At 47.8% G+C, this 72,089-nt stretch overlaps 1 protein-coding gene across 1 annotated transcript; it reads left to right on the forward strand.

Annotated features, from left to right (window-relative positions):
* Nucleotides 1-1,435: 1,435 nt before the first annotated feature.
* FSTL1 (follistatin like 1) lies at nucleotides 1,436-57,601 on the forward strand. Its single transcript, XM_068270962.1, has 11 exons — nucleotides 1,436-1,523; nucleotides 1,601-1,657; nucleotides 38,164-38,289; nucleotides 40,477-40,606; nucleotides 42,253-42,285; nucleotides 42,383-42,513; nucleotides 46,428-46,546; nucleotides 51,858-51,970; nucleotides 52,915-53,025; nucleotides 53,965-54,026; nucleotides 55,468-57,601. Exons 1-11 carry the CDS (start codon nucleotides 1,521-1,523, stop codon nucleotides 55,510-55,512), a joined length of 930 nt encoding a protein of 309 aa, XP_068127063.1. The 5' UTR covers nucleotides 1,436-1,520; the 3' UTR covers nucleotides 55,513-57,601.
* Nucleotides 57,602-72,089: the final 14,488 nt, after the last annotated feature.

Raw genomic sequence — 72,089 nt, forward strand, 5'->3', positions numbered from 1 at the left:
ACTTGGTCTTTGAGCACGCATACATTTTCTCATGCAAAGTACTTCTTCTTCTTGCTGGACGGTTGAGGCACTTACTGAATTATATATATAGATGCAGGGGGATGTAGTGCAGGGCTATGGTATAGTGTATATATATTATGCAGGGGGATGTAGTGCAGGGCTATGGTGTAGTGTATGTGGGATATATGGTATGCAGGAGGGATGTAGTTCAGGGCTATGGTATAGTGTATAGGGGATATATAGTATGCAGGGGGATGTAGTGCAGGGCTATGGTATAGTGTATAGGGGATATATAGTATGCAGGGGGATGTAGTGCAGGGCTATGGTGTAGTGTATAGGGGATATATAGTATGCAGGAGGGATGTAGTTCAGGGCTATGGTATAGTGTATAGGGGATATATAGTATGCAGGAGGGATGTAGTTCAGGGCTATGGTATAGTGTATAGGGGATATATAGTATGCAGTAGGGATGTAGTGCAGGGCTATGGTGTAGTGTATAGGGAATATATAGTATGCAGGGAGGGATGTAGTGCAGGGCTATGGTATAGTGTATAGGGGATATATAGTATGCAGTAGGGATGTAGTGCAGGGCTATGGTATAGTGTATAGGGGATATATGGTATGCAGGGAGGGATGTAGTGCAGGGCTATGGTATAGTGTATAGGGAATATATAGTATGCAGGGAGGGATGTAGTGCAGGGCTATGGTATAGTGTATAGGGGATATATAGTATGCAGTAGGGATGTAGTGCAGGGCTATGGTGTAGTGTATAGGGGATATATAGTATGCAGGGAGGGATGTGGTGCAGGGCTATGGTGTAGTGTATAGGGGATATATAGTCTGCAGGAGGGATGTAGTGCAGGGCTATGGTATAGTGTATAGGGGATATATAGTATGCAGGGAGGGATGTGGTGCAGGGCTATGGTGTAGTGTATAGGGGATATATAGTATGCAGGAGGCAGTGGCGTAGCTAAGGAGCTGTGGGCCCCGATGCAAGTTTTACAATGGGGCCCCCCAAGCACTCTGTACATAACAATTGATACGGCGCACCAAAACCTGCCAATGGCAACCACAGTTTCAGAGGTGCAAGAAGGGGATGGGGATCAGTTTATTAATGATTACTACTATTCAAAGTATCTATAGAAGTGATTATTATGATCACAGGACCAATAGAGAGCTAATACTGTAGTTGAGGGTGGGCCCTTCGGGGCCCCTCTGGCCCAAGGGCCCCGATGCGGTCGCTACCGCTGCACCCCCTATTGCTACGCCCCTGGCAGGAGGGATGTAGTGCAGGGCTATGGTATAGCGTATAAGGGATATAGGGATGTATAGTATGCACGCAGGGCTATGATGATGATGTGCAGGAATGGGTGGGATGTAGGAGGCGGGCACGCAGCTCTGGGTGGTACTCGGGGGGAGGGGCCAGGGTCAGGGGGCGGGGACACTGATTTAGGATACAGGCTCAGCAGTCTTCCCCGGACAATCATTCTTCTCTCTGGACTTCTCGCATCTCATCCAGCATGGTAAGAGACGCAGAGACCCCCGTCCTGCACCCCCTCCTCCATCCTGTACCCCACTAATGTGCTGTGTGTCCCCCCAGATCGTACGGAGCGCCCCCCTCCTGCTGCTGCTGGCCGCCGCCGTCTGCCGGGCTCTGGTACGTACAACACCCGATCCGGGTCACCGTTACTGCTATTACACCCTAATTGTGCCGCAACCCCCTACTACTGCCTGCCCATCACCCCGCCACTAGTCTGCCCATCACCCCTCTTCTGTCTGCCCATCACCCCACTTCTGTCTGCCCATCACCCCTCTCCCCTCTTCTGTCTGCCCATCACCCCTCTCCTGTCTGCCCATCACCCCTCTCCTGTCTGCCCATCACCCCTCTACTGTCTGCCCATCACCCCACTTCTGTCTGCCCATCACCCCTCTACTGCCTGCCCATCACCCCTCTCCCCTCTTCTGTCTGCCCATCACCCCACTTCTGTCTGCCCATCACCCCTCTTCTGTCTGCCCATCACCCCTCTCCTGTCTGCCCATCACCCCTCTTCTGTCTGCCCATCACCCCACTTCTGTCTGCCCATCACCCCTCTACTGCCTGCCCATCACCCCTCTCCCCTCTTCTGTCTGCCCATCACCCCACTTCTGTCTGCCCATCACCCCTCTCCTGTCTGCCCATCACCCCACTTCTGTCTGCCCATCACCCCTCTCCTGTCTGCCCATCACCCCTCTACTGTCTGCCCATCACCCCTCTCCTGTCTGCCCATCACCCCACTTCTGTCTGCCCATCACCCCTCTACTGCCTGCCCATCACCCCTCTCCCCTCTTCTGTCTGCCCATCACCCCACTTCTGTCTGCCCATCACCCCTCTTCTGTCTGCCCATCACCCCTCTCCTGTCTGCCCATCACCCCTCTTCTGTCTGCCCATCACCCCGCCACTAGTCTGCCCATCACCCCGCCACTAGTCTGCCCATCACCCCTCTCCCCTCTTCTGTCTGCCCATCACCCCACTTCTGTCTGCCCATCACCCCTCTCCCCTCTTCTGTCTGCCCATCACCCCACTTCTGTCTGCCCATCACCCCTCTCCCCACTTCTGTCTGCCCATCACCCCGCCACTAGTCTGCCCATCACCCCTCTCCCCACTTCTGTCTGCCCATCACCCCACCACCACCACTAGTCTGCCCATCACCCCTCTTCTGTCTGCCCATCACCCCACTTCTGTCTGCCCATCACCCCACTCCTGCCTGCCCATCACCCCACTCCTGCCTGCCCATCACCCCACTTCTGTCTGCCCATCACCCCTCTCCTGTCTGCCCATCACCCCACTACTGCCTGCCCATCACCCCTCTTCTGTCTGCCCATCACCCCTCTCCTGTCTGCCCATCATCCCTCTACTGTCTGCCCATCACCCCACTGCTATCTGTCTATTAATGCACTCTATGAAGAGTGACTTGTGCAATGTACTGTCTGTGGGACCCTCAAACTCTATACTGCTGTGTGTATAAATCACTTTGCTGTTTCACCTGCCTATAGGATCCATACAGTGCTGTATATAATGTCTTTACATCATATGATATCTGTATGTATTCATTCCCATACAGCGCTGATTGTAATGTCAGTGTACCGTATATACCATACATCCCCATACAGTGCTGATTGTAATGTCAGTGTACTGTATATACCATACATCTCCATACAGTGCTGATTGTAATGTCAGTGTACCGTATATACCATACATCTCCATACAGTGCTGATTGTAATGTCAGTGTACCGTATATACCATACATCCCCATACAGTGCTGATTGTAATGTCAGTGTACCGTATATACCATACATCACCATACAGTGCTGATTGTAATGTCAGTGTACTGTATATACCATACCTCTCCATACAGTGCTGATTGTAATGTCAGTGTACCGTATATACCATACATCCCCATACAGTGCTGATTGTAATGTCAGTGTACCGTATATATACCATACATCTCCATACAGTGCTGATTGTAATGTCAGTGTACCGTATATACCGTGCATCTCCATACAGTGCTGATTGTAATGTCAGTGTACTGTATATACCATACCTCTCCATACAGTGCTGATTGTAATGTCAGTGTACTGTATATACCATACATCTCCATACAGTGCTGATTGTAATGTCAGTGTACCGTATATACCGTACATCTCCATACAGTGCTGATTGTAATGTCAGTGTACCGTATATACCGTACATCTCCATACAGTGCTGATTGTAATGTCAGTGTACCGTATAAACCATACATCTCCATACAGTGCTGATTGTAATGTCAGTGTACCGTATATACCATACATCCCCTTACAGTGCTGATTGTAATGTCAGTGTACCGTATATACCATACATCTCCATACAGTGCTGATTGTAATGTCAGTGTACCGTATATACCATACATCTCCATACAGTGCTGATTGTAATGTCAGTGTACTGTATATACCATACCTCTCCATACAGTGCTGATTGTAATGTCAGTGTACTGTATATATATACCATACCTCTCCATACAGTGCTGATTGTAATGTCAGTGTACCGTATATATACCATACATCTGCATACAGTGCTGATTGTAATGTCAGTGTACTGTATATATAACATACATCTCCATACAGTGCTGATTGTAATGTCAGTGTACTGTATACACCATTCATCACCATACAGTGCTGATTGTAATGTCAGTGTACCGTATATATCATACATCTCCATACAGTGCTGATTGTAATGGACAGTGTTGACATGTTTAGACGTGGTTGGTGGTAATATGTATAGACATCCTGGACAGTGGTGTTATGTGTAGACCTGGACAGTGGTGTTATGTGTAGACCTGGAGGGTGGTCTTATGTGTAGACCTGGATGGTGGTGTTACAATATGTGTAGACCTGGAAGGTGGTGTTATGTGTAGGCCTGGATGGTGGTGTTATGTGTAGACCTGGACAGTGGTGATATACAATACAATACAATACAATACAATAACATTTCTATAGCGCTTTTCTCCTATAGGACTCAAAGCGCTTAGGCTCTCTCAGATTCAGTAATTGGTAGTAGGATGAAGTATTCACACAATAAAAGTTACTAGCCGACCCGCGGCGTACCATACGCCGCATAAGAGGGTAGAGGGCAGGAAGGGGGTATTGGGCACAGCGGCAGGGAGGGGGGTTGGACCCCCCCCTCAACTGGGTCCCCCATGTGTGCTCTGCCTCCAGCCTAAGCTCAGCAGGAACCCCCCCTCACCTGGGTCCCCCATGTGCACTTCCCCTCCTGCTTAAGCACAGTAGCAGCCACCACTATTAGTAAGAGGCAGCGGGCGGGGATGACTCACCTCTTCCGTGTTCCATCGTGCGTTCCACTGTCGTCACTTCCTGCAATGCCGCACACTGTATTGGTGTAATTTGCCTTTTTAAAACAGAAGGAAATCTGCAATAATTCAGCTTTAAGTGAACATTTGTGGTTACCCACAATGCACTGCTACTAAATATGCAAATTACCCCTTTTCCCCCTTGGTAAGCCAAGCAAGCATCCAGAGCCGCTGGTGTATAGCAAGCATATAGCTTTAAATTTTACACAGTCATATCAAACCCACATGTAGACAGCCTGTTTCAGACTTTTGGTCCTCATCAGTACATGGCAGGGATTGATACAGCTGTATGAGATAGGGCTTGGACCAGTACAACAGAGTAACCAAGCAGCTCAGGGTGACCCAAACCACTCGGAATGTATAGGGGGATAAAAGGGACCAAAAAGACCTCCTACTAAAAAAAGCAAAGCTTGATGTAATTTGCCTTCCTAAAACAGAAGGAAATGTGCAATAATTCAGCTATAAGTGAACATTTGTGGTTACCCACAATGCACTGCTACTAAATATGCAAATAATTCCTTTTCACCCTTGATAAGTCAAGCAAGCCTATAGCTTTAAGTTTTACACAGTCATATCAAACCCACATGTAGACACCCTGTTTCAGACTTTTGGTCCTCATCAGTACATGGCAGGGATTGATACGGCTGTATGAGATAGGGCTTGGACCAGTACAACAGAGTAACCAAGCAGCTCAGGGTGACCCAAACTACTAAGAATGTATAGGATAATAAAAGAGACCAAAAAGCCCTCCTACTAAAAAAAAGCAAAGCTTGGTGTAATTTTCCTTCTTAAAACAGAAGCAAATCTGCAATAATTCAGCTATAAGTGAACATTTGTGGTTACCCACAATGCACTGCTACTGAATATGCAAATTATCCCTCTTTGCCCTTGGTTTAATATGACACTACTTCTTGCTTGGACCAGCCCCTTCTTCTTGCTTGGACCAGCCCTGGGGGCAGGGCGCTACTTCTTCTTCTTGTTTGAAGGTTGAGGCACTTACTCTATTATATAATTACTATTCCCCCTCCAGGCCGCCATGGATAGTGGGGGAATGATATAATTCGGCTTCCAGCGATTGCTGGAGGTCGAATTATTGTGTTTTTTAAGCAACTTCGGCTCCGTCTTCTGACGGCACCGACGTTACTCACTGAGCGCCGCTATAGACTGATTCCCATTACAGTCTATGGCGGCACTCGCTGCGCCCAAATCTAGCAGTGCTGAAAAGCACTGCTCCACGACCGCTTTGCAGTATTGGTTTTTTGACCCTGCATAGTTGACATGCGAAAGCAAATGCATATTTGCATGAGCATTGCCTCATGAATAGTCAATTAGGCCAGATTTGCAAAGCCAGACTTGCTAGGGTTAAGCCTCCTTTCCACAGACTGTTGATAGGCAGTGAAATGCCTCTCAAACTCTCTCAACTGCTCACTGCTGCCTGGTAACTGCTTGTTGCTGCCTGATAACTGCTTGTTGCTGCCTGATAACTTCTTACCTGTGCCTGGTAACTGCTTGCTGAGCACACAGCTCAACAGTCCGTGGAAAGGAGGCCTCAAACTTGGTCTTTGAGCACGCATACATTTTCTCATGCAAAGTACTTCTTCTTCTTGCTGGAAGGTTGAGGCCCTTATTCAATTATGAATGGCCAATTAGGCCAGATTTGCAAACCCAGACTTGCTAGGGTTAGGCCTCCTTTCCACAGACTGTTAATAGGCAGTGAAATGCCTCTCAACTGCTCACTGCTGCCTAGTAACTGCTCACTGCTGCCTAGTAACTGCTCACTGCTGCCTAGTAACTGCTCACTGCTGCCTGGTAACTGCTCACTGCTGCCTAGTAACTGCTTGTTGCTGCCTGATAACTGCTTGTTGCTGCCTGATAACTTCTTACCTGTGCCTGGTAACTGCTTGCTGAGCACACAGCTCAACAGTCCGTGGAAAGGAGGCCTCAAACTTGGTCTTTGAGCACGCATACATTTTCTCATGCAAAGTACTTCTTCTTCTTGCTGGACGGTTGAGGCACTTACTGAATTATATATATAGATATTTCTGCAAATACCAAACTGAACAGGTGGGTTTTCAGTCTGGATTTAAACACGTCCAGGGATGGAGCTGTCCTGATCTGTTGAGGTAAGGAGTTCCAAAACGTAGGGGCAGCATGACAGAAGGCTCTGGGACCAAAAGTTTCCAAGTGGACTCTGGGTATGACTAGATTATTAGAACCTGTGGATCTGAGAATGCGGGGATTGCTACGCCGCTGCAACATATCTTTCATGTATCCAGGGCCTATATTATTCAGGGATTTAAATGTCAGTAGGCCGATCTTGAATAGGACCCTCCATTCTATAGGTAGCCAGTGAAGGGAGTGCAGGACTGGCGTTATGTGGCAGTGACGGGGTTGGTTGGTTAGCAGTCTGGCAGCAGTGTTCTGTATCAGCTGTAGGCGGTACAAGTCCTTTTTTTTTAAGGCCAGTGTAGAGAGCATTACAGTAGTCCAGTCGGGATGTGATGAAGGCATGGACTAAGGTTGGCAGATCTTCTGGGGGGATGAGGTGCTTGATTTTTGCAATGTTCTTCAGGTGAAAATAGGAGGATTTCACCACAGCAGAGATTTGAGTTCTGAAGTTTAAATCCCCATCAATTAGAACTCCCAGGCTACGCACATGATCAGAGCTGCGTAGATCCGTGCCTCCTATTCCCAGTGGTGAAGACTGCAAGTTAAGTTGTTTTGTTATCATGCTCAGCCCTCCAATCAGAAGGACTTCAGTTTTGTCTGTTTTGATATGTGTAGACTTGGAGGGTGGTGTTATGTGTAGACCTGGACGGTGGTGTTACAGTATGTGTAGACTTGGAGGATGGTGTTATGTGTAGACCTGGACGGTGGTGTTACAGTATGTGTAGACCTGGACGGTGGTGTTACAGTATGTGTGGACTTGGAGGATGGTGTTATGTGTAGACCTGGACGGTGGTGTTACAGTATGTGTAGACCTGGATGGTGGTGTTACAGTATGTGTAGACTTGGAGGATGGTGTTATGTGTAGACCTGGACGGTGGTGTTACAGTATGTGTAGACCTGGACGGTGGTGTTATAGTATGTGTAGACTTGGAGGATGGTGTTATGTGTAGACCTGGACGGTGGTGTTACAGTATGTGTAGACTTGGAGGATGGTGTTATGTGTAGACCTGGACGGTGGTGTTACAGTATGTGTGGACTTGGAGGATGGTGTTATGTTTAGACCTAAACGGTGGTGATATGTGTAGGCCTGGATGGTGATGTTATGTGTAGGCCTGGATGGTGATGTTATGTGTAGGCCTGGACGGTGATGTTATGTGTAGACGTCCTGGATGGTGAGGTTATGTGTAGACGTCCTGTACGGTGGTGATATGTGTAGGCCTGGACGGTGGTGTCATGTGTAGACATGGAGGGTGGTGTTATGTGTAGACCTGGACGGTGGGGTTATGTGTAGGCCAGGATGGTGGTGTTATGTGTAGGCCTGGACAGTGGTGTTATGTGTAGACCTGGACGGTGGTGATATGCGTAGACCTGGTTGGTGGTGATATGTGTAGATGTCCTGTACGGTTATGATATGTGTAGACCTGGACAGTGGTGTTATGTGTAGGCCTGGACGGTGATGTCATGTGTAGACATGGAGGGTGGTGTTATGTGTAGATCTGGATGGTGGGGTTATGTGTAGGCCAGGATGGTGGTGTTATGTGTAGGCCTGGATGGTGGTGTTATGTGTAGGCCTGGACGGTGGTGATATGTGTAGATGTCCTGTACGGTTATGATATGTGTAGGCCTGGACGGTGGTGTTATGTGTAGGCCTGGACAGTGGGGACATGTTTAGACCTGGTTGGTGGTATTATGTGTAGATGTCCTGTACGGTTATGATATGTGTAGACCTGGACATTGGTGTTATGTGTAGACCTGGAGGGTGGTGTTTTGTAGTCGTCCTGGACAGTGGTGTTATGTGTAGACCGGTCCTCTTTGTGAGCTGAGAAGCGGGAAGTTTTGGCCCTTGATAGTGGCTGCAGTACTTCCGCTCAGGCCTATGCAGCATTCTATACATCTCTATATGATGAATAATGTATAGCCCAGGCTCTCCTACTGGCAGGAATGTGATATGCTGCATTTATACATTCACAATCTACACAGAGGACAGTAACCCTTTCCTGGCAGACGTTCCACACCTGGTAAATGGAAGCAGGCCAGTCATCCCCCTCCCCTTAGGAAGTGGCGGATGATGTCATATAGGGGAATTACACTTATAGGAGGGACTGACTGCGCTGAGATCCCCTCAGGCTAGCACTTTATTAACCACTCCATCATCAGAATGTAGACTCAATGGGGGGGGGGGGGGGCACAGCTTGGGGGGGGGGGCGGTACGCTGCATGAAGAGGGCTGTCTTACTATGAAGATTTGTAAAAAAAATGTTTGGTTCACAAAACTTCTGTAGTTATCTCTCCTTAACTAAAAATAACTAATTGCCACTTTCTGAGCAGAGAAATCACCAGAAGTAAGTTGTCCTTAAAGTGGACCCACATTAAAAATACAAGATTTCAGAAATAAAATCTATTTTCTAAATTATAATAATAAATAGCAGCATTTTTTCAGCTGCATGATGACGAATATAAAATATTTTACATTTATTGGAGGAACCCCTCCCTTCCTTTCATATTGCCGGGACAGAATCCGGCAGTCTGGTGGAGTAGGAGGAGTCCGGCAAAGGAGGAATTGCTAATGGCTGCCACCTGTATAACCCTAGTTATGAAAAGAGGAGGGTGAAAAGCAGGCACTGAAATGCTCATAGGCATGAAGGAGTGTTTATTTATCTTTGTATGTGTCAGAGTGGTGCAACTAAATATTTTTGAATGAAAACAATTTTTTTGTTTTTGCTTGAAGTAGAGGGCCCTGCATCCTGTGAGCTTTATTCAGAGCCGGACAGCCGGGCCACTGCGGCCAATCTAAGGGTCCATGTGATTTTTTTTTTTGCCATATTTGGCTGGGGAGGAAGCAGAATTTGTGCTGTGTGTAATGTCACGGGGGGGGGGGGGGGGGGGGGGGGGGGGGGGGGCTGCTGTGGAGGAGCTTCTACACACATGTCTGCATAGCACACACCTAGCAGCACAGTATACTGACTCCTTCCTCTGCCCGCCTGTGGACCTCCACCTCTTCCTGCGGACCCCCTGCTCTGCCCGCCTGCGGACCCCCCCTGCCCCCATTCTTTAGCTTGTTGTGGACACAGCTGGGCCTGAGTGGGGGAGAAATATGTCACACTCTCTCCAATTACCTCTTCCAGCCGCTGCTGACATAGATCATGTTTCCGGCCACACAGAACTGCCGCATCATACTTCTCTGATTATTACTGATTTATATAGCGCCGTCCTCTTCTGTGGCGCTGTACAGAGTAAGATCTCCTCTTCTGATCATTGTTGTAGTGAGTTTTGCCAATGCTGGAGGGATAAACCTAATTATTATCATTATTTTTTATTTCATAACCTTATCAGAATCAGAATCAATTTATTTGGCCAAGTAAGTTTGCACTTACAAGGAATTTGTGTCTAGACGTTTTAGTTGTCTAGTAGTTTTTAGTTCTGTAGGGAAAGTAATCAGAGCCGGATCCTCCACCAGGCAAACCTAGGCAGTTACCCAGGGCCTGGAGAGAATTTAGGGGCCTGGTGGATGCGAACCCCACCAAATCTTACTAAAAAAGCCAGGTGACCATCAGTGGGGGGAAAAAACTGCTATCTTGCCCAGGGCCAGTTCATGCTTAGTACAATACGAGCGTCCGGCAGTGCAAGTATATTATTACTATTATTATAAATGTATATGGTGCTGACATGTTCTGCAGCGCTGCGTGTGAAATTATCTGTTATATCACCACTTTAACCCATGTTACATCATATAATGGGAATTTTCACTGGAATCACTGATATATATATCACGATACAGTATAATAAGATAAATATAAAAGTTTGGAATCGCCCTGCTAAGTTGAGAGGAATTTGGAACTTTCTGAAAGTTGTTATGTAGGGAGAATAAAAAAAAACAGGTATTGTAAAAATGGTGGCTTTAAATGGCCAACTGATACTTTCATAGTGCAGCTTTCGTGGATCCAGTCCCCTTCATCAGGTTATATTCTGTGTGTTCCTAACACATACTGTATAAACCCATCTGCCTGTGTGGAAGTAGTGTGCAAGCTCTTGGGGACAGTGGAAGACTCCGTGTCCCTCTCCTTGCATGAGGCATACATGAGATGTTTACGGCGATGGTGGCCGTCCGGTGCTGTTTTGCAGGGCGTGGTACCCCATCTTGTAATTGGGGTGAGGCCTTGCTTGCTCCCGGTGACTCAGTCACTGGCCGGTGTCCTGCACAGCTGGTGGGATCTGCGGAGGGTGCGGTCACTACATCGCCCAGATGTGGAGTAACATTCTGGCAGTGTGCGGAGGAATTCTATACATTGTTCATCTGGGATCTCCCCAGCGAATCCACAACTGGAGGGTGGAGAAATACAGCCCAATATAACGCAGCAACTAACAAGGCAATTATGTCAGTTATTGTAAATTATACGTATGTTTGGAACTGAACTTTACAAATTGAAGAATGCTTTGTGTAGCTGTGCTTGCCTGCAGCTGTGCCCCTCTCAATGTAGGCTTAGGACCGCCCCTGCCTGTTACTTCCTGTTAAGAGATTACAATTCCTCACCAACTACTTCCTGTGAGCTACAAGTCCCGCCTCCTCATGTAGACCTGTTTTCTGCTGTAATGCTGGGACATGTAGTCTGGCATCTATAGTTCTTCCTACTCTGGGTGTCAAATGGGCACTCCTGATTGGCCTGCTGAACCCAGAGAGGAGAGGAAGCAAGCTGTATTTCATTGGGAAGCAGATTTATCCCCAGTGATTAGTATTAGAATTTGCCTCATTGAGTTTTGGGTGTTGCTTGTTCGGCTGCATTTGCCTGCGTGCTGCCTACATTCGTTTTAACGCTCTTTGGTTGTAGGAGGAACGTGTCTGCATATATATGGCAGTCTCATACAATCACTTCTTTCCACAATATGCATATTGGGGGAGGGGCTGAACATAGATACCACTATTGTGAAAAATGTAAAATAACTGTGCACACATACTTAGATTTCTCCCAGAGTAAAATGCAATTTAAGTTACCCGTATTTTTCGGACTATAAGACGCTCCTGACCATAAGACGCACCCAGGTTTAGAGACTAAATCCAGGGAAAAAATATGTATACTAAACCTGGTGCATCCATGGTGAAGGGGCATCTTATACCTCATGCCCCCTTATTCCTCTTGTGTCTCCCTGTGTCTGCTACTGTCCCCTTTTGTCCTTTATGCCCCTTTGTGTCCCCCTCTGCATGGGCACAGTATAGGAATTCCCCGACATTGCGGTGGGTTGGAGGTTCGTATCGGTAGGCATTCCTAAGTCAGGACTCCCTGCATTTGGACTATAAGACGCAGTGACTTCTTTCCCCCACTTCTGGGGAAGAAAAAGTGAGTCTTATAGTCCAAAAAACACAGTACTTTTTTCCAATGTTGCTGTTGCTTACAATGGGCATTACAAATCTGACAGACATCTGACAGGTTTTGGACTGGTCCATATCCTCATGCAGTTGTCTTGCCTGGTGTCCTGTAGAGTGTGAGCTCCTGTGTCCAGGCTGTCCTGTAGAGTGTGAGCTCCTGTGTCCAGGCTGTCCTGTAGAGTGTGAGCTCCTGTGTCCAGGCTGTCCTGTAGAGTGTGAGCTCCTTTGGCCAGGCTGTCCTGTAGAGTGTGAGCTCCTGTGGCCAGGCTGTCCTGTAGAGTGTGAGCTCCTGTGGCCAGGCTGTCCTGTAGAGTGTGAGCTCCTGTGGCCAGGCTGTCCTGTAGAGTGTGAGCTCCTGTGGCCAGGCTGTCCTGTAGAGTGTGAGCTCCTGTGGCCAGGCTGTCCTGTAGAGTGTGAGCTCCTGTGGCCAGGCTGTCCTGTAGAGTGTGAGCTCCTGTGTCCAGGCTGTCCTGTAGAGTGTGAGCTCCTGTGTCCAGGCTGTCCTGTAGAGTGTGAGCTCCTGTGGCCAGGCTGTCCTGTAGAGTGTGAGCTCCTGTGTCCAGGCTGTCCTGTAGAGTGTGAGCTCCTGTGGCCAGGCTGTCCTGTAGAGTGTGAGCTCCTGTGGCCAGGCTGTCCTGTAGAGTGTGAGCTCCTGTGGCCAGGCTGTCCTGTAGAGTGTGAGCTCCTGTGGCCAGGCTGTCCTGTAGAGTGTGAGCTCCTGTGGCCAGGCTGTCCTGTAGAGTGTGAGCTCCTGTGTCCAGGCTGTCCTGTAGAGTGTGAGCTCCTGTGTCCAGGCTGTCCTGTAGAGTGTGAGCTCCTGTGTCCAGGCTGTCCTGTAGAGTGTGAGCTCCTGTGTCCAGGCTGTCCTGTAGAGTGTGAGCTCCTGTGGCCAGGCTGTCCTGTAGAGTGTGAGCTCCTGTGGCCAGGCTGTCCTGTAGAGTGTGAGCTCCTGTGGCCAGGCTGTCCTGTAGAGTGTGAGCTCCTGTGTCCAGGCTGTCCTGTAGAGTGTGAGCTCCTGTGTCCAGGCTGTCCTGTAGAGTGTGAGCTCCTGTGTCCAGGCTGTCCTGTAGAGTGTGAGCTCCTGTGTCCAGGCTGTCCTGTAGAGTGTGAGCTCCTGTGTCCAGGCTGTCCTGTAGAGTGTGAGCTCCTGTGTCCAGGCTGTCCTGTAGAGTGTGAGCTCCTGTGTCCAGGCTGTCCTGTAGATTGTGAGCTCCTGTGGCCAGGCTGTCCTGTAGAGTGTAAGCTCCTGTGGCCAGGCTGAGCTCTGATTGCAGTTGTCTTGCCTGTTCCTTTGCAAGTCAAAAGAAAAACGAGGCCCTGTAAGTTGCAAATGAAGTACCTTTAATCTCAGTGCACAGGCATCGGGGTATGCAGTGGGGTGAAGGAGGCCTGACAGCCGTTTTGCTTCACTTTATTGGCCTCTGAGGAAGCTTTTGTTAAAGTGAAACGGCTGTCAGGCCTCCTTCACCCCACTGCATGGAGATTAAAGGTTGCAAAGGTTGTAATTTGCAACGTCCAGTGCCTCGTTTTTCTTTTTACTTGCAAAGTGACTTTTGTAATTGTGAGAGCACATTGTTACTGGTACACAATCCAGTGGGGCCAGTAAGTTTTCAGCCAGCATCTAATGCTAGCCTTCTTCAAGTTTTATGTCTTGCCTGTTCCCTTGTATCCCATGCCTGTTACTGGACATGTGTTTTGCGTTAGTGTAATCTCTCTGTTCCCCCTTGTATTGCGCAAACCATGGGAAGGGGAGGGTGACATTCCTCTAGCAGTGTATGGACAGCTTCCCGTATTTGTTTCATACATCTGTTTTCCTCGCCCTTCATGACATAAACGCAGCACGCCAGAGCATGATCTCACCTAAACGCATGGATTGCCTGCCTGTGTACCAGCTCCCGTCCTCATAGAACTGTACAATATCTATGAGGCCGGTTTCACACTACACAGTGGCGGCAGCGTTGCAGTGTGGCGGGCGCGTCGAACCGCATCACACCGCCAGAAACTGGCATTCAGGGAACACTGTGTTAGTACGCAGTGTTCCCTGTATGGCATTCAGCCAAGCAGGAAGTGTCACGCGCTTGCGGTCATTTCCTGCTTCGGGGTATGTGGAACTGCATGGAAGCGTATTGTAAAAATATGCTTCTGCGCATGTGCGCCGCAATGTCAACTCTTTAAAAAAAACCTCCAGGCTGACACAGGTCTCTGCGGATCCCGCACAGTAATGTAGTTCTGCGCTAGCGTTAGGCACTTCAGCGCAGCGTACCGCAAGGTGGGAAGTATAGTTACATAGTTACATAGTTACTTTGGTTGAAAAAAGACATACGTCCATCGAGTTCAACCAGTACAAAGTACAACTCCAGCCTGCTCCCTCACATATCCCTGTTGATCCAGAGGAAGGCGAAAAAACCCTTACAAGGTAAAAATTCCTTCCCGACTCCAGATGGCAATCAGATAAAATCCCTGGATCAACATCATTGGCATTACCTAGTAATTGTAGCCATGGATGTCATTCAACGCAAGGAAAGCATCTAAGCCCCCTTTAAATGCAGGTATAGAGTTTGCCATAACGACTTCCTGTGGCAATGCATTCCACATCTTAATCACTCTTACTGTAAAGAACCCTTTCCTAAATAAATGGCTAAAACGTTTTTCCTCCATGCGCAGATCATGTCCTCTAGTCCTTTGAGAAGGCCTAGGGACAAAAAGCTCATCCGCCAAGCTATTATATTGCCCTCTGATGTATTTATACATGTTAATTAGATCTCCTCTAAGGCGTCTTTTCTCTAGACTAAATAAACCCAGTTTATCTAACCTTTCTTGGTAAGTGAGACCTTCCATCCCACGTATCAATTTTGTTGCTCGTCTCTGCACCTGCTCTAAAACTGCAATATCTTTTTTGTAATGTGGTGCCCAGAACTGAATTCCATATTCCAGATGTGGCCTTACTAGAGAGTTAAACAGGGGCAATATTATGCTAGCATCTCGAGTTTTTATTTCCCTTTTAATGCATCCCAAAATTTTGTTAGCTTTAGCTGCAGCGGCTTGGCATTGAGTACGATTATTTAACTTGTTGTCGATGAGTACTCCTAAGTCCTTCTCCAAGTTTGATGTCCCCAACTGTATCCCATTTATTTTGTATGGTGTTAGACCATTGGTACGACCAAAATGCATGACTTTACATTTGTCAACATTGAATTTCATCTGCCATGTATGTGCCCATATAGCCATCCTATCCAGATCCTGTTGCAGTATGAAGGGTTGCATTAGACTGCGGTAGCATTGCGGCAATTTGACGCATCGCACTGCCCCAGTGTGAAAGGGTACCGAGGGTTCGGGCAATGTCGGGGGAGGGGTGCTGTATACACACTAGATTTTAGGGCGAGACGCTCCTTAGCGACTGCCCATCCAGCGTATGTACCCAGACTAATGGCTGGTGCTCACCAAGAGCGGTTGAAGTTGCGGGGGGAAAACCGCTTGACTAATGAAAGTGGGATGTTGCACACCAGAGAGATTCATTTTTTTCCGCAAACTCAGGTCCTGCAGAATTTTTGCTGATTTCTGCCTCAATGTAAAGTATAGGAAAGTGGAAAACCCCTCTGGAAAACGCTAGATCAGAGCGGTTTTCCAGGCGTTCTTGTTACAGAAGCTGTTCAGTAACATCTCTACTGTAACAAAATATAAAAAAAGGTCCAAAAACAGCTAGGCATGTTTAGAAAATCTCTAAACATGCCTAGAATCGTTATGAAAAACCTCTTCAAAAACCCCTAGCGTTTGCGGATATGCATAGCGCCGCGGTTTTAAGGTGTGCACGGGCCCTTCGTTTTGCACATGCGTGTGCCGTAACCGGAGATTGGCACGTGTGTTGACACTCGCTGGTCTTTGCAGTGACACAAAATCAGAGCCAACATATGAAATCATTTAATTTCTGCTCCATTCATCCTCTGCTCAGGATTAATATTCAGACGTACGCATCGGAAGAAATTCATTAACAATAATATTTTTTATAGTGTTGAATCGAAAATGTCAGAGATGTTTAAAAAATGTGTTCTTTTAAATGAAAGAAATTGGTGTTAATACCTCAATAAGCGAAGGTTAAATTAAACTGTGATTATGACCAGGAAATGGCATTAATGGTGATAAATCTACAGAACATGACAGAAGACGGGCTAATCACTGCCTAACGACATCGTGCAATTATGGCCGCAACATCCTCACTTCTCATAATGACCCCGGGCACAGGCTGCGGCCCGCTGTGAGGACAGCTCCTGTGTATGACTAGGTGGGGGCCCTAGGCAAGATAATACCTCTGTTAGCAGCACCTGAATTCCTACAGCAAAACTGCCATAGTGGTTTCTCCCAAGCAGATTCCTCCATTTTTGATTGCCAATCCATAATTGCTATTAAAGTGATCCAAAGGTGAGGGTTGTATGGAGGCTGCCATATTTATTTCCTTTTAAGTTATGCCAGTTGCCTGGCTGTCCTGCCGATCCTCTGTCTTTAAAGGACAACTGAAGTGAGAGAGATATGGAGGCTGCCATATTTATTTGCCTGCTGATCTATTTGGCTGCAGTAGTGTCTGAATAACACCAGAAACAAGCATGCAGCTAATCTTGTCAGATCTGGCAATACTGTCAGAAACACCTGATCTGCTGCATGCTTGTTCCAGGGTCTTTGGCTAAAAGCATTAGAGGCAGAGGATCAGTAGGATACCCAAGCAACTGGTATTGCTTAAAAGGAAATCAATATGGCAGCCTCCATATACCTCTCACTTCAGTTGCCCTTTAATACTTTTAGCCATAGCCCCTGAACAAGCATGCAGCAGATCAGCTGTTTCTGACGACATTGTCAGATCTGACAAGAATAGCTGCATGCTTGTTTCTGGTGTTATTCAGACACTACTGCAGCCAAATAGACCAGCAGGGCTGCCAGGAGACTGATATTGTTTAAAAGGAAACAAATATGGCAACCTCCATATAACTCACACCTCGGGTTCACTTTAAATGTGAATAACTACATATTTATTTAATGGCCCTTTTAGCAAGCTGAGGTGGGAGTGAGGACAAAGAGGCGGACTGTCGGGCAGCCTTGATACCTACTATGCCCCAGGCACCTGCCTAAGTTGCTTTGTGGATTATCCTGCTCCGGTGTTCATAGAGTGTATGTGTGTGGATTTGTGTGTATACAGTAATATGTACAGTGTGTGTATAGGTAAATGTATGTCTTTCTGTGTGTTGGTCTGGTGTATACAAAGTCCGTGTGTACATAGTGTGTATATGTCTGTATGTCTGAGTGTGTACAATGGGTGCTTGTAAAGAGTGAGTGTGTAGTATGTGTTTGTACATACAGTACGGTATATGTCTGTGTGTGTCGGAGGGGGGAGGGGCTAGTGTCTGTCACACCTGTTCACACATAGCCCCCAGGGCTGGTGGTCTCTGTACAGCAAGCTGGTGGTCTATGTAACATATAATTAGATGACATAAGCGGGACAGTCCAGGTGTGGAGACAGGACACCCACCCCACAAACACAGCTGTGCAGAGACCTGTTTATCCTGCCATCAGCCATGTGTAATGTCACCTCTCTGTGTCATCTTTGTATGTACACACTGTCCCAGGGAACCGCACAGCTTGCACTCATATAGACTATGCACAATGTCCCAGGGAACCGCACAGCTTGCACTCACATGGACTATGCACACTGTCCCTCTGTCCCATGGAAGCGCACAGCTTGCACTCATATAGACTATGCACACTGTCCCAGGGAACCGCACAGCTTGCACTCATATGGACTATGCACACTGTCCCTCTGTTACAGGGAACCGCACAGCTTGCACTCATATGGACTATGCACACAGTCCGAGGGAACCGCACAGCTTGCACTCATATGGACTATGCACACTGTCCCAGGGAACCGTACAGCTTGCACTCATATGGACTATGCACACTGTCCCTCTGTCCCAGGGAACCGCACAGCTTGCACTCATATGGACTATGCACACTGTCCCTCTGTCCCAGGGAACCGCACAGCTTGCACTCATATGGGCTATGCACACTGTCCCTCTGTCCCAGGGAACTGCACAGCTTGCACTCATATAGACTATGTACACTGTCCATCTGTCCCAGGGAACCACACAGCTTGCATTCATATGGACTATGCACATTTTCCCACTTGTTCCAAGAAACCACACAGCTTGAACTCATATAGACTATGCACTCTGTCCCAGGAACCGCACAGCTTGCACTCATGGACTATGCACACTGTCCCTCTGTCCCCGGCAACTATCTGATTATCCCTAGCAACTAGCATTGCTTAAGGCTGCTTTCACAGTGGGACGTTACAGGCGCATGTTAGAGCAGCCTGTAACGCAGCCCAACTCACAGCAATGAAAAATCAATGGGCTGTTCACAGTGCCCACGTTGCGTTACAGTGTAACGCTGCACGTTATTTAAAAGTGCAGCATGCTGTGCCTTCGTTAGACTGTTTGCACATGCTCAGTATTGTGTTTTTTTTGGGGGGGTGGGGGGGGGGGTTGAGGAGGAGGAGGAGGGGAGAGTCAGCTATTGTTAGCCACATGGCTAATTAATATTCACCGCACTGCAGTAGTGATGGGAAGTTCGGCTGGATTCATTGAATCGATTCATTGAAAAGAGCCGGACTTCCCATCACTTGTGCTGTGTTTTCTTCCTGGAGCGGCCGCTGATTGGCTGGCGGGACCACGTGATGCGGAGTGTTCCGATCACGTGGTCCCCGCAAGGTATGAGACAAAAAAGGCGCACCAACAGCCGCACAACGGGGCTCACCGTCCTCCTCCAACACCACCAGGCGATGTGTTAGGGGCACGTTATGCGACCATAACTTCCCCTAAAACGCAACGTCGTGGTGTGAAAGAGGCCTAAAAGGAAATAAACATGGCAGCCTTCATATCCCTATCACTTCAGTTGTCCTTTATGTCAGTCTGTCTTCAGGATAGCAGTCTGGATGTTCTGGGTCTTACACAGAGCAGAGAAGGGCCTGTGTGGTCAGTATCCCTAGTCTGGAGTTATTACTAAATGTCTGCTGATAGTTTCCAGCTGGCATCTGGGTCATATCTGATCATGGTGAAGATTGCAGAAAGGTGAAGCAATTTGTGTCCCTGCTGTTGCAGCAGCCTATGAATGCATGCAGTTCATTACTAGAATAATAATTCACTAATTTAGGGCCAGTGTACAACAAAAACCGCTAGCGGAACCGCAAACGCTAGCGGTTTTTGAAGCTGTTTTTCAGAGCAATTCTAGGCATGTTTAAAGAGATTTTCTACACATGCTTAGCATTTTTTGGAGCGTTTTTAGGTAGTAGATTTCATATTTTGTTACAGTAAAGCTGTTACTGAACACCTACTATAACAAAAACGCCTGGGAAACCGCTCGGATCTGGCGTTTATCAGAGCGGTATTCCACTTTCCTATACTGTAACATTGAGGCAGAAACGCCTCAGAAATCTCCAAAATGCTGCAGCCCCCGAGTTTGCGTTTGTGGAAAAATGAATCGCTCTGGTGCGCACCAGCCCATTGAAATACATTAGCCAAGCGGTTTTCTACCCCCAAACGTTTTCAAAAACGCTCAGAACCGCTCTTGGTGTGCACCAGCCCAAATTCAGGACAAAATGTTTTCCACAGCTGGTGGGTGTGGCCAGGAAATGGTGATCACATGACTGCTATTTCACTAATTCATTATCGTCCCTGCAGATCTGATATGACCCAGGTCAGGATTACAAACTTTTTTTTTACCATTTATCAGACATTTTAATCCCAGGTATTCCGGATCACCCAGACCCTCTTTGTGAACGTTATCACGCAATATCACACCCCATGCAGAATGCAGTACTTTCCCATCAGTGCTGTGTGTTGTAGTGCGCCGCAGATCACATTGCATCGTACAGTTTACCATGCTTAGACCACATCTCATACATCACAGTGCAGCAGGGCCCACAGCTGCTCCCAGGCCCAGCGCTGATCTGATGTGTGTGGAGTGGTTGTATGTCAGTGATTGCTGTGACTGAGACCACATCTCATACATCACAGTGCAGCAGGGCCCACAGCCGCTCCCAGGCCCAGCGCTGATCTGATGTGTGTGGGGTGGTTGTATGTCAGTGATTGCTGTGACTAAGACCACATCTCATACATCACAGTGCAGCAGGGCCCACAGCTGCTCCCAGGCCCAGCACTGATCTGATGTGTGTGGGGTGGTTGTATGTCAGTGAAGGAGATGTCAGGAGACGAGGTGTCTGGCCGCCTCATAAACCACCATCGATCTCCCCTTCCCATTCCCAGCACCTGTAGTAATTGCCGCTAATTGCTTCCGCTTGATATAAAAAGTGATTTATCAGAAGCGGCGAGGTGGCGCGCTGTGCCCGTCCATTATTTCCCAGAAGGTGCGCTGCCTAATACAGATGTCCTATAGTATGGGATGACTAGCAGAGTGTAGTGAGGAGTGGTATAGTACAGTATAGTACAGTATATAGTATAGTACAGCATAGCATAGCACAGCATAGTACAGTATATAGTATGACTAGCAGAGTGTAGTGAGGACTAGTAAAGTATGGTATATAGTAGATTACAGTATAGCATATAGTACAGTGTGTAGTATAGGATAATATAGTATAGCACAATAACACACTGTACAGTAGTGGTATAGTATGCTATAAAGTAATGTACAACATAGCACAGTGAAGTACAGTATAGACTAGAGTATAGTATGACTAGCCGAGTGTAGTGACGGGTGATAAAGTATGGTATATAGTATAGTATAGCATATCACAGTATCTTGCAATATAGAGTATGGTACAGTAGCGTACAGTATAGAGTATAGTACTGTACATGGTATAGTAGTACAGCATAGTACAGTATAGATTATAGCATAGCGCAGTATAGTACAGTATAAAGTAATGCACGGTATAGAGTATAGTACAGTATATCGTATTGTACAATGTGTAGAATAAGATAATACAGTATAGCACAGTAAGGCACTGTACAGTAGTGTTGAGTGGTATAGTATGGTATATAGTAATGTACAGCATGGCACGGTGAAGTACAGTATAGAGTATAGTAGGACTAGCCGAGTGTAGTGATGAGTGGTAAAGTATGGTATATACAGTATATAGTATAGTACAGTATAGAGTACAGTAGAGAATGGTACTGTACAATGTGTAGTATAGGATAATATAGTATAGCACAGTAAGGCAATGTACAGCAGTGAGAAGTGAGCTGTGTGGTAGTGCTGCAGCATGACTCGGCAGACATGGCCCCTGGACTCTTCCCTGGGGGCCTCCTCACCCATATATACAGTATATACAGGGAGTGCAGAATTATTAGGCAAATGAGTATTTTGACCACATCATCCTCTTTATGCATGTTGTCTTACTCCAAGCTGTATAGGCTCGAAAGCCTACTACCAAGTAAGCATATTAGGTGATGTGCATCTCTGTAATGAGAAGGGGTGTGGTCTAATGACATCAACACCCTATATCAGGTGTGCATAATTATTAGGCAACTTCCTTTCCTTTGGCAAAATGGGTCAAAAGAAGGACTTGACAGGCTCAGAAAAGTCAAAAATAGTGAGATATCTTGTAGAGGGATGCAGCACTCTTAAAATTGCAAAGCTTCTGAAGCGTGATCATCGAACAATCAAGCGTTTCATTCAAAATAGTCAACAGGGTCGCAAGAAGCGTGTGGAAAAACCAAGGCGCAAAATAACTGCCCATGAACTGAGAAAAGTCAAGCGTGCAGCTGCCAAGATGCCACTTGCCACCAGTTTGGCCATATTTCAGAGCTGCAACATCACTGGAGTGCCCAAAAGCACAAGGTGTGCAATACTCGGAGACATGGCCAAGGTAAGAAAGGCTGAAAGACGACCACCACTGAACAAGACACACAAGCTGAAACGTCAAGACTGGGCCAAGAAATATCTTAAGACTGATTTTTCTAAGGTTTTATGGACTGATGAAATGAGAGTGAGTCTTGATGGGCCAGATGGATGGGCCCATGGCTGGATTGGTAAAGGGCAGAGAGCTCCAGTCCGACTCAGACGCCAGCAAGGTGGAGGTGGAGTACTGGTTTGGGCTGGTATCATCAAAGATGAGCTTGTGGGGCCTTTTCGGGTTGAGGATGGAGTCAAGCTCAACTCCCAGTCCTACTGACAGTTTCTGGAAGACACCTTCTTCAAGCAGTGGTGCAGGAAGAAGTCTGCATCCTTCAAGAAAAACATGATTTTCATGCAGGACAATGCTCCATCACACGCGTCCAAGTACTCCACATCGTGGCTGGCAAGAAAGGGTATAAAAGAAGAAATACTAATGACATGGCCTCCTTGTTCACCAGATCTGAACCCCATTGAGAACCTGTGGTCCATCATAAAATGTGAGATTTACAAGGAGGGAAAACAGTACACCTCTCTGAACAGTGTCTGGGAGGCTGTGGTTGCTGCTGCACGCAATGCTGATGGTGAACAGATCAAAACACTGACAGAATCCATGGATGGCAGGCTTTTGAGTGTCCTTGCAAAGAAAGGTGGCTATATTGGTCACTGATTTGTTTTTGTTTTGTTTTTGAATGTCAGAAATGTATATTTGTGAATGTTGAGATGTTATATTGGTTTCACTGGTAAAAATAAATAATTGAAATGGGTATATATTTGTTTTTTTGTTAAGTTGCCTAATAATTATGCGCAGTAATAGTCACCTGCACACACAGATATCCCCCTAAAATAGCTAAAACTAAAAACTACTTTCAAAAATATTCAGCTTTGATATTAATTCGTTTTTTGGGTTCATTGAGAACATGGTTGTTCAATAATAAAATTATTCCTCAAAAATACAACTTGCCTAATAATTCTGCACTCCCTGTATGTATAGCAATGGATTGCAGAGTATTGTACAATGTGTAGTATAGGACAATATAGTATAGCACAATAAGACACTGTACAGCAGTGAGGAGTGATCTGTGTGGTGGTGCTGCAGCGTGACTCGGCAGACATGGCCCCAGGACTCTTCCCTGGGGGCCTCCTCACCCATATATACAGTATATATGTATAGCAATGGATTGCAGAGTATTGTACAATGTGTAGTATAGGTTAATCTAGTATAGCACAATAAAGCACTGTACAGCAGTGAGGAGTGATCTGTGTGGTGGTGCTGCAGCGTGACTCGGCAGACATGGCCCCAGGACTCTTCCCTGGGGGCCTCCTCACCCATATATACAGTATATATGTATAGCAATGGATTGCAGAGTATTGTACAATGTGTAGTATAGGATAATATAGTATAGCACAGTAAGGCACTGTACAGCAGTGAGAAGTGAGCTGTGTGGTAGTGCTGCAGCGTGACTTGGCAGACATGGCCCCGGGACTCTTCCCTGGGGGCCTCCTCACCCATATATACAGTATATATGTATAGCAATGGATTGCAGAGTATTGTACAACATTGTATTGAGGGGTGATGGAGCTGTGTGATAGAGCTGCAGCATCCCTCAGCTGGCATACCAGGGCCCTGTGACTGTCCCTTGGGCGGCCCTCCACCCTTATATATATTATGATATATATATTATACTTATAGAAAAGTATAACATTGGATTGCAGATTATGGAATAGTATAGTGTACTATAGTATAGCACTGTAGTGAGGGGTGAGGATAGAGCTGTTTGACAGAGCTGCAGCATCTCTCAGCCGACATACCAGGGCCCCATGACCCCCTCCCCCCCACCCCACCAGCCTTATATACAGTATGTTATGCTCATAGAAGAGTATAGCATTGGATTGCAGATTATAGAATGGCATAGTGTAGTGAGGGGTGAGGACGGGCGTACATTTGAATACGGCGCTGGTAGACTTGGGCGCAGGATCCAGCTGTTAAATGGCTGGTCCTGCTTCTGCACAAGTCCGGGGCGTTTTAATTACTATTCCCCCTCCAGGCCGACATGGATAGTGGGGGAATGAAATAATTCGGCTTCCAGCGATTGCTGGAGGCCGAATTATTGTGTTTTTTAAACAACTTCGGCTCCGTCTGCTGACGGAGCCGACCTTCCTCACTGAGCGCCGCTATAGACTGATTCCTATTACAGTCTATGGCGGCGCTGGCTGCGCCCAAAGCTAGCAGCGCTGAAAAGCACTGCTCCGGAGGACGGAGCTGTATGACAGAGCTGCAGCCTCCCTCAGCCGACATGCCATGGCCCCATGACTCAACCTTGGGGGGGCTTTCCTCCCTTATAAACGTTATGCTTATAGTAGAGTTTAGTATTGATTTGCAGATTATAGACCAGCATAGTGTAGTGTAGTGAGGAGTGATGGAGCTGTGTGACAGAGCTGCAGTATCCCTCAGCCGACATGCAGGGGCCCCGTGACTGTCCCTTGGGGGCCCCGTGACTGTCCCTTATATATGCTATGCTTATAGAAGAGTATAGCATTGGATTGCAGATTATAGAACAGTATAGTGTAGCACTGCAGTGAGGGGTAAGGACAGAGCTGTACAACACAGTTGCAGCATCCCTCAGCCAACATGCAGGGGCCCCGTGACTCAGCCTTGGGGGGGGGGCCTTTCACCCACCCTCCGCAGCTGGGAATGTTTTGGCTACAGAGGGTAATCCGCACTTTGGAGGAATCCAGCCTGTTCTGTGCAGGGTCAGTTCCTGTAATCAGAGATGTCAGACACTGTAACCTGCATAACTCATATGCCTGTGCTAATCTGTGTGCCAGTGTGCAGCCAGATCACTCTGCTAGCCCAGTACAGTGTAACTCCACACCACTGTATACAGTATATAGCACCCTGCCTGTGTCTATGCTGGTGTCCAGCCAGATCACTATGCCAGTATATGCCATTTACGTGTACCAGTATTATTATTATGTATTTATATAGCACTGACATCTTCTGCAGCACATTACAGAGTACATAGTCATGTCACTGACTGTCCTCAGAGGAGCTCACAATCTAATCCTACCATAGTCATAGCCTAATGTCCTACCATATTATTATTATTATGTATTTATATAGCACTGACATCTCCTGCAGCACATTACAGAGTACATAGTCATGTCACTGACTGTCCTCAGAGGAGCTCACACTCACTCATAGGGCTCGATTCACAAAGCGGTGCTAACCTAGTTAGAGACTTTAGGCGTGATAACCATTGCACCACGCTGGTGAAAAGCCAGTTTAGGCGTGATAAGTTTAGGTGTGATAAGTTTAGGCATGATTAGTTTAGATAAGTTTACATCACGCGCGAAGTCCCGCACGCAAAGCAGCGCCATTAAACTCTATGCAAAGTGCACCAGACTTTGCTAGCGCAAAACTTTTGATCAGCTGTGCACTGCGGTGCTAACCCAGTTGGTGCCTAAACTTATCACACCTAAACTTATCATGCCTAAACTGAGTTTAGGCGTGATAAAGGGCTTTTCACCAGCGTGCTAACTGTTAGCGCCGCTTTGTGAATCAGGCCCATAGTCTAATGTCCTACCATATTATTATTATGAATTTATATAGTACTGACATCTTCTGCAGAACTTTACAGAGTACAGAGTCATGTCACTGACTGTCCTCAGAGGAGCTCACAATCTAATCCTACCATAGTCATAGTCTAATGTCCTACCATATTAGTATTATGTATTTATATAGCACTGGCCTCTTCTGCAGCACATTACAGAGTACATAGTCATGTGTACTCACTGTTGTATATGTATCATAATCTAGGGCCAATTTAGGGGAAGCCAATTAACTTAATCTGTTTGTGGGATATGGGAGGAAAGCGGAGCGCCTTGGCGAAACCCACACAGACATGGGGAGAACATACAAACTCCATGTAGATAGTGCCCTGGCTGGGGTCTGCATGAAGTTTGTATGTTCTGTTCATTGCTCTGTACCAGCACGTCGGGTGCCAGTGTGCTGGGCCAGTGCCACAGCTCTATAATTGATAAGATACCGCTAGTCATGAGACGCTCTCCCTCTAGTGCTCATGTCACATTACTGCTCCAGCAGGGATGCCCGACTCCCAACACTACTGAGGACGGAGGAATCCCCCCAGCCCCCCTACCCAATAGCTGAATAAGACGGCCTACCTGCTTCCTGTATGTTAGTGTGAAGCGTGGAGCATACATAGGAGCATTGTCACCCGGCAGGGATGGGGACTCCATACCTTTCTGTGACAGTTCAGGGCCAGGCTAGAGACACGCCTGTTACTATGGAGATAGGGACACCACGTGGTGCACGATGGAGGGGTTTCCTGTGGACGGGGTGAGGGGGGGACAATACGCTTTGCGGTCATTCGGTTATCAGACATCACTGTAGTTTCCATTGAGTGATTGTTTAAAGTGGACCTGAACTCTTTCTCAGGACTGAAGGAAAACAGAGAAATGCACCCTGTATGCATTTAGAGAGTTTATCCAGTCTAATTCCCCCTCATCTGTGTCTAATCACAAGTTGTAATTTGATCTCTCCCCTTTGTCAGCTGGCTGCCATGGCAGAGCAGCTAATTTGTAAGCACAGGATGTTAACCCTATGTCTGCTTCCATAAAAGCAGGAAGTGGACACACTGCAGATTTATTTCAGTACTTGCATCAGTTGTAACAAACAAATGTTTCTCTTTTGTTGTTATGCTGTTGCTTATCTTTTAGAGTAGAGAGGAAGTTCTGAGTTCAAATCCGCTGTAACCAATACATCCTGATATGCCTGATAGATTGCTTGCCTACATTGCTACATGTATGGACTTCAGAGATGGTCAATGGAATGCTAATAATACTGAGTTAATGTAAATGTTATATAAATGTATTGATATTTATATAGCTTGGATATTCCTATGTAGCAGCTGCTGCGTCTGATTGGTCCGGTTCCAAGCTGTGGAAATTTGCATATCATTTACATGTACTCAGAATGATTAGATCCTCATTGACTATCCCCAGCGAGCTCTCTGCATGCTCTCCTGTGATAGGCCGTGCCCTCCTGCCGGTCTGGGCATGCTGGGACTTGTAGTTCTGTTGGTGGAGCAGGTAGACGGGCCCAGCCAGTCACAGCACAGATGTGGGGGTATGCCAGGAATCCCTTTTATCCCTTGTGTGTGATGCATGCAGAGACAGGCCTAACACATCCCATACAATACACACATACCAGCAGCCTGCAGTACAGAGGGAGCGCTGCAGCTTCCGCCGGAGCCTCTGCGCTTCACTTAACCCCTTCATTACTCACCAGATGTCCTCCGTCTTACAAGCGGACCTGAACTCAGAACTTCCCCTCTGCTCTAAAAGATATACAACAGCATAATACCCTTTAAAGAAAAACAGTTTTTGTTACAGCTGATAGAAATCCTGCAATAAGTCTGCAGTGTGGCTACTTCCTGCTTTCATGGAAGCAGACATAGGGTTATCATCCTGTGTTTACCAGTGAACTCTCTGCCATAGCAGTCAGCTGATGTAAAGTATGTATCACTGCCACTGTTAACATTCAGTAACGCAGTACATGAAGTGCATTACGGTGCTGCACTGTGAATGTCGCATAGGCAGTACATTGCATTGCAGCAAGTGGCGTTAAAATGCGGCCATTACGCTGCAACGCACCGCTGTGTGTGTCATTGGTGGTGTGATGGTTGTGGGTGCTCCATTACTTACCTCTGGGATCATGGTGTGTATATAGAGTGGGGTATAGTGCTGTATTAGCTGGGCCTATAATACAGAGATATCACAGAGAGTCTGTGCTGAATAACAGAGACTGTACTGTAATGTCTTTATATTAAAGTTACTCTATAGCAGTGATTGAGGCGGCTGCAGTCAGTTTCTCACGGCTGTTTCTCTCCAGGCAGGAGGAGGTTAATCCCATCAGGGAGGCATTTTAAGCACAACCAAATGTTAGCAGCAGAGGAATGCAGCAGGGAGGAAAGGCCAATTCCCAGATCTGCCATCAGACTCTGTCTAGTGTGATTGCATTTCCTGTACAAGAGTCTGACCACGAACTCGCAGAAACATGGCGCCTCGCCTGGGGGGGGACCCCCTATCGCTGTGTTCAGGGGTACATCTGCACTGGGGGTGCCGCCACACATTGACGGGGCACCTCTGCTATTGGTGGGCTCTGTATTATTATTTAGTATTTATATAGCGCCGACATCTTCCGCAGCGTTGTACAGAGTGTTTTGTCTTGTCACTAACTGTCCCTCAGAGGAGCTCACAACCTAACCCCTGCCATAGCCCTATGCTGTATATATCGTGCAGTGTATGTATCATAGTCTAGGGCCAATTTTGGGTGAAGCAAATTAACTTATCTGTATGTTTTTGGGATGTGGGAGGAAACCGGAATTCCCGGAGGAAACCCGCACAGACACAGGGAGAACATACAAACTCCATGCAGATAGGGCCCCGGCTGGGATTTGAGCTGGGGACCCAGCGCTGCAAGGCGAGAGCACTAACCACTACGCCACCGTCATCCGTATAAGCCATGGAGTCCCTGACAAGTGGGGATTGTGACAAAGGGGGCACCTGGCAAACTCCATACACTAAGGGGACAATAAACAGGATTGCCCTGGCTAACCCCCTTACCACGGCGTTTATTACTTATTTATAAACCGCCATCATCGTTCCTGGCGCCGTATGGAGGAGAATAGAGACGATAGAGAAAGCCATAAACACAAAGATAACGTGTAGCACAATCAAAACCCAACTACAAATGACAGATAAACGGCGGGTACACACAGTACGACTTGCGTAGCGCATGTTTCTCGGGTAACGTGGGCCGCGCTAATTACTCAGTGTGCGCTACCTCATCACCAATGGTAAACTTGCTGTGCATTTTTGTGAATATGGGCCAATGCATAGAAACCAACAACTATGTGTACTGGGGGATGGTATGTTCTCCAAACACATCTCTGTGTATATCTGGGCACTGCTGCCTGTGTGTTGTGGTATTACTATCCATCAATAAGATTTATAGTGGTAACAAGCGCCACACCCATACATCCTGTACATCCCTGAGGCCCTGGCAGTGACGGGGTTAACTGCTTTATTGGTCATAAAATGTAATTGCCTTCATGTATGTGACAGCAGTGTCTAGACAGGCCAGTAATGGGAGGACAGGGTCTCTGCAGCCTCCTAGCATGGAGGGGGGGGGGGGCGCAGTGAGGAGTGTGGAGCCAGGCTCTGTCCGCTCTGCAGACCCCTCAACTGAAAATAGAAGCTACTTACAGATAATGGAGCACTTACTGATAACTCTGGAGGGACTGCGAAGAAATAGCACTTATACCATGGCCTGCTTATCCTCACTGGGGTGGGCAGCTAATTACACAGCGCTGCCTCCCTCCAATACACAGTCTTACCTGCTCATCCCCCCTTTACAATGTTGCCTCCATACAGGGAGCTGTCTTGTTTCCCTTTCACACACATTACATCCTGAGCTCATCTAAAGACAGTGACATGACTATGTACTCTGTAATGTGCTGCAGAAGATGTCAGTGCTATATAAATACATAATAATAATATGGTAGGACATTACACTATGACTATGGTGGGATTAGAGTGTGAGCTCCTCTGAGGACAGTCAGTGACATGACTATGTGCTCTGTAATGTGCTGCAGAAGATGTCAGTGCTATATAAATACATAATAATAATATGGTAGGACATTACACTATGACTATGGTGGGATTAGAGTGTGAGCTCCTCTGAGGACAGTCAGTGACATCACTATGTACTCTGTAATGTGCTGCAGAAGATGTCACTGCTATATAAATACATAATAATAATATGGTAGGACATTACACTATGACTATGGTAGGATTAGATTGTGAGCTCCTCTGAGGACAGTCAGTGACATGACTATGTACTCTGTAAAGTGCTGCAGAAGATGTCTGTGCTATATAAATACATAATAATAATGATACAGTAGGACATTAGTCTATGACTATGGCAGGATTAGATTGTGAGCTCCTCTGAGGACAGTCAGTGACATGACTATGTACTCTGTAAATCTGCAGAAGATGTCAGTGCGATATAAATACATAATATTACTATGATAGGACATTAGAATATGACTATGGTAGGATTAGAGTGTGAGCTCCTCTGAGGACAGTCAGTGACATGACTATGTTTTTTTCATGTGATTCCTGGGTTTCCGCTGTTGTGTGTTAGCATTTTCCTGGATGCAGTTTTTTGAACCAGATCGAGGTGTCCCTTTGTGCCAGCTCAGGACATTGGTAGTTGAGATCCAGGTGTGGCTGAGTGTGACAGTGTGACGTCCAGTGGGGACATCGGATGCCTCAGAATTTGCCCGGATGGGTTCTGTGTGATTCCTTCGGTTCTGAGGCAGCCAGTAAGGAGTTAATCCCCATCTTGTCATGGAGGGGAGGGGGGGGGGTAATGTTGGCAGGCTGGCGGATGTGAGGTCATGTCTAGCCTGACGCGGCTCTCTACAAACACTGAGGCCTGTTCTGTACTCCAGCCCTGTAAATGTGCCCCATTGTCTGCTGATCGGGGCATATGGTACCTGGATTGTGTCCTGTGCCCCTCAGAGACCCCCATTGCTAGGCCGGGGGAGGGGTGCTGGTGTCACCTCCCCCCATAGACCCCCATTGCTAGGCCAGAGGAGGGGGGCTGGTGTCACCTCCCCCCAGAGACCCCCATTGCTAGGCCCGGGGAGGGGGGCTGGTGTCACCTAGAAGTGATCGCACAGTGCTGTATGATAGATCAGTGCCATATACATACATACATAATTATTTATTATATTTATATACAACATATTACAACAATAAATAAGGTTACAGAAAATGATAATGGGGGTGACAGACAGCACAATACAGGTAATAAGCAGTAAGATGCACAATGCTGGGGTGGTGACTCGATAGGAGGGGAGCTGCATCGAGAGGTTCTCGGCCGGGACAGTTAGGCCGGTTTCACACTGTAAACTGGCGGCAGTGATGTGATGTCGCTACCACACTGCATCACACCGCCAGAAACAGGCCTTCAGGGAACACTGCGTGAGGATGCAGTGTTCCCTGTCTATCCAGCAGCCAAGCAGGAAATGATGAGCGATTGCGGTCACTTCCTGCTTCGGTTATGCAGAAGTGCACGGAAGCGTATTGTAAAAATACACTTCTGTGCATCCGTGTTGCCATAGAGTAACATGACTTCTGGGCCAACGCAGATCGCCGCAAACTGCCACGGATCCCACACGGTAGCGTAGTTCTGCGCTAGCGTTAGATTACTGCATTGGCGGGGTAGGGAAGGCCTTTTTGCAGATTTGGGTTTTGGGGCCCTGTGTGAAGGTGTAGGATATAAATACGGGTAATAAAGGGAAAGTATGATAGCAGCAGGGATCACACTTTGTGTATTCGCCTGCATTTTACGTACTCGCACACGCTGCTCATGTTAATCAGTGGTCATGCTTGTTCAGAATGGGCACACTATGGAATGAAAGTGTAGGATCAGAATAGTTTATTTTGCCAAGCATGATTGGTCATGCCCAGAATTATTTTTGGCACATACATATAGCTCGGGAGAAGGACATATAAAGGGGATTCTGATTCATATAATAGGGAAATGGATCGATGTCAGCAACAGCAGAAGCAATCAATTGCACTACATTACATTATATAACATTCTAGTCCGTTAATTGACCCAGAGATGACAATCTTGTGGGCTGGGTGGTTCGGTCGACTGATCGGCCGTGGCCCGACTTGTTCCACCGTTTGTTAGGGCTTGCCCCGATGGAAGTATGTGGAGGGAGTTTAAGTAGCTGACCGCCGATGGGAAAAAAGAGTTCCTGTGTCTAGTAGTCTTTGCGGGGATGGCTCGAAGTCTCCGGCCTAGCGGAAGCAAGCTGAAGTATCGGTGGCCTGGGTGTGAGGGGTCGTTAGCGATCCTCAGTGCCCTGGATTTCAGTCTTTTGTAGTACAGTAGTGCAAGTGAGGGGAGGGGGCAACCAATGATCCTCTCCGCCGACCTAATGACCCTCTGTAGTTTGAGCTTGTCACTGGCGGTGGCTCCAGCGTACCAGACCAGGATGGAAGAGCAGAGGATTGACTCAATGGTGGCGGAGTAGAAGCTGGTCAGAATTTCTCGGGTCATGCCGACCCTCCTTAGCTGTCGGAGGAAGTAGAGTCTTTGCTGGGCTTTCCGTTGGATGGCAGTGATATTGGGCTTCCAGCTGAGATCACTGGAGATAGTAGCGCCCAGAAGACGGGCACAGGGCACTCTAGCTACCTCAGTGCCATCAATAAAGATTGGGGGAGGGGTGGGGGCCGACCTCCTGAAGTCAATGATTAGCTCGACAGTTTTAGCTGTGTTAAGCACCAGCTTGTTCTTGCACCAGTTGCAGATTCTCTCCACCTGCTGACAGTACTCCTGGACGTTGTCCTTAGTGACAAGGCCGACAACGGTGGTGTCATCAGCAAACTTGATGACCTTGACAGAGTCCGTCTCCGATCTGCAGTTGTTCGTGTAGAGGGAGAACAGTAGTGGAGACAGCACACAGCCCTGAGGGGCACCTGTGTTTGTTGTCACTGCTTTGGAGCAGATGTCGCTCAGCCTGACGACTTGGGACCTGTTGGTGAGAAAGTCCGTGATCCAAAGGCGTAGGCTTGAGTGAACGCCTAGTGCAGCTAGGTCCTCCTGCAGAATGCGTGGACAGATGGTGTTAAAAGCTGAAGTCAAGGAGTAGTATCCTGGCATACGCGTTTGGCCTATCAAGATGGTCATTGATGAGCTCCATGCAGATATTGATTGCGTCATCGGTGGACCTGTTTGCCCTGTAGTCGAACTGGTAGGGGTCTAGGAGGGGCGAAGTGTAGAGCTTGAGGTTGGCTAGGACCGCCCGCTCCAGGGTTTTCATAATGACGGACGTCAGGGCCACGGGCCTAAAGTTGTTAAGGTCTGAGACCCCCTGCTTTTTAGGGACAGGTATGATGGTAGACCTCTTGAAGCAAGTGGGAACCTTGCCTTCCTTCAGTGACTGAACACCAGACTGCGAGAGAAGCAGACAGAGCTCTGATATGTGTACCTGCGAAATATTATTATTATTATTATTAATAATTGATTGATTTATATAGCGCCATCACCTTCCATGGTGCTGTACAGGCTTTACTGTTAGGGGTCATTCTGCTATCAGGGATGCACAAACATTTTCTTTCAATTTAAAGGACAACTGTAGTGAAAGGGATATGGGGGCTGCCATATTTATTTCATTTTAAGCTATACCAGTTGCCTGGCAGCCCTGCTGATCCTCTGCCTCTAATACTTTTAGCCATAGCCCCTGAACAAGCATGCAGCAGATCAGGTGTTTCTGACATTATTGTCAGATCTGACAAGATTAGCTGCATGCTTGTTTCTGGTGTGATTCAGACACAGCTGCAGGTATGTACCAGCAGGGCTGCCAGGTAACTGGAATTGTTTAACAGGAAATGAATATGGCAGCCTCTATATCTCTCTCCCTTAGGTTGTCCTTTAAAGTTGTTAAAAATTATGATTTACAGACAACTATGAATATCCAGAAACTGAGTGTAAGCACCAAGTGCAGCTGATTCCTAGCCTGGGATCTGTACTCTGCGATTCAGGACAGGCAGCCCAGGTATTTCCTCTTCCTGTATGAGCAATAAGCACTGTTATTTTCCACACCAGTGGAGTAAGTGCTATCTGTAGAGGAGTGTCCAGACAAAGCTAGCAGTCCATGCACTGAGCAGCTCTCTGCAGGCTGGATCGTAGGCCGGTGACATTAATAGACTGTGTCTGTGCTATAAACTAGCAGTTCTGCATTGTCAGGACATACAGCCATGATTTGCCCATCACTCTCTGGCCTGGAGTGATGCATTCTGGGGTAACTTTTTGCTCACAGGAATCTGGACACTTGCCATTACCTTCTTACAGCTGCAAGTTACAGATTACTAACAGAATTCTTGTACTGAGGAAGCGATGATTGTATGTGTTGTGGATAAAGGTGGCCATACATGTAGTGATTCTGCGGTCCGATTGACCATCCAACCGATCGATCATTTCTATAGAATCTGAGGAAATTTGGTGCCGCAACATGTCTGCCCGATCAATAATTTGTTCAATTTAGGACTGTGATCCGTCAAAAGCATAAAACGGAGAAGCTGGGAAATCTTGGTTGCAATCGCTCGATCCGGTGCGCGGCGGTAACTGTGCTCGATATTGTGACGTATCCAACCCACCCCGGCCGGTGTCCCCAAGTGTAAAATGTCCCCCCTAAATTGCTGAAATCTATCGAATATTGGTCTGCAGTGTATGGGCAGGCGACAGATCCCCCTCTGATCAGATTCAGTCGCAGAGATCAGTCTCGTGGTCATCTGCCCGTATATCCTGTGATGTATGATATGTATGTATATTAGTGTGTTGGAGCTGGTCTCGCAGTGGATGGGGGATGGGATGGGGGTCTGCTTGTTGCTAGTGTTGGGTTACATGTGGAGTCATCACAGTGATGTTTAGTCTGGCTCTTTCCTCCCCCTTCCTCCATACACAGCACTGGGTGACAGCAGGGAAAGGGTTAATGTCCCCCCACCCCCCTCACTGTACAGTGTGTGCAGCTGTTGTACCTGGCAGCCCCTGATTGGCCGCTTCCTGGACAGATGGAGGCTTGTGATTGGCTGGCTGCTCTGTGCTCCAGAGGTGAATTTGCAGCTGGAAGACATTAGAGCGGATGGGGAGCTCTGTGTATGGCCGGAGCAGCTAAACACATCACATTCCTCCCAGCCTGACTCTTCCCCTATATGGTCCTCTGCTAATGGCGGGGAGGAGACTGAAAGTTTCCAACACTTCCCTCTGCTGTATGCACTATATACACAGGCTGCAGTGAGGGGATTTACTAGTACTGTCTATTAGTCTTTGAGTACTGCCCTGGTATCCACAATGCCAGTCCAGCCTCACCCCACGCAGAGCTGAGATCTCAGGGTCTGCTGGAGGCTGCCGAGATCCCCCCCCCCCCCCCCCCCAAATCTCAGGTCCATTTCTCTGAGACTCTGCTTCCCCTGCTGGACTCCTCTGTCTCTCAGGGACTCTAGCGGTGACAATGACCAGTAAGATCCCTATGATCCAAAATCCCCCTCCTCCTAAAGAATTCCCAAACTTCTTGGGAACTCCTGTGGAGAGCTCCCAGCTCTGTCTGCCTACCTCACACATTACAACACCTCCCCAGCCCCCTTTTATTAAGAACACTAATACTGGGTCGGGCCTCCCTTTATTAGAAACACTATACTAATACTGGGTCGGGCCTCCCTTTATTATGAACACTATACTAATACTGGGCAGGGCCTCCCTTTATTAGGAACACTATACTAATACTGGGTAGATCCTCCCTTTATTAGGAACACTATACTAATACTGGGCAGGGTCTCCCTTTATTAGGAACACTATGCTAATACTGGGCAGGGTCTCCCTTTATTAGGAACACTATACTAATACTGGGTATAGCTTCCCTTTATTAGGAACACTATACTAATACTGGGTAGATCCTCCCTTTATTAGGAACACTATACTAATACTGGGCAGGGTCTCCCTTTATTAGGAACACTATGCTAATACTGGGCAGGGTCTCCCTTTATTAGGAACACTATACTAATACTGGGTAGAGCTTCCCTTTATTAGGAACACTATACTAATACTGGGTAGATCCTCCCTTTATTAGGAACACAATACTAATACTGGGCAGGGTCTCCCTTTATTAGGCACACTATACTAATACTGGGTAGGGTCTCCCTTTATTAGGAGCACTATACTAATACTGGGCAGGGTCTCCCTTTATTAGGAACACTATACTAATACTGGGCAGAGTCTCCCTTTATTAGGAACACTATACTAATACTGGGCAGGGCCTCCCTTTATTAGGAACACTATACTAATACTGGGTAGATCCTCCCTTTATTAGGAACACTATACTAATACTGGGCAGGGTCTCCCTTTATTAGGAACACTATGCTAATACTGGGCAGAGTCTCCCTTTATTAGGAACACTATACTAATACTGGGTAGAGCTTCCCTTTATTAGGAACACTATACTAATACTGGGTAGGGTATCCCTTTATTATGAACACTATACTAATACTGGGTAAATCCTCCCTTTATTAGGAACACAATACTAATACTTGGCAGGGTCTCCCTTTATTAGGCACACTATACTAATACTGGGTAGGGTCTCCCTTTATTAGGAACACTATACTAATACTGGGCAGGGTCTCCCTTTATTAGGAACACTATACTAATACTAGGTAGGGCCTCCCTTTATTAGGAACACTATACTAATACTGGGTAGGGCCTCCTTTATTAGGAACACTATACTAATACTGGGTAGGGCCTCCCTTTATTAGGAACACTATACTAATACTGGGTAGAGTCTCCTTTTATTAGGAACACTATACTAATACTGGGCAGGGCCTCCATTTATTAGGAACACTATACTAATACTGGGCAGGGTCTCCCTTTATTAGGAACACTATACTAATACTGGGCAGAGTCTCCCTTTATTAGGAACACTATACTAATACTGGGCAGGGCCTCCCTTTATTAGGAACACTATACTAATACTGGGCAGAGTCTCCCTTTATTAGGAACACTATACTAATACTGGGCAGGGCCTCCCTTTATTAGGAACACTATACTAATACTGGGCAGAGTCTCCCTTTATTAGGAACACTATACTAATACTGGGCAGGGCCTCCCTTTATTAGGAACACTATACTAATACTGGGCAGAGTCTCCCTTTATTAGGAACACTATACTAATACTGGGCAGAGTCTCCCTTTATTAGGAACACTATACTAATACTGGGCAGGGTCCCCCTTTATTAGGAACACTATACTAATACTGGGTAGTTTTCTTTGTATTTGGACATTTTTTATTTACATGCATTATTTTTTATGTAATTTCTTCTTATCTTTGAATAAATAAGTAGACATCGCCATGCCTGTACATTCTGCTGTGAAACAATACGCAGTGCGCATAAAACTGTTCCTTGAAAATATATTGGGGGGGGGGGGGGGGGGGGGGAAATCTGCAACAAAAGAAGGAATTTTCCCCTGGAGTTTAGCTGAGGTCAGTCTGCAGTTCTGCAGTGTGACTATTTATTAGCCCAGCGCTGACATCTGCTGGTCATTCTTAGCATTACACCCCAGACTCGGCCATACAGGAGGGCAGACACCAACACTCACTATATTAGCACATCGCTGTCACCTGCTGGCCATTCACAGCATTACACCCCAGATCTGGCCAAGCAGGGCACACACCACCCCTTCACCTGGTGACATGCTGCTGGGCTGCCTATTGTTGTCCTGCACAACCTCATGTGCCTGATTGCTGTACTGATGTGCTGCTGGGCTGCCTGTTGTTGTGCAGCACAACCTCGGTGAGGCTGGACTCTGCAGATGTCACTGGTTTATAGCAATCTCTGTACAGACATGCTGCTGGGCTGCCTATTGTTGTGCAGCATATCCTGGGAGAGGCTAGACTCTGCAAATGTGCCTGATTTCAAGCTTCATGTTGTGCTTTATGGAGGGGGAGGGGGAGACGCTACAATATCAGTTACAAGAGATAAACGCTATTGATCTTTTTAGGTGACATAAATCTAGTTGTGGAAACTGAACTCATAGCTCCAGCAGTACAACCCCCCTACATGAACCCCTTCCCAACACACTTCTGCTTATTCCCATCCTGCCAGTAGTGACTGCAGGTGTGCATATTGGGGGTAGTAGTTTACTCCCCAGACATTATATAAAATAGCACAATGATACTCATCCTCTCTATTCTTTTTGCCAACAGGAGGAGCCAAAGAGCAAACAGGAGGAGCCAAAGAGCAAATCCAAGGTTTGTGCCAACGTCTTCTGCGGAGCAGGCCGGGAGTGTGCTGTCACCGAGAAGGGGGACCCCACCTGCCTGTGTATTGAGGTGAGACGGGGGAGGGGCAGTGCTAACATTCATCATGACATCAGCAAGTGAGGGCGATGTTACATGGCATCTAACTGACATCCCCACAGTCAGAGGCAGACAGGTCTGTCGTTAACTGGATTGGTTTAGTAACATTATCTAACAATTATACCCCTTATACCAATTTATCTGTGGACATTGTTCAGCTGTGCTTACAACATGCTTTGAAAAACTGATGAAGGCATTTCTGCTATTGGAGACATTGTGGACCAGGGAGTGAGTAAATGAACCTTCAGATTGGGGTTTATTTATTTACACTGCTGCGATAGCAATGGGAATCAGGCAGAGTGCAGCTTCCATGGTCTTTGAAGATCAGGCATGGAATAGGAATAAATCCTATAAAATGTCCTATAAAGCTAACAAGGCAGCCAGTCTGTGGATTTTCACTGTTCAGATTTCAGCAGTGATCAGACTGGATGCTGCTGTCGTTTTAGCAGATTAGATGAAGTCTGTGATTGGCTGACGTACAGGAAGTTGTGAGTTTTCTCTATTGTGTACACTTCTATGATTGGCGGGTGTACAGGAAGTTGTGAGTTTTACTCCATTCTATGATTGGCTGGTGTACAGGAAGTTGTGAGTTTTCTCCATTGTTTACACTTCTATGATTGGCGGGTGTACAGGAAGTTGTGAGTTTTCTCCGTTGTTTACACTTTTATGATTGGCTGACACACAGGAAGTTGTGGAAGTTTCTCCATTGTGTACACTTCTATGATTGGCGGGTGTACAGGAAGTTTCGAGTTTTCTCCATTGTGTACACTTCTATGATTGGCTAATGTACAGGAAGTTGTGAGTTTTCTCCATTGTTTACACTTCTATGATTGGCTGACATACAGGAAGTTGTGAGTTTTCTCCATTGTTTACACTTCTATGATTGGCGGGTGTACAGGAAGTTGTGAGTTTTCTCCATTGTTTACACTTCTATGATTGGCTGGTGTACAGGAAGTTGTGGAGGTTTCTCCATTGTGTACACTTCTATGATTGGCTGACATACAGGAAGTTGTGAGTTTTCTCCATTGTATAAACTTCTATGATTGGCTGACACACAGGAAGTTGTGAGTTTTCTCCATTGTTTACACTTCTATGATTGGCTAATGTACAGGAAGTTGTGAGTTTTCTCCATTGTTTACACTTCTATGATTGGCTAATGTACAGGAAGTTGTGAGTTTTCTCCATTGTTTACACTTCTATGATTGGCTGGTGTACAGGAAGTTGTGAGTTTTCTCCATTCTATGATTGGCGGGTGTACAGGAAGTTGTGAGTTTTCTCCATTCTATGATTGGCTGGTGTACAGGAAGTTGTGAGTTTTCTCCATTCTATGATTGGCGGGTGTACAGGAAGTTGTGAGTTTTCTCCATTCTATGATTGGCGGGTGTACAGGAAGTTGTGAGTTTTCTCCATTGTTTACACTTCTATGATTGGCGGGTGTACAGGAAGTTGTGGAGGTTTCTCCATTGTGTACACTTCTATGATTGGCTGACGTACAGGAAGTTGTGAGTTTTCTCCATTGTTTAAACTTCTATGATTGGCTGACATACAGGAAGTTGTGAGTTTTCTCCATTGTTTACACTTCTATGATTGGCGGGTGTACAAGAAGTTGTGGAGATTTCTCCATTGTTTAAACTTCTATGATTGGCTGACATACAGGAAGTTGTGAGTTTTCTCCATTGTTTACACTTCTATGATTGGCTGGTGTACAGGAAGTTGTGGAGTTTTCTCCATTGTTTACACTTCTATGATTGGCTGGTGTACAGGAAGTTGTGAGTTTTCTCCATTCTATGATTGGCGGGTGTACAGGAAGTTGTGAGTTTTCTCCATTGTTTACACTTCTATGATTGGCGGGTGTACAGGAAGTTGTGGAGGTTTCTCCATTGTGTACACTTCTATGATTGGCTGACGTACAGGAAGTTGTGAGTTTTCTCCATTGTTTAAACTTCTATGATTGGCGGGTGTACAGGAAGTTGTGGAGGTTTCTCCATTGTTTACACTTCTATGATTGGCTGACATACAGGAAGTTGTGAGTTTTCTCCATTCTATGATTGGCTGGTGTACAGGAAGTTGGGAGTTTCTGTGTAAAGCTGTGCAGCTGTGTGTGAATTTTATTACTGTTACATTTGCAGAACATTTATGGGTTTTTTTCTCCTCCTCTAGAAATGTAAATCCCACAAGAGGCCAGTATGTGGCAGCAACGGCAAAACCTACCTGAACCACTGTGAGCTCCACCGGGACGCCTGCCTGACCGGATCCAAGATCCAGGTGGACTACGATGGCCACTGCAAAGGTACGCCAGGAGTGGGAGACTCGCTGCTCCTGCCGTCTGTGGGTTGTTCATCTCCTTCTGTGACATGCTCCATGCTGTAAAGTAAATACAGAACTCAGCAGGGAGCCCTTGGTAATCGGTGTGACAGTTTAGCAGAGCTGGGAACTCGGTTGCAGAGACCTCCCACCAGACTCCCCAAGACTTATTAAAATCCATCAGGGTTGCTGTAATACCTGCTAGAGGGGAGTCGGGAACTAAGGGTAGGAGAGATCTCCACAAAGGGTAGAAGTAGTAGGGTAGAAGTAGTAGGGCTCCCGGTTATAGCTACAGCTGGTGTGCTAAGTTGGGAGCTCAGGAATGCAGAGATCTAGTCACTGGAAAACAAGCAGTAAAAGTGTTCAGATGGGGGAGCTCCTGGTCATGGGTAAAGCACATATGCAGAGCTGGGAACTCAGGAGGGCAGAGATCTCACTATGGTGTCTCAGAGGGATAGGAGAATCCAGCAGTGGGAGCCTCTGGTAATGGGTGTGATGTGCAGAGCTGGGAACTCAGGAGGGCATAGATCTTACTATGGTGTCTCAGAGGGATAGGAGAATCCAGCAGGGTGAGCCTCTGGTAATGGGTGAAGCAGATATGCAGAGCTGGGAACTCAGGAGGGCAGAGATCTCACTATGGTGTCTCAGAGGGATAGGAGAATCCAGCAGTGGGAGCCTCTGGTAATGGGTGTGATGTGCAGAGCTGGGAACTCAGGAGGGCATAGATCTTACTATGGTGTCTCAGAGGGATAGGAGAATCCAGCAGGGTGAGCCTCTGGTAATGGGTGCAGCAGATGTGCAGAGCTGGGATCTCAGGAGGGCAGAGATCTCACTACTTGTGTCTCAGAGGGATAGGGGAATTCAGCAGGGGGAGCCTCTAGTAATGGGTGAAGCAGATATGCAGAGCTGGGATCTCAGGAGGGCAGAGATCTCACTATGGTGTCTCAGAGGGATAGGATTTTCCAGCAGGGGGAGGAACCTCTGGTAATAGGTGAAGCAGTAGTGCAGAGCTGGTAACTCAAGAGGGCAGAAATCTCACTATGGTGTCTCAGAGGGATAGGAGAATCCAGCAGGAGAGGCCTCTGGTAATGGGTGAAGCAGATATGCAGAGCTGGGAACCCAGGAGGGCAGAGATCTCACTATGGTGTCTCAGAGGGATAGGAGAATCCTGCAGGAGGGGCCTCTGGTAATGGGTGAAGCAGATATGCAGAGATGGTAACTCAGGAGGGCAGAGATCTCACTATGGTGTCTCAGAGGGATAGGAGAATCCAGCAGGGGGAGGAGCCTCTGGTAATGGGTGAAGCAGATGTGCAGAGCTGGGAACTCAGTAGGGCAGAGATCTCACTATGGTGTCTCAGAAGGATAGGAGAATCCAGCAGGAGGAGCCTCTGGTAATGGGTGAAGCAGATATGCAGAGATGGGAACTCAGGAGGGCAGAGATCTCACTATGGTGTCTCAGAGGGATAGGAGAATCCAGCAGGGGAGGAGCCTCTGGTAATGGGTGAAGCAGATATGCAGAGCTGGGAAGAAGGGAAGAGATCTCACCCCCAGAATGTCACATATATAATGTGTTGTTGGTAGAATCTGTAGAATTCCTCTTGGCAGTAACAGTGATTCTCTCTCCCTCTCCAGAGAAGACATCGGAGACCCCGGCTGCCACGCCAGGTAATCTATCCTACGCTATAAATATAATGCCATTTGATGACTGTACCCCTTACCTTATTATAATGCCCCCATTATCTCCTCCCCCGGCTCCGCCCAGTTGTGTGTTACCAGACCGACCGGGACGACCTGCGCCGACGCGTCATCCAATGGCTGGAGGCCGAGATTATCCCCGATGGTTGGTTTTCCAAGGGCAGCAACTACAGCGAGATCCTCAACAAATACTTCAAGGTGAGTGGCTGGTGCTGCTGGTGTAGAGTGTCAGCTCAAGGGGTCAGTGTGCAGAGCAGGGCGCATGGGATCGGGGTCTTCCCCAGCAAGCATGGGATGTTTTCCTCCGTTACATGAGACAGCAATACAGATACCACCAGAAATATAACGAGTGGTCTGGGGTACCTCATGAGCCTGCGCAGACAGAGGTAGTGAAGAGATATCGCCCGGATACAGTGATTCTTTTGGATGCTGCTGCTTGGCGTACTAGATCATGTGACACTCTGTATTTAAAGGGATACTGTAGGGGGGTCGGGGGAAAATGAGCTGAACTTACCCGGGGCTTCTAATGGTCCCCCGTAGACATGCTGTGCCCGTGCAGCCACTCCCCAATGCTCCGGCCCCGCCTCCAGTTCACTTCTGGAATTTCTGACTTTAAAGTCGGAAAACCACTGCGCCTGCGTTGCCGTGTCCTCGCTCCTGCTGATGTCACCAGGAGTGTACTGCGCAGACACAGACCATACTGGGCCTGCGCTGTGCGCTCTTGATGACATCAGCGGGATCGAGGACACGGCAACGCAGGCGCAGTGGTTTTCTGACTTTAAAGTCAGAAATTCCAGAAGTGAACTGGAGGCGGGGCCGGAGCATCGGTGAGTGGCTGCGCCAACACAGGATGTCTGCGGGGGACCATTAGAAGCCCCGGGTAAGTTCAACTCATTTTCCCCTGACCCCCCTACAGTATCCCTTTAAGGACCCCTATGGGGAGGCTGCCATATTTATTTCCGCAATACCAGTTGCCTGGCTGTTCTGCTGTTCCTCTGCCTCTAATACTTTCATCCATAGCCCCTGAACAAGCATGCAGCAGATCAGGTGTTTCTGACATTATTTTCAGATCTGACAAGATTAGCTGCATGCTTGTTTCAGGTGTGATTCAGACACGACTGCAGCCAGAGAGACCAGCAGGACAGCCAGGTAACTGGCATTGTGTAACAGGAAATAAATATGGCAGCCTCCATATCCTGCCAGACACAAGGTACCTCTGCATGGTGAGTGTCCTGATCGCTGGCAGGAGTCGGAGGGGTTTTCGGGCCGGAGATCAGAGATGACGTTCAGTCTGGCGTTTGCGTTGAGGACGGGTGAAGTGTTTCTGGGCTCTTGGCTTTGTTCAGTTAATCAGGTATTAGTTACACATAAGCGGATTTATTATCTCACGCTTGGAGGCTGATTAATCGACGTCGCAGCTGCGGATCGCGCTCACAGGAGGATCGCCAGTCTTTCTATAGAACGCCGCATTCCAAGTGCTCCACTTATTGTTGCCATGGCAGCCGGCGACGGAAGCCACGCATAGTCTCAGTTCCTTTATCCCCTCCCTGGGGCGTGGGACAACGCTGCTACAACCCAATCCTACCCCACACCGTGCAATCAGATTGCATACATCTCTGCTGAAATCATGGATTGTACCGCAAGTATCATACCCCACAATGCAGTGCTAACCTATGTGGCTATCAGCGCCCTGCCACTCCTCCCCCTCCTCTCCCGTGCAGATTCTCCAACATATCTCATCACACATTCAATCGATAAACTGCCCAAAATCAGTCAGTGACATGTTGGGGCAATAGATGTCCTATCAAGGTAATTAAATGGCATGATTGCTATGTGTGTGCAGAGCTTAGGATCTGGAATATATAACAGTCATTGAGAGACGGAGATGTGGAAGAGTACACTCCCACACAGAAGTTTACTGAACTCCGCTCACATCATGCACATAACGTTTTGGGCCACCAGAATTGAACTGAGATCTTTTCTTTTTAACTCAGATCTTCTGTATTTGTCTTAAAGGACAAATGTAGTGAGAAGAATATGGAGGCTGCCATATTTATAATCCTTTTAAACAGTGCCAGTTGCCTGACAGCCCTGCTGGTCTATTTGGCTGCAGTAATGTCTGAATAACACCAGAAACAAGCATGCAGCTATTCTTGTCAGATCTGACAATAATGTCAGAAACACCTGATCTGCTGCATACTTGTTCAGGGGTTATGGCCAAAAGTATTAGGTTAAGAGGATCGGCAGGGCTGCCAGGCAACTGGTATTGTTTAAAAGGAAATAAATATGACAGCCTCCATGTCCCTCTCGTTACAGTTGTCCTTTAAGAGAGACAGGCAATGGAGGAAATATGTCAGGGACTCTCCATACACACTAACCTGGTGATTTAGTCCAGGACAGGGAGGATTCTCTCCTGTTAAAGCGCGCTGCAGGGGAGGGCAGAGCTGTAGTTTGTGTTTTTGCACTGGGAGCTGCTGGTATTTTCTGGTAGTAGGAAGGGGTTACAGGCTGAGGCCTAGCGGCCTGTGAAGCCTGTATTCCAGGTGTCAGAGGTCGCATTCCATCGCCATGACAACCAGCAGTTGGCAGTGGTCTCTAGGCCTCAGCGGGGCAGGAAATGCCCTGAATTAAGCTGTTATTATTGGCTGCAGCTGGGGGTTGTCATTTTGTGTGGCTTTCATGCCGCATTCGATGTTTGATTGTGTCAGTATATTGATGTTTTTGGGTATCTATAGAATAAAATTCCCAGCGTGTCCGAATGGTGAGATTCCAGGATGTTTACTGTGTAGTGTTCTTAGAGAAAGCTAATTGTGCACAAAAGCCTGCTTTATTTCTACACAGAGGAGACTTACATCCTATGCTGGGTGATATCGCTGGCAGTACCTCAGACAGGGAGGCTGGTATTCCTTCACTTAGACCTCTTTTTCACGGACTGTTGAGCTGTGTGCTCAGCAAGCAGTTACCAGGCAGTAGTGAGCAGTTACTAGGCAGCAGTGAGCAGTTACCAGACAGCGGCGAGCAGTTACCAGACAGCGGCGAGCAGTTACCAGACAGCGGCGAGCAGTTACCAGACAGCGGCGAGCAGTTACCAGACAGCGGCGAGCAGTTGCCAGACAGCGGCGAGCAGTTGCCAGGCAGCGGCGAGCAGTTGCCAGGCAGCGGCGAGCAGTCGCCAGGCAGCAGTGTGCAGTCGCCAGGCAGCAGTGTGCAGTCGCCAGGCAGCAGTGTGCAGTCGCCAGGCAGCAGTGTGCAGTCGCCAGGCAGCAGTGTGCAGTCGCCAGGCAGCAGTGTGCAGTCGCCAGGCAGCAGTGTGCAGTCGCCAGGCAGCAGTGTGCAGTCGCCAGGCAGCAGCGTGCAGTCACCAGGCAGCAGCGTGCAGTTACCAGGCAGCAGCGTGCAGTTACCAGGCAGCAGCGTGCAGTTACCAGGCAGCAGCGAGCAGTTACCAGGCAGCAGCGAGCAGTTACCAGGCAGCAGCGAGCAGTTACCAGGCAGCAGCGAGCAGTTACCAGGCAGCAGCGAGCAGTTACCAGGCAGCAGCGAGCAGTTACCAGGCAGCAGCGAGCAGTTACCAGGCAGCAGCGAGCAGTTACCAGGCAGCAGCGAGCAGTTACCAGGCAGCAGCGAGCAGTTACCAGGCAGCAGCGAGCAGTTACCAGGCAGCAGCGAGCAGTTACCAGGCAGCAGCGAGCAGTTACCAGGCAGCAGCGAGCAGTTACCAGGCAGCAGCGAGCAGTTACCAGGCAGCAGCGAGCAGTTACCAGGCAGCGAGCAGTTACCAGGCAGCAGCCGAGCAGTTACCAGGCAGCAGCGAGCAGTTACCAGGCAGCAGCCGAGCAGTTACCAGGCAGCAGCGAGCAGTTACCAGGCAGCAGCGAGCAGTTACCAGGCAGCAGCGAGCAGTTGTGAGAGTTTGAGAGGCATTTCACTGCCTAGAAACAGTTCGTGGAAAAGAGGCCTCAAAGTATTAGAGGCAGAAGATCAGCAGGACAGCCAGACAACTGGTATTGCTTAAAAGTAAATAAATATGGCAGACTGCATACCCCCCTCACTTCAGTTGTAGTCAGAGCGGAGTTCTTCTTTACTGACAGCTGCATTCTGTCTCCTCGCAGAGCTATGATGATGGCGACTCCCGCCTGGACTCCTCCGAACTCCTCAAATTCCTGGAACAGAACCAGACGGCCCTGAATATCACCACCTACCAGGACCAGGAGACCAACAAGATCCTCAAGTGAGGCCCGGAGGCAGCCAGACCTCTGTTACAAGATGACAGACTGTATACTATGGGGCTGAGTACACATCATACAGACTGTATACTATGGGGCTGGGTACACCTCATACAGACTGTATACTATGGGGCCGGGTACACATCATACAGACAGTATACTATGGGGCCGGGTACACATCATACAGACAGTATACTATGGGGCCGGGTACACCTCATGCAGACTGTATACTATGGGGCTGGGTACACATCATACAGACTGTATACTATGGGCCAAGTACACATCATACACACTGTATACTATGGGGCCGGGTACACATCATACAGACAGTATACTATGGGGCCGGGTACACCTCATACAGACTGTATACTATGGGGCCGGGTACACATCATACAGACTGTATACTATGGGGCCGGGTACACCTCATACAGACTGTATACTATGGGGCCGGGTACACCTCATACAGACTGTATACTATGGGGCCGGGTACACATCATACAGACAGTATACTATGGGGCCGGGTACACCTCATACAGACTGTATACTATGGGGCTGGGTACACATCATACAGACTGTATACTATGGGCCGAGTACACATCATACACACTGTATACTACGGGGCCGGGTACACATCATACAGACAGTATACTATGGGGCCGGGTACACATCATACAGACAGTATACTATGGGGCCGGGTACACCTCATACAGACTGTATACTATGGGGCTGGGTACACATCATACAGACAGTATACTATGGGGCCGGGTACACATCATACAGACAGTATACTATGGGGCCGGGTACACCTCATACAGACTGTATACTATGGGGCTGGGTACACATCATACAGACTGTATACTATGGGGCCGGGTACACATCATACAGACTGTATACTATGGGGCCGAGTACACATCATACAGACTGTATACTATAGGGCCGGGTACACATCATACAGACTGTATACTATGGGGCCGGGTACACATCATACAGACTGTATACTATGGGGCCGGGTACACATCATACAGACTGTATACTATGGGGCCGGGTACACCTCATACAGACTGTATACTATGGGGCCGGGTACACATCATACAGACTGTATACTATGGGGCCGGGTACACCTCATACAGACTGTATACTATGGGGCCGGGTACACATCATACAGACTGTATACTATGGGGCCGGGTACACCTCATACAGACTGTATACTATGGGGCCGGGTACACATCATACAGACTGTATACTATGGGGCCGAGTACACATCATACAGACTGTATACTATGGGGCTGGGTACACATCATACAGACTGTATGCTATGGGGCTGGGTACACCTCATACAGACTGTATATTATGGGGCCGAGTACACATAATACAGACTGTATACTATGGGGCCGGGTACACATCATACAGACTGTATACTATGGGCCGAGTACACATCATACAGACTGTATACTATGGGGCCAGGTACACATCATACAGACTGTATGCTATGGGGCTGGGTACACATCATACAGACAGTATACTATGGGGCCAGGTACACATCATACAGACTGTATGCTATGGGGCTGAGTACACATCATACACACTGTGTATACTATGGGGCCGGAGACACATCATACAGACTGTATACTATGGGGCTGGGTACACATACAGACTGTATACTATGGGGCTGGGTACACATACAGACTGTATACTATGGGGCTGGGTACACATCATACACACTGTGTATACTATGGGGCCGAGTACACATCATACACACTGTATACTATGGGCTGGGTACACATCATACAGACTGTATACTATGGGCTGGGTACACATCATACAGACTGTATACTATGGGGCCGGGTACACATCATACAGACTGTATACTATTGGGCCGGGTACACATCATACAGACTGTATACTATTGGGCCGGGTACACATCATACAGACTGTATACTATTGGGCCGGGTACACATCATACAGACTGTATACTATGGGGCCGGGTACACATCATACAGACTGTATACTATGGGGCCGGGTACACCTCATACAGACTGTATACTATGGGGCCCGGGTACACATCATACAGACAGTATACTATGTGGCCAGGTACACCTCATACATACTGTATACTATGGGGCCGGGTACACATCATACAGACTGTATACTATGGGGCCGGGTACACCTCATACAGACTGTATACTATGGGGCTGGGTACACCTCATACAGACTGTATACTATTGGGCCGGGTACACATCATACAGACTGTATATTATGGGGCCGAGTACACATAATACAGACTGTATACTATGGGGCCGGGTACACATCATACAGACTGTATACTATGGGGCCAGGTACACATCATACAGACTGTATACTATGGGGCTGGGTATACATCATACAGACTGTATACTATGGGGCCGGGTACACATCATACAGACTGTATATTATGGGGCCGAGTACACATAATACAGACTGTATACTATGGGGCCGGGTACACATCATACAGACTGTATACTATGGGGCCGGGTACACCTCATACAGACTGTATACTATGGGGCCGGGTACACATCATACAGACTGTATACTATGGGGCTGGGTACACCTCATACAGACTGTATACTATGGGGCCGGGTACACATCATACACAATGTGTATACTATGGGGCCGAGTACACATCATACACACTGTATACTATGGGCTGGGTACACATCATACAGACTGTATACTATGGGGACGGGTACACATCATACAGACTGTATACTATGGGGCCGGGTACACATCATACAGACTGTATACTATGGGGCTGGGTACACATCATACACACTGTATACTATGGGCTGGGTACACATCATACAGACTGTATACTATGGGGCCGGGTACACATCATACAGACTGTATACTATGGGGCCGGGTACACATCATACAGACTGTATACTATGGGGCTGGGTACACATCATACAATCTTCCCCTTACATCGGTGGAAATTTCCTGCCTATGGATGATTTCCAGCTAGTCTGATCGAGAAAGAGATAGATTGTGAGATCAGCACTGCACAACAATCGATCCCTTTCTTGTTTGGAAGCTGCTGGAAATGATTGATCTGAGGGGAAGATTGCATGTTGTGTAACAGGCATTATACTTCATCATTTATAATAGCAGAGACGAGATCTGTTCCCTGGTGACCCAGTTAGCTAAGTTTGCTAATTCCATGTTATAATTACCCTGAATCAGGCCCTATTGACATGGATGACGGTGTAGTGAGGTGGTTATCACCTCACAGTGCCTGAGCTATAGCACTGGGCACTATTACATGGAGGTAGACAGGTACTTGTGTGCTTTTCGTACACTTGTAAGGCACAGAATGTCGGCCGTACGTCACCGGAACGCATAGCGCCACTCACCGCTTCTGTGTATGGAAATCATACATGAGAAATAATTGCTTATTGCTGATGTTTATGTCCATGTGAATACAGCCTTAGCCATCATAAGCCTCATTCACTCAGATGGGTTAGCTGTGAGCTGCTTACAAGCATTATAATTACATGGACTGTACGGCTGTCCCCACCCCTCCACCGCCATCTATATGAATAGGGCCTTATCAATATTATTATTTAGAATTTATATAGAGATGGTATTGTCACTTAAGTGTCCCTCAGAGGGGCTCACTATCTAATCCTACCATAGTCATAGTCTAATGTCCTACCATATTATTATTATTATTATGTATTTATATAGCACTGACATCTTCTGCAGCACTTTACAGAGCACATAGTCATGTCACTGACTGTCCTCAGAGGAGCTCACAATCTAATCCTACCATAGTCATAGTCTAATGTCCTGCCATATTATTATTATGTATTTATATAGCACTGACATCTTCTGCAGCACATTACAGAGTACATAGTCATGTCACTGACTGTCCTCAGAGGAGCTCACACTCAAATCCTACCATAGTCATAGTCTAATGTCCTACCATATTATTATTATTATGTATTTATATAGCACTGACATCTTCTGCAGCACTTTACAGAGTACATAGTCATGTCATTGACTGTCCTCAGAGGAGCTCACACTCTAATCCTACCATAATCATAGTCTAATGTCCTACCATATTATTATTATGTATTTATATAGCACTGACATCTTCTGCAGCACATTACAGAGTACATAGTCATGTCACTTACTGTCCTCAGAGGAGCTCACACTCGAATCCCTACCATAGTCATATGTCTATGTATCGTGTAGTGTATGTATCGTAGTCTAGGGCCAATTTAGGGGAAGCCAATTAACTGATCTGTATGTTTTAGGGAATATTATAGAAGTAGTGGTGTGCAGCCCATTGACTTTCATCACGGCCACACATTGTACAGTGATTGGCTGCTGTTGTCTCCTCTCAGAGGTCTGTGTGTGGAGGCGTCACCTGACTGCCTCTGCTCCTCCCCTGACATATATACGTCCTATGATTAGCTCCTCCCACATGCACCTGACTTTCTAGCTGTACATTGATTGGCTGCTGTTGTCTCCTCTCAGGGTCTGTGTGTGGAGGCGTCACCTGACTGCCTCTGCTTCTCCCCTGACATATATACGTCCTATTATTAGCTCCTCTCACATGCACCTGAATTGCTAGCTGTACAGTGATTGGCTGCTGTTTTCTCCTCTCAGGGGTCTGTGTGTGGATCCGTCACCTGACTGCCTCTGCTCCTCCCCTGACATATATACGTCCTATGATTAGCTCCTCCCACATGCACCTGACTTTCTAGCTGTACAGTGATCGGCTGCTGTTGTCTCCTCCCAGGGGTCTGTGTGTGGAGGCGTAACCTGACTGCCTCTGCTCCTCCCCTGTCATATATACGTCCTATTATTAGCTCCTCTCACATGCACCTGACTTTCTAGCTGTACAGTGATTGGCTGCTGTTGTCTCCTCTCAGGGTCTGTGTGTGGAGGCGTCACCTGACTGCCTCTGCTCCTCCCCTGACATATATAGGTCCTATTATTAGCTCCTCTCACATGCACCTGACTTGCTAGCTGTACAGTGATTGACTGCTGTTGTCTCCTCCCAGGGGTCTGTGTGTGGAGGCGTCACCTGACTGCCTCTGCTCCTCCCCTGACATATATAGGTCCTATTATTAGCTCCTCTCACATGCACCTGACTTGCTAGCTGTACAGTGATTGACTGCTGTTGTCTCCTCCCAGGGGTCTGTGTGTGGAGGCGTAACCTGACTGCCTCTGCTCCTCCCCTGACATACTGTATATACGTCCTATGATTAGCTCCTCCCACATGCACCTGACTTGCTAGCTGTACATTGATTGGCTGTTGTTGTCTCCTCCCAGGGGTCTGTGTGTGGAGGCTCTCATCGAATTGTCGGACGAGAACGCTGATTGGAAGCTCAGCTTTAACGAGTTCCTGAAGTGCCTGAACCCCGAATTCCAACCCCCGGAGAAAAGTGAGTACATAGGACGTGTGACAAACAGGAGAATACAGGGGCATTCAATCGGGGCCGGGCCCGGATCAGCCAGGACCAATCAGAATTTGACAGCTCTTATTATATCCTCCCCATTTTATGCCCCCATTATAAATACTCATATACCCCAATTATACATTCCTCACTATATGCTCCCTTTATATATGTGCTTAACTATATTCCTTTTATATATGTCCTTTTTGTATGGCCCATTATAGGTACCCGTTATATGCCGTTATTTGAACCTTGTTATATGTCCCTTAATATATAACTCATTGTTTCCCCCATTACATGACTCTTTTTATGTCCCTCATTATATACCCCCCATAATCTATGTACTTCCTGTGCCCCCCCATTATATGCCCCTGTAGTGTCAGATTGGGCAGCCCCGCATGCGCAGTAGGAGCCTGCGACCCATTAAATTGTGCAGCCACGTAAAGCGTCATAAATATCTCCGCTTCCACACTACGTACACTCCCAAAATTTACAGGGGAGGGAGGGGACCCCCAGATCTAGCTCTGTGCCGAATTGCAGCCCCCGAGCCCCGCTGGTTCCCGAGACTGATTGCAGTAAACCTATCTCTGGAACTAGCGGGGCTCGGGGGCTGCAATTCGACACAGAGCTAGATCTGGGGGTCCCCTCCCTCCGCTGAAAATTTCGGGAGTGTGCGTGGTGCGGAAGCAGAGATATTTCAGGTAAATAATGTCTAACTTCCCACTGAGCATGCGTGATACTCAGTGAGGAAGGCTGCTTCCGGGCTGCCCATTCTGACATTACACCCCCATTATCTATGTACTTCCTGTGCCCCCTATTATATGCCCCCCATTATCTATGTACTTCCTGTGCCCCCCCATTATCTATGTACTTCCTGTGCCCCCCATTATATGCTCCCCCATTACCTGTGACTCTCCTGTGTGTGTTGGCAGAGTGTGCGCTGGAGGATGAGACGTACGAGGACGGCGCAGAGACGCAGGTGCAGTGTAACCGCTGTGTGTGCGCCTGTGGGAACTGGGTGTGCACCGCCATGTCCTGCGAAGGTGAGTCCACCAAAGTCACCCGCGCTCAGAGCCCAGATCCAGGGGGTAGATGGGGGAGGATCTGAGAACATCCAGGGTTCTTACAGCTGTCTGTGTCCTCACTGGAGAGACGTCCCCGCCTATACTCCTTACTAGAGAACCTAATAACACACACTGCCTCTAGGCATGAATGCTGCTGGTCTGACGGCCCTCTGCAAGGCTCTGTTCCCACTACAGCGGAGAACTGATATGTTTTGCTCATCGAGTGAACGGCTCCTGTTTTAGTAATAGGAGCCATTCACATTTGTCACGGTAAGCGGGTCGCACATCTGCGCAGTCCGCAATAATCCCAGGCGCGGATGCGTTCCCCCATACAGCTTATAGGGGGAGTGCATACACTCCGGGCTCCAGCTGGACCAGGGCGGATCATCAGAGCGCACACTACACTGTCACATGTTATTTCTCTTCTCAGTATCCTGTCATTAAAGGGGAACTTCAGCCTAAACAAACATACTGTCATTAAGTTACATTAGTTATGTTAATAAGAATAGATAGATAATAAAATCTCTTACCCGCCTTATTTTAAAAGAACAGGCAAATGTTTGTGATTCATGGGGGCAGCCATCTTTTTGGTTGAAAGGAGGTGACAATGAGCAGGAGACACAGTTCCAACTGTCCTATGTCCTGATCACCCCTCCCAGCTGCATGCGCTAGGCTTCAAATATAAAATTCAAAATGTAAAAAAAAAAAAATTGCAACATCAGAAATCCCATCATGCTTTGCACAGCTTTAGGGAAAAAATGCCCGGGCAGTTTTTTTCTGTGCAGCTAAAAATGAGGCTTGTATAAGAGAAAAACATTTCTGATGCTGTGAAACTGTTAAAGAAACACCAGGCCTTTCCAGTGCTGCTGAGTCAATTTTTAGTCTGGAGGTTCACTTTAACCAATTGTGTGTTTGCAGAGAAAGATGGCCACCCTGAGGGAGACATGAGCCGATATGTGGATGAGCTGAGGAAGCACCAGGTGAGAAGGGCGAGGTGTCTCACCAGCCAATATGCAATCATTCATGATGTTTCCAGGTGATACAACAACCCGGGAAGTAGCTGGGCCAGATTGCAAGGGTGTAACAATAAACCCTGCAAGAGATGCAGCAGCAGGGGGCCCAGAAGCCACAGGGGGCCCCATGGGGGGAGAAGTTTATTTTCCTTGTCCTGAGAGACTGACAACTGAGGGCACAGAGAGAGAAAAAAAAAACTTTCTGCTCTCTTCACAATTGACTGTATCTGCTCAGCCACTGATAAGGAATCATACAAAGTTTTTCGACAAAGATTTGTACAGTCCCTATTCAGTGTGCAGCAGGATCTTGTGTACAGAGCCCCGACCCCAAACCTCTCTACCCCTCCCCAAGTGCTGTGTACTGTAGTGATGCTGAAGAAGTCTGCAGAGCCCCGCCCCCAGCCCATCTACCCCTCTCCAAGTGCTGTGTACTGTAGTGATGCTGGAGGAGTCTGCAGAGCAGAGCAGTCTACCAGGCAGCAGTGAGCAGTTACCAGGCAGCAACAAGCAGTTACCAGGCTGCAGTGAGCGGTTACCAGACAGCAGTGAGCAGTTACCAGGCAGTAGTGAGCAGTTACCAGGCAGTAGTGAGCAGTTACCAGGCAGCAGTGAGCAGTGACCAGGCAGCAGTGAGCAGTGACCAGGCAGCAGTGAGCAGTGACCAGGCAGCAGTGAGCAGTGACCAGGCAGCAGTGACCAGGCACCAGTGAGCAGTGACCAGGCAGCAGTGAGCAGTGACCAGGCAGCAGTGAGCAGTTACCAGGCAGCAGTGAGCAGTTACCAGGCAGCAGTGAGCAGTTACCAGGCAGCAGTGAGCAGTTACCAGGCAGCAGTGAGCAGTTACCAGGCAGCAGTGAGCAGTTACCAGGCAGCAGTGAGCAGTTACCAGGCTGCAGTGAGCAGTTACCAGGCTGCAGTGAGCAGTTACCAGGCTGCAGTGAGCAGTTACCAGGCTGCAGTGAGCAGTTACCAGGCTGCAGTGAGCAGTTACCAGGCTGCAGTGAGCAGTTACCAGGCTGCAGTGAGCAGTTACCAGGCTGCAGTGAGCAGTTACCAGGCTGCAGTGAGCAGTTACCAGGCTGCAGTGAGCAGTTACCAGGCAGCAGTGAGCAGTTACCAGGCAGCAACAAGCAGTTACCAGGCAGCAGTGACCAGGCAGCAGCAAGCAGTTACCAGGCAGCAGTGAGAATTTGGAAATGAGGCCTTAGTAACTAGTGTGTCAGATGCGCAGAGCTGGGAACACAGAAGGGCAGAGATCTCACCAATGGAGTCTAGAAGAGATAGAAGAAAGAAAACTGGGTGATTTATCTCTTTATCCTTCTGCACCAGACACTGCACTGCCAGCTGTGGAAGGGCCTTTGCGGTGTAAATTCTCGTGTACTTACTGATCGTCTTTCTGTTTTCGCAGGAGACGGCTGAGAAATCCAAGTCGGGCAGCAGCAAGGACATCTGAAAAGGCTGCGCAGGTGGCCGGCTGTCTCCGCCCCGCCCGCCCCTCCATTACTTAGTCTACGGGGTCGGGCAGGAGAGTCTGTTATTAGCTGTTGAAGACAAATCAAAACTTTATAGGGCATAGGTGCAAAACGAGGGGAGGGGCCTCAGCTTTGAACCCTCCCAACCAGAATCACTTCAGCATTCCATGCCCCTCCCACGTGCTCCGCAATGCGTCAGGCAATATGGCACCCGGCTACCACCAATCGGAGCACCCGGAACATACCATTACCCAGCAAGAGGGGGGCGCTGATGTCTTTGCACTGTCATGTGAGCAGCCGGGTGCCTTATTGCCGGATCACCAATCCCTGTCCTATAAGAATAACCCAAATTCCCCCTCTCTGGCCTCATCCTCACTCCCCTCCTCATATTATATTGTACTGACTGCTGTCTGCGTGTCACCGGGTCCTATAGGTGCAAAATGACAGTGCGATTACCTTACCGCTTCACCCCAGCTAACTGCTTAATGGGGGAATGGTCAGAACCTCTGCTGGGGTTTTGTTGCTCTCTGTGTCCCTGTTGGGAACATTCGTCACTTCTGTTTTGTCAACAGGAAGTACAGAGAAATTCTTCATCAGACACAGATAGCAAAAAAATCTTGGCAGAGGTTCCCATTCTTCCCGAAACAGCAAATTAGGCTTTGCCAGAGCTCAGTCAGCAAACCCAGCCCCCAGCAGGGCAGGCATTCAGGAAGAACACGCACAGACCACCTGATTGGCCGAGAGTTCCATGAAACCTTGTCTGGAGTACGTGTGATTGGAGGAGGTTGGGGAGCACCTCATGAGGTGGGGGAGGGGCCCAGAATAGGGGCACAAAGGAACAGAAATCAACCAATCAGGGCTTTGATAACCTGCACTAGGCAAAGGGCTGCTGGAATGTGATTGGCTGCAGAGGCCAGCTCCTCTACAACGTCCCCCATTTCCACAATGCAGAGTTCTACACCAAAGATTAGTGTATCCCCCCTCTGAAGTGACACCGGTCATTCCCTGCTGACCCCCCCAGTTCACTGTCTAAAAGTGTCCCTGTCAGGACAAAAATCTGTGTGCTGTGACTGGACTGTGTTTAAAGGTGCAAATTTCAGGGCTGTCCTGATCCCGGGCAAGAAAGGAGACTAAAGTCTGTTCTGTCTTCTGCACGATCATGGCAGCATGAGAGCTTACACCTTTAAAAAAAAGTTCAGCAAAAACGCCTCTCATATCTCCGGCGTCATAGATTCCATGTCTCCGGAAAGGATTGTGTCCGGAAATGACGTAACTCCTTGATCTGACTTTGTTTTTTCATCCCTTCTGAAGGTGCTAGGATTTTTGTGACCGGAACGATTCCAGACTGTATTTTCCGTTCCGCTCTGTAGTGTTTGTTATGCTATTTAGTTGCGTTATTAGATTTAGCTTTTTTATTGCAATACACTCCCAGCTGGGTCAGGAAACGGGGTACGCAGAGCTGATTACTGCGCGGTCATCAGGAACGCGGCATCTGCGCTACAGATAGGCCTGCAGGGAGTGCGCGGCAACGCCTGGAGCAGAAGGCTGTGCAGGTTTATGTAGTGATTGTTTCAGGGAATGTGTGTACGGAAGGATCCGCCCCTACTGATCATCGATTTTATTACAGGAATTGCTTGCTTTAAAGCGAGAGGAGTATGGAGGTGAAGAGGAATTTTATATCGTGAACAAATCGAGTAACATAACGTATATCCAGAGCTCCTCTCACCCAATCAGATTCCAGCTTTAATGTTTCTAGTGTTAGAGAATGCAGAGATCTGATTGGCTGTTGGTTCCCCTAGTGACAGCAGATATAGAATTGCTTCTCGCTTCATAAGTTTACAGCCAATGCGCTTTCACCACGCACAGCCCCTCTGCTGCTTCCAGCTTACAGGCGTCATTGCGCAGAAACCGACGGCGAATAGTTCTCATGCGCTGCCAGTCCTCTGTGTTCCCAATATTGACCTTTTTTTATTTGTTGTTTTTCTGTTTGCATATACTTCACCCCATATTTGTTTTTATATTTGTAATTTTTTATTCTATAACAACCAAATAAAAACTTAATTAAACTTACTGTTGTGGTCTGTTATTGATGCAAAACGTAGAAAAATAGCCCACCAGCCTCAGGATTATGTAACGTATATTTTCGGGGAGTCCTAATGGGATGAGAGGTCCATCACACCTCTTAATGTCCAACGTTCCAAAATGCACAGCAGTATCCGTATAAGACTCAACCCTCAGTGGCCCCTTGTAGCCATCATGTGCCCTAGCTGTCCTCTACGATCCTCCGTTCCCTGCCGCCGTCATCGTTTAATTATTTGTCTAACTAGACGAATACAACTGCGGCTGCATGCAACCTAGCTCCTGCTCGCGTCTTTGGGAGCTCACTGCGTTGGCGTAGTACGATGTTTTCTCATACTGCTCCGTAAACTCCCGGAGACATGAGCGGGAGCTAGTAAACGTGCAGCCGCAGTTGTATTCGTCTAGTTAGACGAATAATTGAACGGCGGCGAGGAACGGAGGATCGTAGGAGGACGGCACGGGCACATGATGGCTACAGGGGGCCGGTAGAAGCCCCAGGTAAGTGTCAGTTTTTGTTTTAAAACCCCCACAGAACCCCTTTAGGCCTCTTGCACACTGCATGCATTTCAGATTCCGATTCCGCTTTTTAATCTGTTTTTACATCCGATTCCGATTCAGATTTTTAATCTTAACTGCATGCTGCGCTTTTTGATCCGTTTTTCTGTTGAATGTATTCAAGGAAAATCGGAAACGGAATCGGAATCGGAAACGGAATCGGAATCGGAAAACGGATTTGCAGTGTGCAGGGATTAATGTGTGTATTTATTCTTATCTGGGGCTTCCTCGGTCCCTATGAGGAGTGTGGGCTCCCTTGCCATCCTTTCCGTTCTTATGCTATGTCCTCCGGTAATGTGGCTGGCCACACTACTTTGTGCATTTGCGGGTCGGCTGCGCACACATCCCCATCATGCTCCCATAGCGAGAAGCATTCTGCGCCTAGGCAAAGAAAGCTCCCGTATGGCAGGGCCGCACAGAAGATTACTGGGAGGCATAGCACAAGAACAGAGCAGCTGGAGAGGACGGTGAAGGGAGCCCACACACCTCATGGGGCTGGAGGTTCCAGGTAAGTATAAATACACACATTAATAACATCACTTGTACACTTTAAGCCTTGCTGGGAGACATTGCAGGGGCTGTACAGGCCAGCGTTGTTCTGTTGCTATGCAGGGGGAGGAGGGCCGATGGAATAGGCGGGAATGATGTCATGCAGCAGGTGAGGGGTGGGGAGAACAATGTCCTTGGCTGACGATATGACATCTTCAGGTGTCCCAGCATTGGATCCCCTCTACTGAGGAGGATGGGGGAAGCCACATTAGGATCCAGAGGCTGCCTCCTCTCCAGGTAAGTAACCCCTAGGGTTTTTTTCAGGTACACTTTAAAGAGACTCCGTAACAAAAATTGCATCCTGTTTTTTATCATCCTACAAGTTCAAAAAGCTATTCTAATGTGTTCTGGCTTACTGCAGCACTTTGTACTATCACAGTCTCTGTAATAAATCAATGTATCTTTCCCCTGTCAGACTTGTCGGCCTGTGTCTGGAAGGCTGCCAAGTTCTTCAGTGTTGTGGTTCTGCTATGAACTCCCCCTTCCAGGCCCCTGTATGCACACTGCCTGTGTGTTATTTAGATTAGAGCAGCTTCTCTCTTATCTTTTACAAGCTGGATAAATCGTCCTCTGAGCTGGCTGGGATTTCACATACTGAGGAAATTCAGACAAGGGCAAAGCTGTTTGCAGGAAGAAACAAGCAGCCTGAAACTTCAGTGCATGAGAGCAGAAGGGGGAAAGAAACACACAAATGATCTCTTGAGATTCAAAAGGAAGGGTGTATACAGCCTGCTTGTGTATGGATGTATTTTCTATGTGTGGACATACTGTACATCAACCTACTTCCTGTTTTGGTGGCCATTTTGTTTGTTTATAAACAAACTTTTTAAAACTGTTTTTAACCACTTTTAATGCGGCGAGGAGCGGCGAAATTGTGTCAGAGGGTAATAGGAGATGTCCCCTAACGCACTGGTATGTTTACTTTTGTGCGATTTTAACAATACAGATTCTCTTTAAGCCATACAGATTCTGTTAGGAAAACAGTACTATATAAGCCTATAGGTGAATGACTTGCCTGTATAACGCTTATTCCCCGATGTGCCGCCCTCTGGTGGAGCCACGACTGTTACCGTGTGTGCAACCTTACTTGCTAACAGTTTAGAAAAAAACACACCTGATTTACTATAGGAACAACAGTAAATACCCTTATTCGGAGATTTGTTAATGTTATTTAAAACGTAACTTTTAATAAAGTCGGATTAAAATAGATAGATCACACAAATTTTACTACCCCTTAGTGCAAGAAGTGATACATTGGGTTGGGGATAATGGTCATTTGTCTGTATGACTATCCTCCAAACTCACAATGCATGTATATTACCAACCCCACACACAACCCTACATGTTTTGTTTCCCTAATTGGAAACTTCGTCAGGGGTAACCAAAGTGCCAAGTGCCTAAAGTGGTTGCTGGTTGTTGCCTGATCTATATTATTATGCTACCTTGATATGTGTAATATGTGATGTCTTATAATGTATATACTTTAGCACTTTAGTTACCCCTGACAAAGTTTCCAATTAGGGAAACAAAACGTAGGGTTGTGTGTGTGTAACTAAAGTGCTAAAGTATATACATTATAAGACTACACATATCAAGGTAGCATAATAATATAGATCAGGCAACTACCAGCAACCACTTTAGGCACTTGGCACTTTGGTTACCCCTGACAAAGTTTCCAATTAGGGAAACGAAACATGTAGGGTTTTGTGTGGGGTTGTTAATATACATGCATTGTGAATTTGGAGGATTGTCCTACAGACAAATGACCATTATCCCCAACCCAATGGCTATCATTAAAACAGCTGACTTTACTGAACATTCGGCAAAGTCAGCATTCATAAAGGCTCTTTCCGCATGAAAAAATGACACTACCGAGCAGAGTGATAAATCGCCGCCTTGTACCGTGATTATCGGAACAAATGTAGCAAAATGTTAATTCATGAAGATCACCGCAAGCGGTGTGAGGTCGGGAAGTACCGCTCCCTCTGATGTGGCGATAACAATGTAAGTGAATGGAGACACACAGACCTCCCAGGCAGCTGCAGCAGAGCGGAACACGGAGAAATGTATCAACTCGGCAGCTTTCTGTGTTTCCGCAACCCTTCCGCCTGCCTACCGCCTGCCTAGTTCGGGGAATCTCTGCACTGCTACCGCACATGGATACTTTTTTATGAATGCCCACCCAGAAGTCTAAAACACTGCCACTGATTCTCCATACCGACAGCTCCTTTATGAATGATAGCCAATGTACCACTTCTTGCACTAAGGGGTAGTAACATTTATGTGATCTATTTTAATCCGACTTTATTAAAAGTTACGTTTTAAATTGCGAACAGTTTTTACAGAGCAGATTAAGATGCATTGGGGCCCTAGGCAAGGTAGTCGATTTGGGGCCTCCTTGTGGTCTTTTTGGTAAGCTGAAGTAGAGAGAGGTGAGAGAAGGTGGCTGGTGGGCCCCTTGACACACACTAGGCCCCAGGCACTTGCCTAGGTTGCCCCGGTTTATGATCCTGCTCTGATCCAGAGTAAAAATAAACTAAAAAAAAAAATAATGTATAAAACAAGCACATGATCTGAAGAGGTATTACACAGTGATTATACAATCAGATTGAGGCCTGGAACCCACTAGAGAGTTTTTTCGAGCGTTTTCAATCGTTAGTGATTTCCCTAAACGCTCTGCCAATGTAAATGGATGGGACAGATTCCACTAGAGCGATTAAAGGGAACCAGAGAGGAATGATTTTTTAAAATAGAAAAAGGCTTTTATACATACCTGGGGCTTCTTCCAGCCCTGTAAGCCTGGATCGCTCCCACGCCGCCATCCTCCGCTTCCTGGATCCGCCGGTACCGGGCCCGTCACTTCCGGTGGACGCGGCCAATTGTCCGCAGAACAGGGGCTCCCTCCATACCAGTACGCATGCGGCTGCGTAGTAGGCAGCCGCACGCGTACCTGCATGGAGGGAGCCCACTGTGATGCGGAGAATTGGACGCGTCTGCCGGCCGACTGGCGGTAATGACGGGACCCGGTATCGGCTGTTCCAGGCAGCGGAGGACGGCGGCGTGGGAGCGATCCGTGCGTATGGGGCTGGAGGAAGCCCCAGGTATATATATTTGATCCTCTCTGGTTCCCTTTAAGGAAATCGCAACCACAGGACATGCATCCATATTCTATAGGAGCACGGAGGGAAATCCCTTGCAAAACACTATCACAAATGGCTAATGCTTGCGATAGCGCTCTGCGCTTGTTAGTGGGTTCCAGGCTTGGCACGTGTGGACTCCATGCTGGATACACGTGGGACTATACTGAATGAGAGCCCCCGGCCTCCATCTTTCTGCTGACTGCTGATTTAGCACACTGCCCTGGATTTTATAGCTCTTTATCATTCATCCGTTGAGACTTTAGCTCTGTCTAATCGTGCTGATATACAGACGCGGGGTGATAAGAGCTGGAGGAGCTGCTGGACGGGTCACAGTGCTTCCTGGGGACCCAATAAATCTAGGTGCGCTATCTAATCGGGAGGGTAATAATATAACAGGAACTCAGAGGAGTCGCTGAGTTCACAGGGACAGGTGATAGCAGGATCGCTGCGGTATAACAGGATGAGGCATGGTAACGCACTGTATGCAGAACACTCGTGTTACAGTGAAGCATACTTTTCATTTATATGTATGCTTCACCGTATGCGACGCAAGGCACAGGTAACATGCATTTCCTGATTTGTTGCGTTGCTTTTCTACTGTTACAGGAAACACGACGGTCGCTGTGAATGTGGCCTAAAGGCTGGAATACTGTTTGGCCGAATGCTTGGCGTCTCTACGAGGGGACCCCGTAATTCTGCCTGCGCCATACAGGGTTGCCACCTCATCCCTTTAAATACCAACACATATGAATTATACATGCCTTGTGGCTAGTTAGATGCAGTTTAGGCACTGATTATGTGTGAGTAGCCCCAGAACCTGTATAACTTAAATGTGCCAGTATTTAAAGGGATGAAATTACAACCTTGGCGCCATATTTCTTTTATCGCTCATGAATTGGGATACCTAATAAAAGCTACCAAACCGTCTCCATCATTATCATACAGTGCGATGTTGTGCGTCTACCCAGAAGTGATGCAATTATCTCCTAACGGTAGGACCTGAGAAAGCCAGCGCCAAGTGAGCCATATGAATGAGGCCCCAAACTAGACTTTTTGAATAGAATTACAAATAGCAATAGCATGTGCAGGGGCCTTTGCATTATAAGTTATTGAGTGACTTTCCTAAGTTTAGTCATTACCTAAATGTGCATAATTATTATTAGAAATGAAATGAAGTCCATTTTAATAATTAAAATAACTTTGTTTCTATAGAAAACACGAAATTATGAAATTTTGCGTTAAACGTGAATTTGCGCCAAAACGCAAATTTTGTAAGCAAAATTCCAAATTACGGTTTGTATGGCAATTACGAAATTACAAATTCGTGCCGTATCGGGAAAATTTGCATCCGTAATTAAGGAAACCTGACTACGAAAATTTCGGCTCAACACTAACTATCTGCACAGAGTTTGTATAATCTCCCTGTATCTGCGTTGGTTTTCTCCAAACACACTACACGATACACACTACACGATACAGACATATGACTAAGATAGCGGCTAGACCAGTGGTCCTCAAACTAAGGCCCGTGGGCCGGATGTGGCCCCCTGAGGCTTTTTTACCGGCCCTCCACAAACAAATTGTATTACTTATAGATGAGGTCAGCTACATCTTTAAATATTGTTAGTTGGCATATAGAATAGCAGTGCTGGCACCACCCATCCACATGGAAGCCAGAAAGCAGTAATTTGCTGGTTTCCAATCAAATTTTACATCAGGTAACACTGCTGTCCAATTGGACTTCAGGTTGTCACCTGGTATGCTTCACTGTCCGGCCCGCAAAGACTTCTACATCATTTTATGTATACTCCGCTCCCCAACAGCCTGAAGTACGTTGACCCGGCCCTCGGCCTAAAACGTTTGGGGACCCCTGGACTAGACTGTGAGCTCCTCTGAGGGACAAGACGATATACTCTGTATAGAGTTACTTACTCCGAGCACCTCTCATGGGTATTTAAAGAGACTCCTCCCAGTACTGCAAAGAACTTAAAGATGCATACCTTTCTGTAGCTTGTTCTCTCCTATTTCATTTGATGCCTGAATCGCCGTTCTACACCAAATAGTTTTCGTTCAATTTCAATGTAAATATCGCGGCTGCTATCTTGGCTATGTTATAACTTCCGGGTCATCCCTGTCTTCTCTGTTAGAGAAGTGCATCACTGAATGAAGCAGGAAGAGGAAGTGACACGCATGGCCATTGCAAGAGGCTCCTCCAGAGGGGTCATAGCACGACTTTGTTGGAAGTCGTCTGGCTTAAAGGCATGCCCATGAGAGGTGCTCCGAGTCCCTTTAATATATTGGCGCTATATAAATACCAAATAATAATAGTGGAACACTGCTGTGACCGGGATGCTGCACTAATGGACACAGAACTCACATCCACTTTCAGACACCACCTGGAGAGTACAGGCCACGATACGTCATTACACATAGAAATGGCTCGAACCTCCGATTTTCGGTTCGTGAACCTCCGCAGCAAGTTCGGTTCGCACGAACTTACACGAACCGCAACAGACTTCAAAGGGGAGGCGAACATTGAAAACTAGAAACATTTATGCTAGCCACAAAAAGTGATGGAAAAGATGTTTCAAGGGGTCTAACACCTGGAGGGGGGCATGGCGGAGTGGGATACATGCCAAAAGTCCCGGGGAAAAATCTGGATTTGATGCACAGAAGCGTTTTAAGGGCAGAAATCACATTAAAAGCTAAATTGCAGGCCTAAAATGCTTTAAAACATCTTGCATGTGTCTACATCAATCAGGGAGTGTAATTAGAGTACTGCTTCACACTGACACACCAAACTCACTGTGTAACGCACCGCAAACAGCTGTTTGTGTAGTGACGGCCGTGCTGGATTGGTGCGCACCATGACGAGAGTGCAGGTGATGGCGGCTTTCCAGCCCATATGGTCGCCGGACTGAGGTAGCGCAATGACAGAATAACAGTGACTGTCCAGCTGATCAAATTTGGTCTGACCACAATGAAGCAACGACCTTATTATCTTGGGTGTGCCTCCCCCGAGACACTCATATAGCCGTCGGTCATTGCTTCATTGTGATACGCAAGCCCCTTCACCGCGGCGAAGTAATGATCACGAAGGGGAATTGATTTGTTGCAGCTGCAGTGCAGCCAGAAAAATTAAGCAGGCATATACTCGCACCGGAAACATTATAGCGGCCGCTGTTAGCAGTGGCCTTAAATTTCAGGAATCCGCCTAGAGTCCTGGACCCTGTTGGTGGTGGCAGTGAAGGCAGTCAAGCGGCCTGCAGGCAGAGATGCTGTGTGTGGGGACTGACTTAGTCTTCTGGCAGGCAGTAGCCCTCCGGGGTCCATGCCTCATTAATTTTGATAAAGGTGAGGTACTGAACACTTTTGTGACCTAGGCGACTTCTCAGTGACAATGCCTCCAGCTGTGCTGAAGGTCCTTTCTGACAGGACGCTTGAGGCAGGGCAAGACAGAAGTCGGATGGCAAATTGTGACTTGCTCTGGCCACAGGTCAAGCCTGCACACCCAGTAGTCCAAGGGTTCATCGCTGCTCACAGTGTCTACATCCACACTTAAGGCCAGGTAGTCGGCTACCTGCCGGTCCAGGCATTGGTGGAGGGTGGATCCGGAAGCGCCAAGGCGAGGCGTTGGACTAAAGAATGTCTGCATGTCCGACATCACCATGAGATTGCTAGAGCGTCCTCTCCTTGCCTGGGTGGACATGGGAGGCAGTGGCACCTTTATTCCGTTGTGCTGTGACATCACCCTTAAACGCACTGTAAAGCATAGTTGCCAGCTTGTTCTGTGCTGCATCCTTTCTGCCTTCTGGTGATTTGGAAACATCTTCACGATTTTGTGCCTATACCGAGGGTCTAGTAGCGTGGCCACCCAGTACAGCTCATTCCCCTTGAGTTTTTTATGCGGGGGTCCCTCAACAGGCTGGACAGCATGAAAGACGCCATCTGCACAAAATTGGATGCAGACATACTATCCATCTCCTCTTGCTCTTCCACAGTGATGTCAGTTAAGTTCTCCTCCTCCTCCTCCCCCCAGCCATGAATACCAAAAGTTGAGCAGCATAAGCCCCCTGCGACACCTGCTGCAGTTGTTCTTCCGCCTCCTCCTCCTCCAAAACAACACCTTCCTCATCTTCTGACTCCTCTTCCCCACACGACTCTTCCTCTTCCTCCCCCTCTGTGCTGCCGCCAGGTGTTGAGGAATCATCTGCTTCTGCTGAGAATTGATTCCACAACTCCTACTCCTGTTCCTGTTCACGCTCCTCCACAGCTTGATCCACCACTCTACGCACGGCACGCTCCAGGAAGAAGGTATATGGGATCAAGTCGCTGATGGCGCCTTCACTGCGACTCACCAGGTTTGTCACCTCCTCAAACGGCCGCATGAGCCTGCAGGAATTTTGCATTAGTGTCCAGTACTTCGGCCAGAACATCCCCATCTCCCCAGACTGTGTCCTTTGACTGTAGTTGTAGAGATACTGTTTGACGACTTTCTCCTGTTGTAGCAGGCGGTTGAACATCAGGAGCATTGAATTCCAGTGAGTCGGGCTATCGCAAATCAAGCGTCTCACCGGCAATTTGTCTCTCCGCTGAATATCAGAAAAGCGTGCCATGGCCGTGTAAGACCGCCTGAAATGCACACACACCTTCCTGGACTGCTTCAAGACATTTTGTAAGCCTGGGTACTTAGACACAAATCTCTGAATTATTAGATTCAGCACATGTGCCATGCAGGGTACATGTGTCAACTTTCCCAAATTCAATGCCGAAATTAGATTGCTGCCGTTGTCACACACCACATTGCCGATCTCCAGCTGGTGCGGGTTCAGCCACTGATCCACCTGTTTATTCAGAGCAGCCAGGAGAGCTGCTCCAGTGTGACTCTCCGCTTTGAGGCAAGACATGCCTAAGATGGTGTGACACCGTTGTACCTGGCATGCAGAATAGGCCCTGGGGAGCTGGGGCTTTGTAGCTGTAGAGGAGATCGCATCACCAGTAGAGTTGAACTGCCACTCAGCCGAGGAGGACGACAGCAAAGAGGATGTAGCAGGAGGAGTAGAAGGAGAAGGAGAGGAGGTGGCAGCAGGCCTGCCTGCAAGGAGGTGTCAAAACTAGGTCCGCTGCACAGCCACGTACTCCCTGTTTGCCAGCGGTCACCAGGTTGACCCAATGGGCTGTGTAAGTAATGTACCTGCCTTGACCGTGCTTGGCAGACCAGGCATCCGTGGTCAGATGGCCCCTTGACCCAAAGCTGTGTGCCAGAGATGGCACCACTTGCCTTTCAACTTCATGGTACAGTTTGGGTATCGCCTTTTTTGAGAAATAATTGCGGCCTGGCATCTTCCACTGTGGTGTCCCAATGGCCACAAATTTTCGGAAGGCCTCAGAGTCCACCAGATGGTAAGGTAACAGCTGGCGAGCTAACAGTTCCGCCAAGCCAGCTGTCAGACGCCGGGCAAGGGGGTGACGTGCAGACATTGGCTTCTTCCACTTAAAGATTTACCTCATGGACACCTGACTGCTGCTGTGGGCAGAGGAGCAGGAACCGCTCAAGGTGAGAGGCGGAGTGGAGGGTGGCTGTGATTGTGAAGGTGTAAGGGAGAAAGCGGCTGAAGATGATGCACCTGAGGGAGGAAGAGGAGAAGGAGGGTGGCTTTGCTTTTGTGTGCTGCTTTTCCTCTGGTGCTCTTCCCATTGCAGTTTGTGCCTTTTCTCCATGTGCCTTCGTAAGGCAGTTGTCCCTACGTGGGTGTTGGCCTTTCCACGGCTCAATTTTTGGCGGCAGAGAGAACAGATGGCATTGCTCTGTTCTAAGGCAGACAAACAAAAAAATGTCCAAACCGCTGAGCCCCCCTGGGGTGAAGGCACTATGGTGGCCTCAGCAGCTGACGTTGAAGGGCATGTTAGCCAAAAAACAGTTCACCCTGCTGTGGCAAATTTCCCGGTTTTGGGGGTCGATTCATAAAGCATTACCGCATGCGGTAATGCTCAAAACAGCTGACTTTACCGACCACTTAGCAAAATGTCAATTCATAAAGGCTGTTACCGCATGAAAAGCTGACATTCCTGAGCAGTGGGGGAAATTACTGCCTTATGCAGTGATTATCTCAACACATGTCACTAAATGTCAATTCATAAAGATTAGAGCAGGCGGTATTGGTATTGGGGCGGAGAATACCGCCTGCTTTGAAGAGGTGATAAGGGTGCGGATAAGAGCAAAGTTAATGGAGACAGATCTCCCAGGCAGCAGCAGCAGCAGTGAGAGCAGAACAAAACAGGCTTTCCAGAATACCCCAGGCTGTGTTTTGTAACCTCTTGGGTTCCTGTTTTCATATGTTTTTTACATCAGAAAGCCTGCATGTGTAACATTTCTTGAAGTTCTTCTAAGCTGTGGCAATTAAATAGATTGTTTAGAAAGACTAATATACAGATTCCACGCAGATTCAGGGCATACAGAGGCAGTATAAAAAAAATGCACATCTAAAGGGAAGCTGGGGTTGCCTCTTTTATTGTAATGCTGTCTCTGCACAGAGAAAATGTATCAACTCAGCCAGCTGCTCATGTTACCGCCAGCCTAGTTCGGGAAATCGCAGAACTTCTATCGCAACTGTAAACATTTTTATGAATTAGCACAAAGAAGTCTAAAATACCGAATGCAGTATTTTACCGCCAAGATTTTTTCCCCGCACAGCTTTTTATGAATTGACCCCAATGTGAATTACTATTACTATTACTATACCCAGGGCTGGGCCGAGGCAGAGGCGAGAGAGGCTCCAGCCTCAGGGCACAGTGTCGTAGGGGGCGCAGGGCCGAGGCAGAGGCGAGAGAGGCTCCAGCTTCAGAGCGCAGTGTAGGAGGGGGCGCACAACTCACTCAGCTATCACTTCCATTACCCTCCTCCCTCCCAATAACATCACACACCATAATACTGTACAGGGCCAGGTAGAGAGGCTCCAACCTCAGGGCGCAGTGTAGGAGGGGGCACATGGCGAGGCAGAGGCGATAGAGGCTCCAGCCTCAGGGCGCAGTGTAGGAGGAGGCGCAGGGCCAGGCAGAGAGGCTCCAGCCTCAGGGCGCAGTGTAGGAGAGGGCGCAGGGCGGGGCAGAGGCGAGAGAGGCTCCAGCCTCAGGGCGCAGTGTAGGAGGGGGCGCAGGGCCAAGGCATAGGCGAGAGAGGCTCCAGCCTCAGGGCGCAGTGTAGGAGGGGGCGCAGGGCCAGGCAGAGGCGAGAGAGGCTCCAGCCTCAGGGCGCAGTGTAGGAGGGGGCGCAGGGCAGGGCCGAGGAAGAGAGGCACATGCCTCAGGGTGCAGTGTAGGAGGGTGCGCAGGGCGAGGCAGAGGCAGAGGAGAGAGAGGCTCCAGCCTCAGGGCGCAGTGTAGGAGGGGGCGCAGGGCGAGGCAGAGGCGAGAGAGGCTCCAGCCTCAGGGCGCAGTGTAGGATGCGGCGCACAACTCACTCTATCATTCCCCTATTGTGTTTGAAGCAGAGAGAAATAAGAAAAGGGGATACATGGCAGTGACTGCAAGCCAGATAACTAGAGATGAAGGTGTTGGGGGCCCTGGGGCGCCTCTTAGTCTAATAGCAATCAGTGTGTGACGGCTGGGGTGGGAGGGGGGGGGAATGGAGGGGCGCACTTTGGGGTCTCAGCCTTGGGTGCTGGAGGACCTTGTCCTGGCTCTGACTATCCCCCCTTCAAACCGTTGTTCAGTGGGGGAAGACGCAATTCCGATTCCAGCTATTGCTGTCAGCCAAATTATGCTGTTTTTTTATACTGTACTCATTGTTGCTCCCTCTTTTGCTGATGCCAAAATTACTCACTGTGCTTCGCTATACCCGTAATTCACATTACAGCCTGTGCCGACAACCGAATCGCGCGGCTGCACAGTGCCTATTTTAACCTGACGCAGGCTGGCTGATATCTTTGTATAGATCCAGGGAAGGTCTTTGCAAGGAATAAAGGAATTACTGAGAATCCCCCATGAGGAGATGGGACTAGTAAAAAACCTGTCAGAATTTTCAGATATCTACTATAGTAGCAAAAAGTTTCTGTACCGTGTTAGCCAAACAAATTATATAGGAAGAAAAAACAACGTTTTGTAAAAAAAAATAATACCTTTTAATGACTAACTGATAGAGTTAAATGATACAAGCTTACTGGGATCTTTCTGGGATTTAGTCCCCTTCTTCAGGCATATTTCCAGATGTTAGCTGAAGTAAAACACTGATGCAGGTAAATAGTAAACACAAAGATGGCAGTTGTACTGGTTATCCGTTAGATAATTAGTTTATCTTCAGAAACCTGCTGGATTTCATGTATGGTTGCACTAACTCACTGGCTCCAGCCTGCTGATCACCTGACACCTAACGGATAAACAGTAACCAGCACAACTGCCATCTACGTGTTTACTATCTACCTACATCAGTGTTTTACTTCAGCTAACATCTGGAAATATGCCTGAAGAAGGGGACTACATCCCAGAAAGCTTGCATCATTTAACTCTAACAGTTAGCCATTAAAAGGTATTAATTTCTACAAAACGTTTTTCTACCAGATATTTACTACCAACTGTAAGTGACAGTAACGTAAGAGAAAGTTGTGTATACTGTACATACCCCTTTATAAAGAATATCTTTGGGTGTAATCCTTTATGCTGTGAAGGATCAAAACACAGTCCTCTTTCAGGGCAATCCACCTTGCCCACCAAGACTTATTTGTTACTTTAGAAAAGGACTATTAAAGCTAATGCAATCTCAAAAATACAGAAAAAAACTTTCTGAAAAAACTTTATTGGCACATGTAGAAAAAACATAAAAACACGGTTCTTCAATATCAAGGTGATAGGTCTTGAAAACACATTGAATTAGTTTGGATCAACAAGCGGTTGTAGCTTTACGGGTATTTAACTTCAATGGCAGCACGATAGGGTTAAGTCCCACCCACTTCACCCCATAGGACCAATAATGAATAAATTGAACCCCTTAAAGGACTTACGAGGTCAAAAATCGTAATTTTGATCTTTACCTGTTTAATATTTGAATCCATAGGTGTGTTCTAATGCGCCCTCCGTTCTAGTCCGCCTCAAAAGTATCCTTTATATTCCCCCCAGGCTGCGACCCGACCCCACAGCACGGGTCGTCTCCTATGCCACATTCAAGATGGCCGCCGCAAAGATCCGCGGCTGCGCAGTACGCATGGCGGAGAGTGCGGCTGCGCAGCTCTCCGCCCTCGCCCAGCCGCGTACTCGCTGTCAGCGTCCTCCTACTGTGACAGCGGGCGCGCTCACAGCGAGGGAGCTCACAGAGAGCTGCGCAGCCGCACTCTCCGCCATGCGTACTGCGCAGCCGCAGATCTTTGCGGCGGCCATCTTGAATGTGGCATAGGAGACGACCCGTGCTGTGGGGTCCGGTCGCAGCCTGGGGGGAATGTAAAGGCTACTTCTAAGGCGGAATAGAACGGAGGGCGCATTAGAACACACCTATGGATTCAAATATTAAACAGGTAAAGTTCAACATTACGATTTTTGACCTCGTAAGTCCTTTAAGCGTCCCTCCCCAGTCTTTTGTCCTCGCAAATCACCTCACCCCTGGGACCGGTGCTAATCAGAAGTTCAAGGATTACTGATATGGATGACGGATAATCTGCTTCCTACTACCAGCAGGTTCAGCCTCTCCTGCTGAGGTTCCCTGCCAGCAACTAAATGGCGCTAGCTGGTGAAGTCACCATTTCTGGTCATGGTGCAGGTCGTATGGTTACAATGCTTCCTTTATGAGCCTAATGACTACTATATTACTGCTGTGCAATGCACTTAGCTTGGGTAACTCCATACCTCTCTCTTCCCCTGTGTCTAGGACCAGTGTCTTTGTCTCTCCCAGGTGCGGGGTCGCTCTGGCGTGCGCTCCATCTCCCCCGCCGATCACTTCCGCTTTCCGCGGACGTCACCTGTCGTCACTTCCGCCGGCGGCAGATGCGTCTAACTGGTCGCATGCGATCAGCTGGCCGGTTCGGCTCCGCCTCCTGAGTCCCATTGGTCTGGGCGGCGAGGAGGGTTATTTTAACTGGCTCTCTCTGTCAGATCGTGTCTGCTAGTCTGACGGAGAGAGCGCAGTGTGTGGTGGTGTCAGCTTGGAGGTAGGCTGAGGTTGTTTGGGGGGAGCGCTGGGAGGAGGACGCATTGGAAATTGCTGGATCCTTATTTTTTCTTCTTCCACAGCAGGGTTTCTGTAGTATGGA

Source organism: Hyperolius riggenbachi, chromosome 2, assembly GCF_040937935.1.
Source record: "Hyperolius riggenbachi isolate aHypRig1 chromosome 2, aHypRig1.pri, whole genome shotgun sequence".
Classification (NCBI taxonomy): domain Eukaryota; kingdom Metazoa; phylum Chordata; class Amphibia; order Anura; family Hyperoliidae; genus Hyperolius; species Hyperolius riggenbachi.

Excerpts from the sequence above, each read along its gene's own strand:
- FSTL1 (XM_068270962.1), top strand. Across the intron at positions 42,514-46,427 it reads TCCTCAACAAATACTTCAAG|AGCTATGATGATGGCGACTC; the intron begins GTGAGTGGCTGG and ends GTCTCCTCGCAG. Across the intron at positions 54,027-55,467 it reads ATGAGCTGAGGAAGCACCAG|GAGACGGCTGAGAAATCCAA; the intron begins GTGAGAAGGGCG and ends CTGTTTTCGCAG.